The 70495-nt window shown below is 49.5% G+C and overlaps 1 protein-coding gene across 2 annotated transcripts, besides 5 other annotated features; it reads right to left on the bottom strand.

Moving 5' to 3' along the window:
• On the bottom strand, positions 15701–50768 carry SHOX (SHOX homeobox). Of its 2 annotated transcripts, NM_006883.2 has the most exons (6): positions 50510–50768; positions 43938–44646; positions 40286–40494; positions 34234–34291; positions 34025–34113; positions 15701–16327 (listed from the first exon to the last, which is right to left on the bottom strand). In NM_006883.2, exons 2-6 carry the CDS (start codon positions 44212–44214, stop codon positions 16283–16285), a joined length of 678 nt encoding a protein of 225 aa, NP_006874.1. In that variant the 5' UTR covers positions 44215–44646; positions 50510–50768; the 3' UTR covers positions 15701–16282. The 2 variants fall into 2 exon arrangements, with proteins under 2 accessions (NP_006874.1, NP_000442.1); NM_000451.4 differs by lacking the exons at positions 15701–16327; positions 50510–50768 and adding an exon at positions 23528–30721 and having other exon boundaries at positions 43938–44321.
• Positions 38837–41836: a meiotic recombination region, noted in NCBI's record as "crossovers mapped in sperm cells of males of northern European ancestry". NCBI's record gives the evidence for it as "EXISTENCE:DNA detection assay evidence [ECO:0005519][PMID:12089524]".
• Positions 38837–42059: a biological region, named in NCBI's record as "meiotic recombination hotspot SHOX".
• Positions 38978–42059: a meiotic recombination region, noted in NCBI's record as "meiotic double-strand break mapped by DNA meiotic recombinase 1 chromatin immunoprecipitation followed by single-stranded DNA enrichment and sequencing in the germ cells of some male individuals with the PRDM9 A/A, PRDM9 A/B and PRDM9 A/C genotypes". NCBI's record gives the evidence for it as "EXISTENCE:chromatin immunoprecipitation-seq evidence [ECO:0000229][PMID:25395542]".
• Positions 40742–40758: a nucleotide motif, noted in NCBI's record as "nucleotide motif; similarity to the predicted 16-mer PRDM9 C-type binding motif, CCNCNNTNNNCNTNNC".
• Positions 50933–51800: an enhancer, noted in NCBI's record as "OCT4-NANOG-H3K4me1 hESC enhancer chrY:534047-534914 (GRCh37/hg19 assembly coordinates)". NCBI's record gives its function as "activates a minimal SCP1, AML or CMV promoter by ChIP-STARR-seq in primed H9 embryonic stem cells {active_cell/tissue: H9 hESC(primed)}" and the evidence as "EXISTENCE:reporter gene assay evidence [ECO:0000049][PMID:30033119]".

Here is a 70495-nt window from a genome sequence, read left to right as displayed (position 1 = left end):
GCCCAGGCTGCTGTTTAAATTCTGGCCTCCAGTGATCCTCCTGCCTTGGCCTCCCAACGTGCTGGGATGACAGGCATGAGCCAGCATGCCTGGCCTTTACTTTCTTTTTGTTTCTACCTTTTAAACTTTCATTCCTTGATTCATTCATCATCATCTTTCCAAAATCCTGAGAAGGCTTACAACAAAACACATAAAATTGCAGGGCCCAGTGGCTCACGTCTGTCATCTCAGCACTTTGGGAGGCCGAGGCAAAAGGTGATCACCTGAGGTCAGGGGTTCAAGACAAGCCTGGCCAACATGGCAAAACCCCATCTATACTAAAAATAAAAAATTAAAAAATTAGCCAGCTGTGGTGACAGGTACCTGTAATCCCAGCTACTCGGGAGGCTGAGGCAGGAGAATCACTTCAACCTGGGAGGCGGAGGTTGTCGTGAGCCAAGATGGTGCCACTGCACTCCAGCCTGGGTAACAGAGGTGAGATCGCGTCATTGCACTCCAGCAGGGGGAACAGAGCTAAAGTCTATCTCAAAAAACAAAACAAGACAAAACAAAAAAAAAACACACAAAATGAAATCATTAACTACCATAGGAGCAGAGGTCAAGACTGAGGCAGGTCCATTCAGAGAATGACTTTCGTGGAGGGGTGACCTCAGCTCTGGGCTTCCCGGCAGCCATGGCAAAAAGGGAAAGACGTGCCACTTATGACCAGATCTGTCCTGTGATCTGTTCTTGGGAGAGGGATGGTCTCCTCTGTACTATAGTCTAAGAGCAGGTAGTGGGTTAATTTTTTATCCCCCCAAGAGATATGTCTGCGGACCCTTACTACCTGTGAATGGGGTGTTATTGAGAAATAGGGTGTTTGCAGATGTAATGAGGTTGAGATGAGGTTGTACTGGAGGAGGGTGGGCCCTAATTCAATGACGGTGACTTGCGATCCTTCCCCAGCTGGCTCCTTTATTCACTGGGATCTGATTTTTTACCCTTACTCCAACACTGCAACGAGGAGCCCTCTAGGTTCCAACCTTGGGGTCTCTGCCTCATCTGTGCCTCCCTGACCAGCAGTGGGGTCTCAGCAACACCTTTTTTTTTTTTTTTTTGAGACAGACTCTCGCTCTGTCACCCAGGCTGCAGTGCAGTGGTGTGATCTCGGCTCACTGCAACCTCCGCCTCCCAGGTTCAAGCCATTCTCCTGCCTCAGCCTCCTGAGGAGCTGGGATTACAGGTGCCCGCCACCATGCCCAGCTAATTTTTGTATTTTTTAGTAGAGACGGGGTTTCACCGTGTTAGCCAGGATGGTCTCAATCTCCTGACCTCGTGATCCGCCCGCCTCGGCCTCCCAAAGTGCTGGGATGACAGGGGTGAGCCGCCGCGCCTGGCCCTCTTCCCTCCTTTTGTCTCTGATATCCACGGCTCTCCCAACCTCCACATTCCTTGACTATCCCACGGGTCCATCCTGGGGTTCAGCGTATTGTCATATCACTGGCATTTTATTCTATTTTATTTTAAGATGGAGTCTCGCTCTGTCCCCCAGGCTGGAGTGCAGTGGTGTGATCTCGGCTCACTGCAATGTCCGCATCCGGGTTCAAGCGATTCTCCTGCCTCAGCCTCCCTAGTAGCTGGGACTACAGGTGCCCATCACCACGCCCGGCTACTTTTTTGTATTTTTAGTAGAGACGGGGTTTCGCCGCGTTGGCCAGACTGACCTCATGATCTGCGCACCTCGACCTCCCAAAGTGCAGGGATGACAGGCGTGAGACACCGTGCCCAGCTAATCTTGTATTTTTAGTAGAGATGGGGTTTCATTGTGTTGGCCAGGCTGTTCTGGAACTCCTGACCTCAGGTGATCCGCCTGCCTCAGCCTCCTAAAGTGCTGGGATGACAGGCGTGAGCCACCGCATCCGGCTGGTAGTGCTATTTATACAGCTCTCCTATCTCATCTCTCGTACTCTAGGGATATTGCACCTCCTCCAATCTCCTCCTTTGCAGACTCCTCACCATCCTGGAATGTCCGTGCCTCCAGGCTTGGTGTGGTGAAATCAAACAGCTTCACAAAGCGTCCATCCAAGGGCAGCCCTATAGTGGGTGTCACCTGCTCAGAGGACCCCACTGCAATGCCAACCCCCCACCCACCACATGCCTTTCACTGCTGGTTGCTCTTCCTTTCCCATCTCATAGTCCTAAATAATCAACTAGTGTCCACCACAAATGTCTTTTTAGCCTGTATCATACACAGGCAGACCATCTAGATATATCTACACACCTGCAGGGCGTCTACAGACATCTACACACATAGAAGGTGTCTACAGACATCTACACACCTTCTGGGTGTCTAAAGTCTACACACCTTCAGGGCATCTACAGACATCTACATATACAAGAATATCTTTCAGACTGTGTACTGCAAACTTGCGGTGTTGACAACATTTCTCATGAAAGTATCTGAAAAACGCCCAGTGCTTTGGAACGGTGGCTCAGGTATGGAAGGTCCAGATCTAGGCATTTCATAAAAGCTGTTCACGTCACTGTACCTTCCAGAGCAGCCGTCCGTTTGACTGTATGCACTTAACTGGGGGTAACCCTCATATTCTGTGTCCCTAGGTGAGTAATGATTCTATTAGCCACCCTGAACTCCGATCTCCGTTCCAGGCAAGACCCCAGAAGACAGATGGGTCCTCACGAGGCAACCGTATCAACACGACCTGTTCTTGCCACGAGTTGTCAGTGTTAGCAAATTGCTCATAATTGTGTATCAACGGGCAGAAGAGAAAGACGGTGCTGTGTGCTCTTATGATGGTATTGATTTTCAATGACACCCTCTCTCGGAGCTGTTTGTGTTGTGTCTTTGGCTTGAACGGCAGGGGAGTTTCTGGAGGGTATGCAATGGTGCCTCTGCGGGGGTAGCTGGAACTTCACACCCAGAATTTCCCATACATGGTCCCGGTATCATGTCAGACATGAGATTCCTATTTATGGCTGTGTTGCCTGGAAGCCACGGAGATGTTTAAAGGATCACAGATATCATACGTGTAGTGAGACCCTCTTTCTTTCAGCGTGGGTTTGGGATATGTCCAGGGCACACCTGCTGTGTGCAACGTGCAGGACAGGTCTTGGGGAGAGAGCGGGGAATGAGGTGGGATCCCTGCTGTTAACTTTTAAAAACACAATATATACATTTAGAAAGGGGAAGGAGACTTTATGTCTGGTAAAGAGTTAGAGGGCCGGGCACGGTGGCTCATGCCTGTCATCCCATCACTTTGGGAGGCGAGGCGGGCGGATCACCTGAGGTCAGGAGTTTGAGACCAGCCTGGCCAACATGGTGAAACCCCGTCTCTACTAAAAATAATAAAATTAGCCAGGCATAGTGGCAGGTGCCTGTAATCCCAGCTACTCCGGAGGCTGAGGCAGGAGAATCGCTTGAACCCGGGAGGCGGAGGTTGCAGTGAGCCGAGGTCGCGCCACTGCCCTCCAGCCTGGGTGAAAGAGCGAGACTCCATCTCAAAAAGAAAGAAAAGAGAAAAGAAAAACAGAAACAATTTTGCATCAACTTCAAGGAAAGCATTTTATTCTTCCCGACGGCCTCCTAAGAAAGGGGGGAAAGGAAAACAGAAACACAGCACTTTGGGAGGCCGAGGCAGGCAGATCACTTGAGGACAGGAGTTCAAGACCAGCCTGGCCAACATGGGGAAACCCTGTCTTTTCTAAAAATACAAACACTAGCCGGGCGTGGTGGCGGGCGCCTGTAGTCCCAGCTACTCAGGAGGCTGAGGCAGGAGAATGACTTGAAACAGGAACGTGGAGGTTGCAGTGAGCTGAGATCATACCATTGCACTCCAGCCTGGTGACAGAGCGAGACTCCGTCTCAAAAAAAAAAAAAAAAAAGAAAAAGAGAAGAAAAACAGAAACAATTTTGCAGCAACTTCAGGGAAGCATTTTCTTCCTCCCAATGGGCTGCAGAGAAAGGGGGAAACCCCCCAGGCCCAGGCCCACAGAAGATTGCTTTGTATTTGAAGCAGGGAGAAAAAGTTCAAAGAAAGTCTCTTGATTGTGTTCCTCTCCTCTCCCCTCCCGGCTTCATCCCTTATAACGATTATTTAATGAATTTTTATTAGAAAAGCATGGCCGTGCTTATGAATTTTTTTCTTCCCTCTGAAACCAGGAGCGGGGGGCGTGTTTTTGCTGGCATTAGCCTCTGTGTGTTTTAATAACAGGTTGCACCGAGGTTCACTCCGAAGCCGTAAGCTCACAAAGGGGAACTCTTCGGGAAAGGAAACCGTAGGCCTCATTCCAGAGCGAGGGGCCCCTCTTTGAAGTGAAGACAGGAAATGGGAACATGCCTGCCTGGGTCCCCACGGACCCCCCCCCCCCCAGCCCCGTCTTTCTTCCTCTGACTTTCCACCCTCTCCCTGGGCCTGAGGAGCACCAGAGGAAGGACGAGAAAGGGTGAAGGCAAACATCCACTTTCTTTTTCCCGGAATGAAATCACTACTATTTGCCTTGACATTTTATGTTTTGTTTTCCCTGCAGGACAGGTGAAAAGACAAACACGGACAGGGATTTGTTTCTAAAGTAAAGTTTATTTGTTTATTTATTTATCTATTTATTTATTGTAAGACGCAGTTTCGCTCTTGTTGCCCAGCCTGGAGTGCAGTGATGTGATCTCCGCTCACTGCAACCTCCGCATCCCGGGTTCAACCGATTCTCCTGCCTCAGCCTCCCGAGTAGCTGGGATTACAGGCACCCGCCACCACGCCCGCCTAATTTTTGTATTTTTTAGTAGAGACGGCATTTTGCCATGTTGGCCAGGATGGTCTCAATCTCTTGACCCTGTCATCCACCCACCTCGGCCTTCCAAAGTGCTGGGATTACAGACGTGAGCCACCGTGCCCGACCTATTTTTATTTTTTTACATTTATTTATTTATTTATTTTTTGAGACAGAGTCTCACTCTGTCGCCCAGCCTGGAGTGCAATGGCACGATCTCGGCTCACCGCAACCTCGGCCTCCCGGGTTCAAGTGATTCTCCTGCCTCAGCCTCCCAAGTAGCTGGGATTACAGGTGCCCACCACCACTCCCTGTTAATTTTTTTTTGTATTTTTAGTAGAGACAGGCTTTTGCTATGTTGTCCAGGCTGGTCTCAAACTCCTAACCTTGGCCTCCCAAAGTGCTGGGATTATAGGTGTAAGTCACCAGGCCTGGCCTTTGTTTTTTTGTTTGTTTGTTTGTTTTTAAATTTTACTTTAAGTTCTGGGGTACAAGTGCAGAACGTGCAGGTTTGTTACATAGGTATGCATGTGTCATGGTGGTTTGCTGCACCCATCAACCCATCATCTACATTAGGTATTTGTCCTAATGCCCTCCATCCCCTAGCCCCTCACCCCCCAACAGGCCCCCAGTGTGTGATGTTCCCCTCCCTGTGTCCATGTGTTGTCATTGTTTGACTCCCACTTATGAGTGAGAACACGTGGCGTTTGGTTTTCTGTTCCTGTGTGAGTTTGCTGAGAATGATGGTTTCCAGCTTCATCCATGTCCCTGCAAAGGACATGAACTCATCCTTTTTCATGGCTGCATAGTATTCCATGGTGTCTGTGTGCCACATTTTCTTTATCCAGTCTATTGTTGATGGACATTTGGGTTGGTTCCAAGTCTTTGCTATTGTGAATAGTGCCTCAATAAACATACGTGTGCATGTGTCTTTATAGCAGCATGATTTACAATCCTTTCGGTATATACCCAGTAATGGGATGGCTGGGTCCAATGTTACTTCTTGTTCTAGATCCTCAAGGAATCATCACACTGCCTTCCACAATGGTTGAACTTATTCACCTCCCACCATCGAGAGTAAAAGCTTTCCTATTTTTCCGCATCCTCAGAAAACCAAACACTGCATGTTCTCACTCGTAAGTGGGAGTTGAACAGTGAGAACACATGGACACAGGGAGGGGAACATCACACACCAGGGCCTGTGGGGGGATAGAAGGCAAGAGGATGGAGAGCATTAGGACAAATACCTAGTGCATGTGGGGCTTAAAACTTAGATAATGGGTTGATAGGAGCAGCAAACCACCATGGCACATGTATACATATGTAACTAACCTGCGCTTTGTGCACATGTACCCCAGAATGTGTTTAGTTAACACACATTTACTTACTTTTACTTAAGTAAAGTATGACTTTTTTAAAGTAAAATTTAAAAAATTAATTAATTAGCACATGTATCTCAGAAGTTAAAGTAAAATGTAAAAAATTAATTAGGCTGGGCGCGGTGGCTCATGCCTGTCATACCAGCATTTTGGGAGGCTGAGGAGGGCAGATCATGAGGTCAGGAGACCGAGATCATCCTGGCTAACACGGTGAAATCCCGTCTCTACTAAAAATACAAAAATTAGTCGGGTGTGGTGACGGGTGCCTGTAGTCCCAGTTACCCGGGAGGCTGAGGCAGGAGAATGGCGTGAACCCAGGAGGTGGAGCTTGCAGTGAGCCGAGGTAGCGCCACTGCACTCCAGACTGGGCAACAGAGCCAGACTCCATCTCAAAAAAAAGATTAATTAATTAATTAAAAAAATAAAAATAAGTAACAGAATCAGAAGGATGAGGTGGAAGGATCTCTTGAGCCAGAGAGGTGGAGGCTGCAGTGAGCCAAGATCGCACCACTGCACTCCAGCCTGGGTGACAGAGGAAGACCATTAGAAAAAAAAAAAAGAAGAAGAAAAAAAAGAAAAGAAGAGAAAAGAAGAGAAGAGAAGAGGAGGGGAGGGGATGGGAGGGGGGAGGAGAGTGAGAAGTGGGGGAGGGGAGGGGAGGGGAAGAGAGGAGGGGAGGGGAGGGGAAGATGGGAGGGAGGGGAGGATGGGAGGGGATGGGAAGGGGGAGGGGGAAAGGGGAGGAGAGGGAGGAGGGGAGGGGAGGGGAAGAGAAGAGGGGAGGGGAGGAGGGGACGGGAGGAGGGGAGGAGAGTAGGGGAGGAGGGGAGTGGAGGAGGGGATGGGAGGGGGGAGTGGGAAAGGAGAGGGGAGGGGAGGAGGGGAGGGGAGGAGGGGAGGGGAGGAGGGGAGGAACAGAGGGAAGGGGAGGAGGGGAGGGGGGAAGGGGAAGGAGAGGGGAGGAGGGGAGGGTAGGAGGGGAGGGGAGGGGATGTGAGGGGGTGAAGGAGAGGGGAGGGGAAGAGGGGAGGGGAGGGGAGGACGGGAGGGATGGGATGGGGGAGGGGGAAAGGAGATGGGATGGGAGGAGGGGGAGTAGAGGGGGAGGGGGAGGGGATGGGGAGGGCAGGGGAGGGGAGGGGGGAGGTCAGGGGAGGGGAGTGGGGAGGGCAGGGGAGGGGAGGAATTCAGCACTTGAACGGTAAATGTAGTAGCCGCAGGGAATAAAATCAATTTCGTGGCATCATTGTGAGGAAAGAGGAAATAGGGTGTGTAGCCCCACGTAAACTTTGCACACAAAAAAATCCTGCATTTTCCCTTGTGCATATCAAACGCTTTGGCTTCCCATTCCATTCATTCTTGGCAAAATAAAACTTCCTGTTTTTCAGGAAAACAAGCAAGCCGAAGACCTTCTTTTGCCAGGGTTACAAACTGACGGAGAAATGTGGGCTCTGACTTCGGATGTGAGAAGCACTGGAGACCTTCGAACTTCACTGCCAAGTTCACGACCCCCCCAAAGACGTCTACGGTTTTGTTTGCAGGATGACAGTGTCCACGTATCAAAAAGATAGACATTCAGCTTCCCTTGGAATTCATAGGATTGCAAGACTCAAGAACAAAAAGTACTTGGGAAAGAGGAAAAAAAAAATGGGCTTGGAATTCCATTCAAGCCAAAACCATTTGAAAACAGTAAGAAGCATGAGATGTATCCAAAATGTGGCCGGCCCATCATTCCGTGGGCTGCCGAAAGAGACTTTTCCATGGTTCTGCTCCCAAAGATGATCCTCTTTCGGAATAAAAATGCTTTCACAGCAGGACTCTTCCTCACAGAGAGCCACGATGCAAATGTTTTCGTTGGTCCTTGCGTCTTCCGGCTGCAGCTCTGGGAGGCAACCGAAATTCTCTGCACCATTACTCCCCGTAAGAGTGTCAGCCGCAGAGAAGATGGAAAAGCAACAAATCCACAGCCGGAGAAGCCACCATCCTGATGGGCAAAACCCCGCAGGTCAGTTTCTTAGATTCCTGAGTCAGCCGTAACAAAGGACCAGGAATGACGATGCATGCCGCAGGAATTCATCCCCGTCAAGTCCTGGAGACCAAGAGTCTGAGGTCAAGGAGTCTCAGGACCATGTTCCCTCCAGAGGCTCTAAGGGAGGGTCCTTCCTGCCTCTCCCAGGCCTGGAGACCAGGAGTCTGAGGTCAAGGAGTCTCAGGGCCATGCTCCCTCCAGAGGCTCTTGAGGAGGAGACTTCCTGCCTCTCCCAGCCATAGAGACCAGAAGTCTGAGGTCCAGGTGTCTCAGGGCCATGCTCCCTCCAGAGGCTCTAAGGGAGGGTCCTTCCTGCCTCTCCCAGTCCTGGAGACCAGGAGTCTGAGGTCAACGTGTCTCAGGGCCATGCTCCCTCCAGAGGCTCTAAGGGAGGGTCCTTCCTGCCTCTCCCAGTCCTGGAGACCAGGAGTCTGAGGTCAAGGAGTCTCAGGGCTGTGCTCCCTCTGGAGACTCTAAGGGAGGATCCTTCCTGCCTCTCCCAGCTCCTGGGGGCTCCAGGCATCCCTGGGCTTGTGGCTGCATCACTCCAGTCTCTGCCTCTGTCTCCACGTGGCCTCCTCCTCTGTGTCTGTGTCTCCTCTTCTGTCTCTTAGAAGGACACCTGTCATTAGATTTATGGTCCACCCTAATCTAGGATGATCTCATCTCCAGATCTTCCACTTAATCACATCTGCAGAGACCGTATTTCCAAATAATGTCCCATTCACAGATTCCAGATGATCAATACATGGACAGGTCTTTTGAGGGGCCACGGTTCACTTCACTTCAGTTGTATCCAGTTCCTTCTGGAGGCTCTAGGGGAGGATCCTTCCTGCCTCTCCCAGCTTCTGGGTGCTCCAGGTATCCCTGGGCTTGTGGCCCCATCACTCCAGTCTCTACCTCCTTTCACAGGTTCTTGGGTTAGAATATGAACATATTTTTGGGGGGTACCATAGTTCAATCCACTTCAACCATAAGAAGTTCCCTCTGGAGGCTCTAGGGGAGGATCCTTCCTGCCTCTCCCAGCTCCTGGGGGCTCCAGGCGTCCCTGGGCTTGTGGCCGGATCACTCCAGTCGCTGCCTCCGTCTCCACGTGGCCTTCTCCTCTGTGTCTGTGCCTGTGTCTATGTCTCCTCTTCCATCTCTTAGGAGGACCGTAGTCATTAGATTTATGGTCCTCTTCTGTCCCTTACAAGGACACCTGTTATTGGATTTAAGACCCACCCTAATCCAGGATGACCTCATTTCAGATCCTTCCCTTAAAGACATCTGCAAAGACCCGGTTTCTACATCAAGTCCAGAAGCTTAGAGTCCTCATCCCATTCCTCCTGTGGAATTTGGCTATAGATGTTTTGAACACACCTCAACAAACGGTTATGGTGATGAACTGACACACTCCGAGTGGAAGGACCCAAGGTCTTCCACTGGGGCTACGCTTTTTGAGAATGAATTTGTTGTCCATGAAACGGCACCACCCAGGATCTGGAGAAGGTCTCCCTTAAGACAGGCTGTGAGCATGAGCTCTTACTAAAAACTCCATGAGCCTGGGCTGGGTGCAGTGGCTCACATTTGTAATCCTAGCACTTTGGGAGGCTCAGGTGGGTGGATCACAAGGTCAGGAGTTCGAGACCAGCCTGGCCAACATGGTGAAACCCCATCTGTACTAAAGATACAAAAATTAGCCAGGTGTAGTGGTTCACGCCTGTAATCCCAGCACTTTGGGAGGCCGAGGCAGGCGGATCACAAGGTCAGGAGATCGAGACCATCCCGGCTAACATGGTGAAACCCCGTCTCTACTAAAAATACAAAAAATTAGCCGGGCGTGGTGGCGGGCGCCTGTAGTCCCAGCTACTCAGGAGGCTGAGGCAGAAGAATGGCGTGAACCCAGGAGGCACAGGTTGCAGTGAGCCAAGATGGATCCATTGCACTCCAGCCTGGGGGACAGAGCAAGACTTGGTCTCAAAAACAAAGGAAAAAATTAGGCAGGTGACGGGCGCCTGTAATCCCAGCTACTCGGGAGGCTGAGGCAGGAGAATCACTTGAGCCTGGGAGGCAGAGGTTGCAGTGAGCCAAGATCGTGCCATTGCACTCCAGCCTGGGCGACAGAGTGAGACGCCATCTCAAAAAAAAATAAAAAAAATAAAAATAAAAAACTCCGTGAGCCTGACCCAGGCGCAGTGGCTCACACTTGTAATCCCAGCACTTTGGGAGGCTGAGGCAAGATAATTGCTTGAGGCTGGGAGATCCAGATCAGCCTCAGCAATATAACAGGACCCCATCTCTATGAAAATTTAAAAATGACACACCTGTAATCCCAGCTCTTTGGGAGGATTATTTGAGGTCAGGAGTTCGAGACCAGCCTGACCAACATGGTGAAACCCCGTCTCTACTAAAAATACAAAAAAAAAAATTAGCCAGGTGCGGTGGCGGGTGCCTGTAATCCCAGCACTTTGGGAGGCCGAGGCAGGTGGATCACGAGGTCAAGAGATCGAGACCTTTCTGGCTAACATGGTGAAACCCCATCTCTACTAAAAATACAAAAATTAGCCGGGCGTGGTGGCGGATGCCTGTAGTACCAGCTACTCAGGAGGCTGAGGCAGGAGAATCGCTTGAACCCGGGAGGTGGAGGTTGCAGTGAGCTGAGATTGCACCACTGCACTCCAGCCTGGGTGACAGAGTGAGACACTGTCTCAAAAATAAATAAATGAATAATAATTAAAATAAGAGAAAATGACAGACCCCATGACCCGCCACAACATTCTAAGCTCCATGCCAGAGGAGAAGGTGCTTTTCAGAAACAGACCAAGTGGATGAAGTTAAGAGGCAAAAATGTGAAGCCGAACGCTGCTCCGTGCAGAGAAAACTGGCAAAGGCCATTCGAACCGGTGGCAACGCGGTCCAAGCTCATCATTAACTTGCCCTGGACCTAGAGGTGTCAATTAGAAGGAGCATCGTATCACCCATCTTCCCCGTGGTTCTCCCAGCGTCATCCACGCCACCCGTCACACCGCCATCGGGAGCCTGGCTGGCCGGCTCTCTTAACTGCATTTTCCGCTCACGGTAAGAGATCTTGCAAAGCTGACTTTTTTTTTTTTTTTCTTTTTGCCTGGGGAGACGTCCCTTCTGAAAGAAGGAGGGTTTGCATTGGCTGGCTTCAGAAATATGATTGCCTCATTTCGCAGTCTACATATTTCTTAATATAAATGAACATGGCCTGCCTCGTACTTATAGGCTGAATGGGAAAAAAAAGTGCATATATATACATATGTGCATATACATACATATGTACATATATATACACACATATATACACTATATATACATATATACACACATATATACACAGATATACATATATACACAGATATACATATATACACATATATACACTGATATATATACATATATACACATATATACATATATACACACATATATACACAGATATACATATATACACAGATATACACTGATATATAAACATATATACACATATATACATATATACACACATACATACACTGATATATATACATATATACACATATATACATATATACACACATACATACACTGATATATATACATATATACACATATATACATATATACACACATACATACACTGATATATATACATATATACACATATATACATATATACACATATATACACACTATATACACATACACACAAATATATACATATGTCCACACATATATACATATAAGCAGACATATATACACTATATATATGCATATATACATATATACACATATATTTACATGTACACACACATAGATGCACATATATACACACTATATATACACACATATACACATATATACATATACACATATATTTACACGTACACACACACATAGATGCACATATATACACTATATATACACACATATACACATATATACATATATACACATATATTTACATGTACACACACACATAGATGCACATATATACACACTATATATACACACATATACACATATATACATATACACATATATTTACATGTACACACACACATAGATTCACATATGTATACACACGTATATACAGATATATACACACTATATATACCCACATATATACACATATACACACATATATTTACATGTACACACACACATAGATGCACATATATATACACACGTATATATACATATTCAGAGTAGGAGAGGTGTAGAGAGATGGGAAGCAGGTTAATGGTTGCCCAGGCTAAATGGAGAAACCTGAGACTGATGGCGGAATGGGCTTGCGGTTTCTTTTCAGCGTGATAAAAACGCTCTGGAGTCTAACAGATGGTTACACCCTGTTGCAAATATCCTAAAAGCTACTGATCACGGTTTCCTACGTTATATGAATGATGCTGTAACAACAACAACAAAAAAAGAAATTTAAAAAATGTTGTTAAGATCAGGCAGGGCTGTCTGCCTCAGAGTATCATTAATGAGGTCATTAGCACACATGAGTCTGGGGTTCTCCGTGACGGCTAAAATAACCCAGAAAACGCGTCTCGTGTTTCTCCATCCGTATTGAGAAACAGGATATTCTGCAAAGCTGTGAAGGTTCGAGACAGATGCAGACGGCACGGCCACCCAAACAGATGGGACGCTTGCGTGAACAACAGAGTGCTGGGAAGATTTTAAAAGGCAGGACCCTAAACTCAGGGGGTCGGCGAAGGCGACCTTCAGCCTCACGTTCCTCAACGTCCAAACGCCTGACATTTAAAACAGACATCCACACCTGTGCCACGTCCCCGAGAGCCACACTTTCAGAACGGCAGCTTCTGGGAACCCCAGAAAATAGGCACGGGGTCCCAGACACTCAAAGTGTCATCAGATAGGCATGAGGGAGATCCAATATCCCGTGGGATTTCTGAGACAATTTTAAGTTTGCTCTTTGTTATTTATTTATTTATTTATTTGAGAAGGAGTCTCGCTCTGTCGCCCAGGCTGGAGTGCAGGGGCGCGATCTCGGCTCACTGCAACCTCCACCTCCCAGGTTCATGCCATTCTCCTGCCTCAGCCTCCTGAGTGGCTGGGACTACAGGCACCTGCCACAGCACCTGGCTGATTTTTTGTATTTTTAGTAGAGATGGGGTTTCACCATGTTGGCCAGGATGGTCTCGATCTCCCAACCTCGTGATCCACCCACCTCGGCCTCCCAAAGTGCCGGGATGACAGGCGTGAGCCACCGCGCCCGGCCTTAAGTGTGCTCTTTGCAAATGGTTCTCCAAGGAAATATATATTTGGGACCTGGCTCTCTTTTCTTTCCTTTTTGCTTTTTGTTTTGTTTTCCGGTGTGTGTGGGTTTTTTGTTTGTTTCTTTGTTTTGTTTTTTGTTTTTGTTTTTTGAGACAAGGTTTTGCTATGTCATCCAGGCTAGAGTACAGTGGCTGGATCACGGTTCACTGCAGCCTCTACCTCCCAGCCTCCAGCAATCCTCCCACCTCAGCCTCCTGAGTAGCTACAACTACAGACATGCGCCACCGCGTCCGGCTAATTTTTGTGTATTTATTTTAGAAATGGGGTCTTGCTGGCCGGGTACGGTGGCTCACGTACAGGTGAGCTACAGGTGAGCTGCTGCAGGTGAGGTACAGGTGAGGTACAGGTGAGCTGCTGCAGGTGAGCTACCAGTGAGCTGCTACAAGTGAGCTACACGTGAGCTACAGGTGAGCCGCTGCAGGTGAGCTATACCTGAGCTATGGGTGAGCTGCTTCAAGTGAGCTGCTGTAGGTGAGCTACAGGGTATCACTAGTAGTCAGATGGCCTCTTGCTGCAGCATGGTTTCCAAGGAATATCACTTGCATTTACGTCAGAAAAGAAGAAGAAATGTGGGGCACAAACACAAAAGTTAGGTGCCACCATTGGTGGTGTTGGGACAGGCGTGGCCAATGTACCATCTACACTTAGAGTAAAATACTCTGGCCCCTCATGGTTCCTTAAGATGTAACAAACATCTCCATGTCATTCTTTCTGTAACACTGAGTAACCCATGACCCTTGTCCGTAGCCTGGAGAAAGGCTTTGGAAATCTATAACTTCTCAGCATTAACAATTACTTAGATATTCTGTTTACAAGACAAGAAGTTACAGATTCCCAAAGCATCTTCCCCATGCTCCCTCCAGAGACTCTTGGCGAGAAGAGATGGGGAGGGAGACTGGAGCAAAGTCCACTGCACCGTATTTTATGTTCCCTTCCAACCCCAGCCCTGCCCACCCCAATGGTCTCCTGAGTTCAGTATGATTTCATTATATTAATTAATTGATTAATTAATTGTTTTCAGACAAGGTCGTGCTCTGTCACCCAGGCTGGAGTGCAGTAGCTTGGAGAGCTTCTCAGCATTAACAAGTACTTAGACATTCTGTTGAGAAGCTTGCCTGGCCAAATGAAGCACCCTCAGTTTCTGGCAATTGGCTCACTCACGATTGAGAACAGGCTACAGACAAGAGGAGACATCCTTTCACTCTCCTTTCTCTTCGCTGGACGTCTCTTTTTCTCCTCAGAGTGCGGAAACTACCCACTTTCTGATTTCCTAAGACATGACGTCTGGCCGGGCACCGTGGCTCACGCCTGTAATCCCAACACTCTGGGAGGCTGAGGCAGGAGGATCATCTGAAGTCAGGAGTTCAAGACCAGCCTGGCCAATGTGGTGAAGCCCCGTCTCTACCAAAAAAATACAAACATTAGGTGGGTGTGGTGGCGGGCACCTGTAGTCCCAGCTACTCGGGAGGCTGAGGCAAAAGAATTTCTTGAACCTGGGAGGTGGAGGTTGCAGGGAGCCGAGATTGCACCACTGCACTCCAGCCTGGGCAACAGAGTGAAACTCCATCTTAAAAAAAAAAAAAAGAAGAAGAAGAAGAAGGCTGGACGCGGTGGCCCTCGCCTGTCATCCCAGCACTTTGGGAGGCCCAGGTGGGTGGATCACCCGAGGTTGGGAGTTCAAGACCAGTCTGGTCAACATGGAGAAACCCCGTCTCTACTACCAATAAAAAATTAGCCAGGTGTGGCGGTGGGCGCCTGTAATCCCAGCTACTTGGGAGGCTGAGGCAGGAGAATCGCTTGAATCCAGGAGGCAGAGGTTGCAGTGAGCCAGGATCACGCCACTGCACTGCAGCCTGCAACAGAGCGAGACTCCGTCTCAAAACAAAACTAGCCGGGTGTGGTGGTGTGTGCCTGTAATCTCAGCTACTCGGGAGGCTGAGGCAGGAGAATCGCTTGAACCCAGGAGGCAAAGGTTGCTGTGAGCTGAGATCATGCCACTAGCCTGGGCAACAGAGTGAGACTCTGCCTCAAAAATACAAATAAATAAATATAAATAAATAAAATTTAAAAACAACATGTATCTTTACACAGTGAGGGTAAGAAGGAATGAGAGATGGAGGTGGTGGTAATAACAATTAAATACATGAAATCAGGAGACTGCACACACACACGCGCGCACACGCACACACACCCTCAAACTGTACAATTAACAAAGAAAAGACGAGAACAGGAAGCTAGAACATCCACGTAACAGTCCTTTTTTTGGAGACCACGGGCAGTGGTTCATGCTTGTAATTCTAACACTTTGGGAGGTGGAGGTGAGAGGATCTTTGGAGCTCAGGAGCTCAAGACCAGCCTCAGCAGCAAAGCAAGATCCCGTCTCTAGTAAAAATCAAAAAAATTAGCTGGGTGTGGTGGTGGGTGCCTGTAGTCCCAGCTACTCAGGAGGCTGAGGTGGGAGGATTGCTTGAGCCCAGGAGTTTGAGGCTGCAGTGAGCTATGATCGCACCAGTGTGCTCCAGCCTGGGTGACAGAGCAAGACTCTGTCTTTCTTAAAAAAAAAAAAAAAATTAAAAATAAAGTTACAAAGGCCGGGCGCAGGGGCTCACGCCTGTCATCCCAGCACTTTGGGAGGCTAAGGCGGGTGGATCACCTGAGGTCAGGAGTTCGAGACCAGCCTGGCCAACATGGTCAAACCCCATCTCTACTGAAAATACAAACATTATCTTGACATGGTGGTGGGCACCTGTAATCCCAGCTACTCGGGAGGCTGAGGCAGGAGAATCGCTTGAACTCGGGAGGCGGAGGTTGCAGTGAGTCGAGATCATGCCATTATACTCCAGCCCGGGCGACAAGAGCAAAACTCCATCTAAAAAAAAAAAAAGGCCAAGTGCAGTGGCTCACGCCTGTAGTCCCAGCACTTTGGGAGGCTGAGGCGGACGGATCATGAGGTCAGGAGATCGAGACCTTCCTGGCTAACACGGTGAAACCCCGTCTCTACTAAAAATACAAAAAATTAGCCGGGCGCGGTGGCGGGCGCCTGTAGTCCCAGCTACTGGGGAGGCTGAGGCAGGAGAATGGCGTGAACCCGGGAAGAGGAGCTTGCAGTGAGCGGAGATCGTGCCACTGCACTCCAGCCTGGGTGACAGAGCGAGACTCCGTCTCAAAAAAAAAAAAAAAAAGAGTTCTTTTTGAGAACATGCCTTATCCTAATATTGCATGCAACTGCTACAAAAAATACTAACCATCAATGATAGGTCGACTTTTTCTTATTTTTATAAAATTACAACTCTAAAACCCATACACTGAGTCTGTCTATCTTCATGGTTTAAGGCTCAGAGAGAAAGCTGCTTTAATACCCGCTAAAAAGACCACCTGGGGCCGGGCGTGCTGGCTCATGTCTGTCATCCCAGCACTTTGGGAGGCCGAGGCAGGCGGATCACCTGAGGTCAGGAGTTCAAGACCAGCCTGGCCAACATGGTAAAACCTCATCTCTACTGAAAATACAAACATTAGCCAGGCGTGGTGGTGCACACCTGTGATCCCAGCTACTCGGGAGGCTGAGGCAGGAGAATCGCTTGTACCTGGGAGGCTGAGGTTGCAGTGAGCCGAGATCACGCCATTGCACTGCAGCCTGGGTGACAGAGTGAGACTCTGTCTCAAAAAAAGAGAGAGAGAGAGAGACCACCTGGAGAAGCTAAACTTCCAAAGTAATCCTCTTGGTATTCCCATATATGGCCTTCCAAAGGAAAACAGCAGTATTCATTTCCATCTGCCCCTTCCACTCGTCAAATAAATCAACCCAAATGTGTGGTCATACCCCATTTAGCTTCCTGAATGTGTTCCATTCAAACACATAATTTGCATGGGTGACATTTCTCTACTCTGTGTGTGCACGTCGTATTTTATCTTTTCCAACAATCGTTCAACTCGCTTCTGAGAAGGGCATCTTTTCAGACGGGTTACGGTTCCCTGGGGAAAGAGAAGGTTTTTGTACATCTTTGCATATGGCCAAATCCTCAGAGAGTGCATAGGAAACAAACCTGTGCTTTTATGATAAAACATACATCCTGTTAATTCACCTGTGTGTGGGGGTGTGGGGGGAGCAGGTTCTTTGTGCAGGTTCTTCTCTGAAAAAAACTGGTTCTTGTGATGTATTTTGTGTGGCTTTTGTCTTCTAGAAGGATGGGCAGCATTTTCTCACCATAACATCCACTCCCTTTAAATACATATCTTCCTCCCAAGGGTGCATTGTGATTCCAAGAATGTGGGACAGATACAGGAGCTTCCAGACAGACCCCATGCAGAGGCTGGAAGCTTTATTTAAACAGGCATCAGTGAGTAAATCTGCCCTGCAGTTACAGGGATGTGTTCTTCTGAATGGGGCTCAGAAACAGTTCCTCAGGTGGAAAACTCATTGGTTTTCTGAAGAGGTCACTGCACGATGCACTGATTTCTGTGTGAATTGCTTTCTTGGTTGTGGAGATGGCAGAAAGCTGAGGCTTGCTCTGTTGCCCAGGCTGGAGGGCAGTGGTGCAAACACAGCTTGGGCAGCATTTTTTTTTTTTTTGAGACGGAGTCTTGCTCTGTTGCCCAGGCTGGAGGGCAGTGGTGCAAACACAGCTTGGGCAGCATTTTTTTTTTTTTTGAGACAGAGTCTTGCTCTGTTGCCCAGGCTGGAGGGCAGTGGTGCAAACACAGCTTGGGCAGCATTTTTTTTTTTTTTTTGAGACGGAGTCTTGCTCTGTTGCCCAGGCTGGAGGGCAGTGGTGCAAACACAGCTTGGGCAGCAGTTTTTTTTTTTTTTTTTTGAGACGGAGTCTTGCTCTGTGGCCCAGGCTGGAGGGCAGTGGCGCGATCTCGACTCACTGCATGGTCCGCCTCCCAGGCTCACGGCATTCTCCTGCCTCAGCCTCCTGAGTAGCTGGGACTACAGGCGCCCGCCACCACGCCCGGCTAATTTTCTTTGTATTTTTAGTAGAGACGGGGTTTCACCGTGTTAGCCAGGATGGTCTCGATCTCATGACCTCGTGATCCGCCCGCCTCGGCCTCCCAAAATGCTGGGATCACAGGCTTGAGCCACCACAGCTGACTAAATGTTTTATTTTTTGGAGAAACAAGATCTCACTTTGTTGCTGAGGCTGGTCTTGAACTCCTGGGCTCAAGCAATTCCGCCTCAGCCTCCCAGAGTACCGGGATTACAGGCATCAGCCAGCACAGCTGGCTAAATTTTTGATTTTTTTGGAGAAACAAGATCTCACTTTGTTGCTGAGGTTGGTCTCGAACTCCTGGGCTCAAACGATTCTGCCTCAGCCTCCCAGAGTACCGGGATTACAGGCATGAGCCAGCACAGCTGGCTAAATTTTTGATTTTTTGGAGAAACAAGATCTCACTTTGTTGCTGAGGTTGGTCTCGAACTCCTGGGCTCAAGCCATTCTGCCCCAGCCTCCCAGAGTACTGAGATTACAGGCATGAGTCACCACAGCTGGCTAAATGTTTTATTTTTTGGAGAGACAGGGTCTCACTTTGTTGCCGAGGCTGGTCTTGAACTCCTGGGCTCAAGCAACTCTGCCTCAGCCTCCCAGAATACCGGGATTACAGGCATGAGTCACCACATCTGGCTAAATGTTTTATTTTTTGGAGAGACAGGGTTTCACCATGTGGCACGGGCTGGTCTTGAACTCCTGGGCTCAAGTGATCCTCCTGCCTCAGCCTCCCAGAGTGCTGAGATTACAACAAGCGTGAGCTACCACGTCCAGCCTAACTTGCTTTCCAATTTCTGAATTACAAATCCTGGTCTCCTTTCTCAGCGTGTCTTTTGGAAGTGCAGTTTTATGGGAAACACGGCAAACGCACTGCAGCTCTTTAAACACGAACAGATTGAGTTTGTTTCTCATTCAATACAACTTCCTTGGAAATCTTCAATACATGACAATTTCACTTTCCCAAGGGGAAAACCAGTAGATGAGCTGGTCACCCAGCAATTTTTGAAACTCATATATATATATATATATATATATATATATATATATATATATAGAGAGAGAGAGAGAGAGAGAGAGAGAGAGAGAGAGAGAGAGAGAGACAGAGAGAGAGTCCTTTTTGCTGAGGTTGGTCTCGAACTCCTGGGCTCAAGCAATTCTGCCTCAGCCTCCCACAGTACTGGGATCACGGGCAGGAGCCACCACAGCTGGCTAAATTTTTGATTTTTTGGAGAGAAAAGGTCTCACTTTGTTGCTGAGGCTGGTCTTGAACTCCTGGGCTCATGCCTGTAATCCCAGCACTTTGGGAGGCTGAGGCAGGCAGATCACAAAGTCAAGAGATCAAGACCATCCTGGCTAACACGGTGAAATCCCGTCTCTACTAAACATACAAAAAATTAGCCGGGCGTGGTGGCGGGCACCTGTAATCCCAGCTACTCGGGAGGCTGAGGCAGGAGGATTGCTTGAACCCAGGAGGTGGAGGTTGCAGTGAGCTGAGATGGCACCACTGCACTCCTGCCTGGTGACAGAGCAAGACTCCATCAAAACAAAACAAAAAAAGTTTCTGCCTGTATTTATTCATTTATTTAGAGATGTGGTCTCACTCTGTCAGCCAGGCTGGAGTGCAGTGGTGCAATCATGGCTTCCTGCAGCCTCCACCTCCTGGGATCAAATAATCCTCCTGGGCCAGGCGCGGTGGCTCACGCCTGTCATCCCAGCACTTTGGGAGGCTGAGGCGGGTGGATCACCCGAGGTCGGGAGCTCAAAACCAGCCTGGCCAACATGGGGAAACCTCGTCTCTACTAAAAATACAAAAGAAATTAGCCAGGTGTGGTGGCGGGCACCTGTAATCCCAGCTACTCGGGAGGCTGGGGCAGGAAAATCGCTTGAACCCGGGAGGCAGAAATTACAGTGAGCTGAGATCACGCCACTGCACTCCAGCCTGGCAACAGAGCGAGACTCTGTCTCAAAAAAAATTAAAAAACAAAAACAAAGTATCCTCTTGCCTGCTGAATAGCTTCAACCGTAGGAGAGCACCACCATGCCTGCCTAATTATTTGACTTTTTTTAATTGTTATAAAATGTTTATTCATTTTGTAATTTTTATTGGCTGCATTATATTTCAGCACAGGATGCCCAACAATGATTTATTCAATTTTTTATAGCCTTTTTAGAAATCAGTTTATTATACTGTCTTCTCAGAATACTTTCAAGGATTCTTCCATTGAATTGTTTTATAAGTTTATGCAAGTCCTTATGTGTTAGGTGAGTCTCTTGAAGGCACCAGCAGGCAGTTGATTGGTGAATTTTTTTTTAATTTTTTTATTATTATACTTTAAGTTTTAGGGTACATGTGCACAATGTGCAGGTTTGTTACATATGTAACAAACCTTTTTTGTAGAGATGAGGGTCTCGCTATGTTGCCCAGGCTGGTCTCAATCTCCTGGGCTCAAGGGATCTGGCTGTTTCGCCTCCAAAAGTGCTTTGATTACAGGTGTGAGCCACCGAGCCCAGCCTGTATTTTTCTTATTATGCTATAGTGCAAAAGTAACTGTGGTTTTGGCCACTATTGTTCATGACAAAAATTTAACTTTTAACTCTCAGCATCTGTGAGTTCAAACAAAAGAAATTAAAATACGTCTGTTTTGGGAAAACGTGTAGAGTAGACGACCGACACTATTTTTCTTGGCTCTCTTGCTTATGAGTTCAATATAGGCATGCTTGCAAAGTTTAAAACAACTTTTTTTTTTTAACGACAACTCCAAGAACAAAGGCTTTAGAAAGCTTATCTCCGTGTGTTTGGTCAGTGTTTTTGCTTTCTCTGCATTTTTCTTTAAATCCCTACATTGTCTGCTATTAAACATGAAAGTCTAACACCAACAGAAGCCTCAGAAACAGAAGGACATGTTAGCAGGAGGCGAAGTCCGTGGCTTTTTGTGTGTAATTTGGGAATCTGAGAACTGATGGTAAGAATCTGTTACATAAAAACTCAAAGATCTCATTCCTATTGAAACCGTGTCCGTGTGAAAAAGTTAATTTTTTTTTTTTTAAATGTGGTCAAGTCCAGAGAAGTCTGCAAGACAACCCATGGAAAAATCAGAAAGAAATTCAGGGCTGAGACACTTACTTTTCAGGTTGAACTATGCAAAAAAAATGAAGATCTGGAAGCGATATCCAGGAAGATTCCATTCATTTTTGAAAAACATTCTTTGTGATTGGCAACAAGCTATTTCTAAGGGAAAAGATCTCTCAAACCATTTGAATATTCTGTTCATTTTTGAAACAGATTCATTACAATTGGCAACAAACATCTATTTCTAAGGGACAGAGTCTCTCAAACCACGTAAAACAATAGGAGTGGATTTGCAGAACAAAGCTGAACGTTTTATTTTATTTAGTTCCTGTTATTTTATTTTATTATTCATTTTTTTGAGACAGCGTCTGGCTCTGTCGCCCAGGCTGGAGTGCAATGGCGCGATCTCGGCTCAGTGCAACCTCCGCCTCCTGGGTCCAAGCGATTCTCCTGCCTCAGCTTCCTGAGTAGCTGGGATTACAGATACACACCACCACGCCCGGCTAATTTTTGTATTTTTAGTAGAGATAGAGTTTCACCGTGTTGGCCAGGCTGGTCTCGAACTCCTGACCTCAGGTGATCCACCCGCCTCGGCCTCCCAAAGTGCTGGGATGACAGGCGTGAGAGCCACACTGCGCCCGGCCAAAGCTGAATAGTTTAACCATGAAATAACTGTGTGCATTCAGAACTTGCCTGCGTTTGCCCCTAAAAAACAGGCTGGAGATGGACGCGTTGAGGTCAGCCATGAAAAGCACCTCTGCTAACACGCAAAAAGCACCATTTTTCTTCTGTCCGGCAAGACACACACAGGCTGGGTGAAGAGAGGGCTCTGAGCTTCAGACCACGCAGGCCAGAAAAGGAAAGGAACGGTCAAGTTGCACTTTGCAGAATGGCCTGGACACACGGCCTCTGAAACCCCTTCTCTGGCCAAGAGAAGCTTTCAGGAACTACCAGGAGTCAGCAGGAAGAACGGACGGTACAGACAACGGACGGTTTAGACTCCAGGCAACTGGGGAGGTGTCGGAGAGGCTCACCTGTCCTCAGGCTCTGAGCCCCCCACAGAGAAAGCTCCCCCAGCACTGCCCACCCTGTAACCGCGGTGGGAACCCTGTGTGGGCAGCTGTGTCCCTCCCCCACTTCCCTCCCAGCTCACATGTGTTTTTTATCACAGCCGGGAAGCAGTCAGGCCGGCCAAATCCAATCATGAACTTTCCTTTACATAAAGAGAGAAAAATCTATGCAAAAAAAAAAAAAAAAATTTGTCATTTTTAAAAGTCGATTTCTTTTTCCATTTATTATTATTATATTTTTTGTCTCAAAAATGACTCAATCATCCTTGCAAGACCGTGCTGGAAAATCCGTGCCACTGTCGAAAACTGGAACAAAATAAAAGTTAAAAGCACACACATCACCGGCCGGGCCCAGACGCGGGTGGATCACGAGGTCAGGAGTTCGAGACCAGCCTGACCAACACGGTGAAACCCCATTGCTACTAAAAATACAAAAATGAGCCGGGCGCGGTGGTGCAGGTGACTGTCATCCCAGCTACTCGGGAGGCTGAGGCAGGAGAGTCGCTTGAACCCGGGAGGCGGAGGTCGCGGTGAGCCGAGATCGCGCCCCTGCACTCCTCCGGCCTGGGCGACAGAGCGAGACTCAGTCTCAAAAAAAAAAATAAATTAATTAATTAAAGAAAGTGGAGAATTAGCAGCTCTGACTTGATTCAAATCAGGGCTTTTTCCTCTGTTTTTTTTGCCACCTTCTGGGGGGACGTTGGCTGAGAAGCGGGGAGGTAGGTTTCAGTAAAGGAAGGGGATGGGATACAAGCAAAAGTCAATGGTACCTCCCGATCTAAGGCTGGGGGGCAACACTGGGTACCCACCCTGGAAATGCACGGAGCAGAACAACACTCTGTGTTCAGCCACGGCCGACTCAGGATTTTTTTTTTTTTTTTTTTTTTCCAATAAGCCTGTCCTCAGGGGAGAGGTTGAGAATTTTTTTTTTTTTAACACTTGAATACAAATATTTATAAGTTTATTTATATCTCAGTTTTACAAGATGTACATTCATACTACGGGGCGTCACAAAAATACAGTCTGTTGCTGCAACTCAACATTGAGATTATTGAACGTTAGGAGAATGAGGGCGTCACCAGAGAAACTCAGGGTGGTTTTTTTTGGTTTTTTTTTCTGTTTGTTTGTTTGTTTTTTTTCTACCCCTCACCGCCTGCCGACAATAACAGAGGGATAGAAATGTGAAGACTGTTGGTTTGGGAAACGGTGTGTGATTTGTTTTCATCTGAAGCAATCCCTGAAAATATCTGTAGATGTATTTGTAACCCGGACGCGGGGGCCGCTATGTCGTCAATGGGGGAGGGAAAAAGAAAAAGCAACAGTTTTCAGAAATATAAAAATAAATGCAACGCGATGTCAAATTTACACTCGACATAATTAAAATAGTACATATTTATGAACGTCCGACCAAGGAAAAAAAAATAAATAACAAATGCACATACATCACAAAGTAAGAAGCAGGGGCTTTTGCCTCCTTCCCACGGGACCTGCACGTACAATGGGCTGAACTCGTGAAGCCACATCCCCTTTCAATAAATAGCACATTTCATAGCTTTGAAACGGGATATTGTCTACATTCCTTAACCGGCTTCTCATTAAATATCAAATTTCAATAAAACATTTATAAATGGCATCAACTTACCCACGTGTGTCGAAGAATATCAGCATATACTCGCTAAGCTAATTCTCTTTAATAAATTAGGCACCAGTTTTTTTTTTTTTTTTTTTTTTTTTTTAATGTCAAACGTGTCCACCGAAAGCCTCTCTCCTCCCCAGACCTCCCAAAGCTGGAGGAGACAAGCGGCTTCCAGCAAAGTGCCTCCGAAATGTGTGTCGTGGGAGTGGCTGCCGTGTGCCATCCTCGCTATGTCCCCGGGAAAACTGTGGAGCTAAAGGGAGCTGGAGGCTTCTGCTTGTTCTTAGGGGAAAACAAATGTTAGAAAGGTCAGCATGAAACCCAGAGGCGAGGACAGAGGACTCTGGTATTTCCCTTTCATCCTGACCAGAGCTTGGCACCAAAACCTGAAACCCGTCTCGGCTTCATTTCGGTTAAACGCCCAGCTGTCCCCAGACTCTGCGGTATCCACAGATGCTCCCACGTGCTGACGTGGCCAAGGACAGCAGCAAGACCAGAACAGAAACTCAGGCTTCCAAGGAAATGGGACCATTTCGGGGGCCTGGCTGGACTTTGGCGGGATGGAGAGGCCATTCCTACGACAGGGCGTCTTTGGAGCGGCCCAAAGGCCTCCTTCCCGTACGGGAGACACCAAGCCCGTCGCACCACCAGCTTTGTAAGTGGAAAAACGGGTGTTGGACGCGGTCAGTTACGCTCTAAATCGTACAGAGGCACAGAATCTGTCCCATCTCTTTATCCACGGCGCTGGAGAAGACAGCCACAGCCAAGGGGCCCTGTCACCACTGCCTGTGAAACAACACCCCAACGGCCACCAGAGAAGGTGCATTTTTCTAACTCTTGGCAATTGCCAGGAACACACCTTTGCAAAGTATGCACCAGTCAGAGACTCGAACGGAGAAAGAAAATCTAATAGCAACATCCGATACATCCAATTCCTTCTCCCTGTGGGTGCTTCGCAGTCAGAGAGAGAGAAAAGAGAGAGAAAAGTGGATATGTCAGAAACAGATTTCACCAGAACAGCCACTCAAAGGAAGAAGTGTTTTTTGCTCAACTGCGGCGACTGACAACCCTCCACGGACTATTTGGCCAAGTTTTGGGGAGAGGAGGGAAGAAAATACGTATCAATCAGGACCCAACCCAGCATCGTTCAGTTCGGCCAGCAACGTGTTCCTATCAGTGTGCTGGAGCTGGTACGGATCTCACACACCAAATCCTCTCTCTGCAACGGCGTTACATCGGAACACAGCCCACGTTGCTCTCTGGGTGGTATTCCTTGCTCTGCGAGCGAGCTCACCGGGAAGCCACAGGGAAAGCAGGAACGTGACTTTCAAAAGAACCTTGTTTTGAGCAAAAAGCACCAAGAATCGCCAGCGTACACCCACCCCATAAATTCAATTTCTCACCTCCTGTGGAGAGACGTATGTTGTTTCCATGCTGAATGTTCACGCAAACGTGTCTCTGGAGGGCCTTCCGGGAAACCAAACCCACGCACATCACATACAGAGGGTCCCCATCAGCCCAGTCCTTCCTAAACATCTCAGAAAAAGAGAGAGGAGGCCGGGCGCGGTGCCTCACCCCGTAATCCCAGCACTCTGGGAGGCTGAGGCGGGTGGATCATGTGAGGTCAGGAGTTCAAGACCAGCCTGGCCAACATGGCGAAACCCGGTCTCTACTAAAAAATACAAAAATTATCCGGGAATGGTGGTGGGTGCCTGTCATCCCAGCTACTTGGGAGGCTGAGGCAGGAGAATTTCTTGAAGCCAGGAGGTAGAGGATGCAGTGAGCTGGGATTGCACCACTGCACTCCAGCCTGGGTGACAGAGTGAGACTTCATCGAAGAAAGAAAGAAGAAAGAAAAAGAAAGAAAGAAAAAGAAAGAAAGAAACAAAAAAGGAAAAGAGAAAGAAAAAGAGAGAAAGATAAAAAGGAAAGAAACAGAAAGAAAGAAAAGAAAGAAAGAGAGAAAGAAAGAAAAAGAAAGAAAGGAAGGAAGGAAGGAAGGAGAAGGGAGAGAGAAGAGGGCGTTGGTGGTGAGAACTGGTCACAGCCCAAGCTGAATTTCTTACTTCCTTCCATCCGAGAGTTTCAGGGAGAAAGAAGCAGCTAGCATACACGTACCCCACACTCATTCAGGGATCACTCATCCACCTACAGAAAGTCACCCAACTTCTCTCGCAGGAGAAAAGCCAAAGGCAGCCAGTGTCCACAGACACTCGTGTCCCACCCTCACAGTTCTCTGCGTTTGATCTGCTTCGGGGACCCATTTGTGAGGATGACACTTGGCCCTCTTTCCATATTAAATCAAACTGAAACCGTCCCCGCACAGTTGAGAGTCAGTAACTCCCTTTTAAAAGTTCAGATTCAGGCCAGGTGCGGTGGCTCACGCCTGTAATCCCAGCACTTTGCGAGGGACAAAGCGGGCAGGTCAACCTGAGGTCAGGAGTTTGAGACCAGCCGGGCCAACACAGCAAAAACCTGTCTCTACCAAAAATGCAAAAAAATTACCCAGGCCTGGTGGCAGGTGCCTGTAATCCCAGCTACTCGGGAGGCTGAAACCCTGTCTCTACTAAAACTACCAGAAAGTTACCCAGGCCTGGTGGCAGGTGCCTGTAATCCCAGCTACTCAGGAGGCCGAAACCCTGTCTGTACTAAAAATACCAGAAAGTTACCCAGGCCTGGTGGCAGGTGCCTGTAATCCCAGCTACTCGGGAGGCTGAAACCCTGTCTCTACTAAAAATACCAGAAAGTTACCCAGGCCTGGTGGCAGGTGCCTGTAATCCCAGCTACTCAGGAGGCCGAAACCCTGTCTCTACTAAAAATACCAGAAAGTTACCCAGGCCTGGTGGCAGGTGCCTGTAATCCCAGCTACTCGGGAGGCCGAAACCCTGTCTCTACTAAAAATACCAGAAAGTTACCCAGGCCTGGTGGCAGGTGCCTGTAATCCCAGCTACTCGGGAGGCCGAAACCCTGTCTCTACTAAAAATACCAGAAAGTTACCCAGGCCTGGTGGCAGGTGCCTGTAATCCCAGCTACTCGGGAGGCTGAAACCCTGTCTGTACTAAAAATACCAGAAAGTTACCCAGGCCTGGTGGCAGGTGCCTGTAATCCCAGCTACTCGGGAGGCCGAAACCCTGTCTCTACTAAAAATACCAGAAAGTTACCCAGGCCTGGTGGCAGGTGCCTGTAATCCCAGCTACTCGGGAGGCTGAAACCCTGTCTCTACTAAAAATACCAGAAAGTTACCCAGGCCTGGTGGCAGGTGCCTGTAATCCCAGCTACTCGGGAGGCCGAAACCCTGTCTCTACTAAAAATACCAGAAAGTTACCCAGGCCTGGTGGCAGGTGCCTGTAATCCCAGCTACTCGGGAGGCCGAAACCCTGTCTCTACTAAAAATACCAGAAAGTTACCCAGGCCTGGTGGCAGGTGCCTGTAATCCCAGCTACTCGGGAGGCTGAAACCCTGTCTCTACTAAAAATACCAGAAAGTTACCCAGGCCTGGTGGCAGGTGCCTGTAATCCCAGCTACTCGGGAGGCTGAAACCCTGTCTCTACTAAAAATACCAGAAAGTTACCCAGGCCTGGTGGCAGGTGCCTGTAATCCCAGCTACTCGGGAGGCTGAAACCCTGTCTCTACTAAAAATACCAGAAAGTTACCCAGGCCTGGTGGCAGGTGCCTGTAATCCCAGCTACTCGGGAGGCTGAGGCAGGAGAATGGCTTGAACCCGGGAGGCGGAGGTTGCGGTGAGCCGAGATTGTGCCACTGCACTCCAGCCTGGGGGACAAGATTGAAATTCCGTCTCTAAAGAGAAACGTTCAGATTCTACAGGGACCAGGTAGATGTCTTTCTACTCACGTGGAGTGAGCTTTTTCTTGGGAGGAAATGATGACACACTGTTATGTTTCGATTTTTCAAAATTACTCAGCCTTTTTGGTTAAAAAAAAAAAATCTAGGGCTGTACATATCTTACCAACCACTTTTCCAAAGGGTTACATACTCTGATGAATGAACCTACTTCCCAAAGATTCAAAATGCAATTCTTCTTTTCGATAAAAATTTCAGCTTAACTATTAAAGCCTCTCTCTCTCTTTTTTTTTTTTAATTTCCAGCTTTTAAGAAAAATGGATGAATGAGGCAAACTCTCTAATACCGTTAATGTCTGGGATTCTTTCTCTCTCTCTCCGTCATTTTACAGCGGTTGTAACATTTTGACATAAAAAATGTTGAAGGGGACTTTTGGTTTGTATAAAGAATATCAGAAGATACAAATGAGACGGGTCCAAATGGATCTACAGTTCAGCTCAGTGACAAGATAGAAAGTGTTATGCGGAAGAAAAAAAGAAGTTGTTTTTTTTTTTCTTTTATCCCCACCTCAGGGAGAAGTATCTAAATCAGAAGTTAGGAAAGAAAACCACCAAGCTTGAATCCAGAAAGATGCAAATGTGTTATGGAAATAAGAGAGTTGACCAGTGGATGTTAGTAAATGTTGGGAGAAGATAGTTTCTCTCTGGGCAGGCTGTGGTAACTAATGCCAATCATGCAGATGGATCTTCTCGGAGGTCACCAAACCCCTTGCTGTGTTCCCAGAAAACCAATCAGAACATGGAACGTGGATCTCCCGAAATCTGGGGGCAGAACCCTTGAATGTTTTTGGTTAGGTCATTTCAAGCAACTGTCCAGCCCATGCCAGCTGTGACGACAAGTTGCTATCTGCTGTTTATAAAACTGGGGGCACGTTGGGAGGCCGAGGCGGGCAGATCACCTGAGGTCAGGAGTTCGAGACGAGCCTGGCCAACACGGTGAAACCCCGTCTCTACTATAAATACAAAAAATTAGCCGGGGGTGGTGGCAGGTGCCTGTAGTCCCAGCTACTCGGGAGGCTGAGGCAGGAGCATCGCTTGAACCCGGGAGGCGGAGGTGGCAGTGAGCTGACATTGCGCCACTGCACTCCAGCCTGGGCGACAAAGCAAGTCTCTGTCTCAAAAATAAAAAACAAAGAAATAAAAGAACTGGGGGAACGCAGAAGATGGAGTAGGGGAGAAAGAAAAGCTGGAACCACCTACATCTGCAAAAACTTGAAAACTCTCTGGATCTCTCCCTGGCTTTTACGCTTCCCAACCAGAAACAGCTCAGGTACCAAACTGATATCTTGGCACCACCGTGCCCTCTTTTATCCCCTTCAGAAACACAACCACACTCCCAGCGCGCCCAGGGCCATCTCTACACCCGTGATTTTTGCAAAGGGCCCTCAGTGGCCAGGCGGCCAGCGCTGGGAGAAGAGGTAACGCCTTTTCCACGTTGGACGCTGACGGGGTCAAGAGTGCACGGCTATTTTTTTTTTAATCTATAATATTTATAATATTGCACTTCACTCCATGTCAGTAAAGTTAATGCTGCATATCAGTATGACACCTTGCAACCACGCGTCCGTCTCTTATGCAAGTCTTTTGCGTCTGAATCCTGTAACACAGCAAAAAAAAAAAAAAAAAAAAAAAAAAAAAAAAATACCAATCCAAAACAAAACCAGACCCAATTTGGGAATCAAACACTGGAAAAGTTATAAAGTCGGTCCTCATTCAGGTCCCCGGAACGTGGGAGTCCCAACGTGGGAGGTTCGGGTCTCCCTCCCCTCCCTTTCCAAAGCCCGCGGTTCACGTCCTCAGCCTCAGCCAGAGAACTATTTCCTTATTGCTGCCTGGGAGGCTCCGGGGGAGCGGTGGAGGAGAGCCCGGCCCCTGCCTCCTGGGATTCCGAAGTCCACATTCAAATCCACACCCGTTCCGCAGCCTCTCGGGATGAAGGAAGGAGCATGGTAGTAAAGAAAATCGTTGGCAACGAAGAAATGGCATTTTCATCGGAGACCAGCTCCGGGATCTTTGCAGTTTCAATAGACTCTAAGGATCTTCCAAACGTGTGTAGTTAACCGCATGCATAGGGTATAGCAGAGGAAGACGCAGCCAGGCGGGGGTTTACCCTTCTCCAGGGTCCCAGGACGCACGGGCAGCCTTGGAGAGGCCCGGGCTGGACGCACGGCCGCTCACCCGCTCCGCCTTCTGCACCATCTCCGCGAGGGTCTGGCTGGGTCGTGCGTGGACGGTCCCGGGAGCCTCCCTCCTCAGGCCTCTTGCAGGAGCTCCCGGGGTGCCCGGAGCACGGTGGCCGCGGAAGGAGCTCCAGGCGGGGTTGAGTGCAGGACGCGCGGTGCAGGCGGGGTGCGCGGAGCCCGGGAGTCCGGGCGCGCGGGGGGCTGCGCGGCGGGTCAGAGCCCCAGGGCCTCCGCGTGCTTCCGCGCCTTGAGCCGCAGGTCGGCGATGCTGGAATTCTTGCTGTTGCTTTTGGCGGCGGCGGCGACCACGGCGGCGGCCGAGGCGGACTCGGCCAGCGACGCGATGGGCAGCCCGAAGGGCGGCGGGGGGAACATCAGGTAGGGCGCGTGCGCCGCCAGGTGCGGGTGCAGGTGCGGGTGCGCGTGGGCCACGCCTTCCAGCTGCAGCTGAGCCTGGACCTGCGGGAGCGGACCCGGCGGGGTGAGGGCGCAGGATGGGGACTGGGGGGCCTGCTCCGCCCCGCGCCCCCGGAAACCTCCAACGTGCCTCTTCTCCCCTAGGGAGCGTCGCCCCTTCTCCAGCCGTGGAGACCACCCCACACCCGCCTTTCCTCCTTCCCCCTGGCCCAGAATTGGCGCTGCCACTGGATGCATCCGCGGGAGCCGGGCCAGGGGAATCCGAACAGCTCCCTGCAAAGCGCATGGGAGGGGGGTCCACAAATGGAACGCCCTCAGGGGGAGCTCCCGATGCGCTCTCTTCGCAGGGATTCAGGGACTTTGGCTCACAACGTTCTCTCCCCCAACCAGCCCCCGTAACCTCTCCCGGGGACACCAGGTCCCCAAGCCTCTCCCGGGTCCCCAGGTCACCAAGGCTCTCCCGAGACACCAGGTCCCCAAGCCTCTCCAAGATCACCAGGTCCCCAAGCCTCTCCAAGGTCACCTGGTCCCCAAGGCTCTCCCGGGACACCAGGCTCCCAAGCCTCTCCCGGGACACCAGGTGTCCAAGCCTCTCCCGGGTCACCAGGTCCCCAAGGCTCTCTCCCGAGACACCAGGTCCCCCAGCCTCTCCCCAGGACACCAGGTCCCCAAGGCTCTCCCGGGTCACCAGGTCCCCAAGCCTCTCCCGGGACACCAGGTGTCCAAGCCTCTCCCGGGTCACCAGGTCCCCAAGGCTCTCTCCCGAGACACCAGGTCCCCCAGCCTCTCCCCAGGACACCAGATCCCCAAGGCTCTCCCAGGACACCAGGTCCCCAAGCCTCTCCCGGGACACCAGGTCCCCAAGCCTCTCCCGGGTCACTAGGTCCCCAAGGCACTCCCGAGACACCAGGTCCCCAAGCCTCTCCAAGGTCACCAGGTCCCCAAGGCTCTCCCCAGGACACCAGGTCCCCAAGGCTCTCCCGGGTCACCAGGTCCCCAGGCCTCTCCAAGGTCACCAGGTCCCCAAGCCTCTCCTGGGACACCAGGTGTCCAAGCCTCTCCCGGGACACCAAGTCCCCAAGCCTCTCCCGGGACACCAGGTCCCCAAGCCTCTCCCGGCTCACCAGATCTCCAAGCCTCTCCCAGGACACCAGGTCCCCAAGCCTCTCCCAGGACACCAGGTCCCCAAGCCTCTCCCCAGGACACCAGGTGTCCAAGCCTCTTCCAGAGACACCAGGTCCCCAAGCCTCTCCTGGGACACCAGATCCCCAAGGCTCTTTCAGGACACCAGGTCCCCAAGCCTCTCCAAGGTCACCAGGTCCCCAAGCCTCTCCCAGGACACCAGGTCCCCAAGGCTCTCCCGGGACACCAGATCCCCAAGGCCCTCCCGGGTCACCAGGTGTCCAAGCCTCTTCCAGAGACACCAGGTCCCCAAGCCTCTCCCAGAACACCAGGTCCCCAAGCCTCTCCCAGAACACCAGGTCTCCAAGCCTCTCCAAGGTCACCAGGTCCCCAAGCCTCTCCAGGGACACCAGGTCCCCAAGCCTCTCCCAGGACAACAGATCTCCAAGCCTCTCCCAGGACACCAGGTCCCAAAGGCCCTCCCAGGACACCAGGTGTCCAAGCCTCTTCCAGAGAAACCAGGTACCCAAGCCTCTCCCGGGACACCAGGTCCCCAAGCCTCTCCCGGGGATACCAGGTCCCCAAGTTTTTCCCGGGGACACCAGGTCCCCAAGACTCCGGTGCGCAAAGCCAGGCAGGCCTGCGGGCTCCAACGGCCTAATTTCACTGGGTCCCGCCGTCGGCAAAAGACGGTACAAGAAGTAGGCTCGTTCCCCCACCTCAAGGCCAGGTACCCAGGAGAGGAGAACCGCGGAGGGATGCGGACCCCTCTCCTTCGGGCCTGGGCCAGGGAGAGCTGGAGAGCTAGCGGCGACCAGCGCTCGGGGTCCATTTCTGAGTTGTTTACTTATGATTTATACGTTTATACCTTCCGCGCTCCCCACCGCCACCCCCCAAGTCCCTGCACCCTCAGCCAAACACGCGCCCAAATACAATCCCCAGCCTGTCCCCTTGGAATAAAACGGTGAAGAAGGGAGGCCACGCGTCCGCCCTGCCAGAGCCCCCCCCCCAAGCCCGTTCCGCCCGCGCATGCACTCCCGACCCCCAAATTAGGGACCGAAGGGGCAAGGGGCACCGCAGCCGGGCGCTGCGCTGCGCGTTCAGGCAGGGCGCACGTGGGCGCTGCGCTCTCTCCTCCTGTGACCCTTCACCTCCTTCCACGCAGCTCCCCGCTTCCCCCCATCCCATCCCCACCACTAAGCCAGGGCAGGGCGGGGGCGCCCTTGGGAAGCTTGGGCTCCGCGACCGAACCCCGACTCCCTGGAAGCCCCAAATCCACGCTGGGCACCCAAGCGCTGCTCACTCCAAAGTAAGTGGGGAGCTGAGTAGGGTGTCTCCAGCTCAGAGGTGCAGAGCCCAAGCCAGGGGCCAGGGGCCAGGCAGACGCCCCAGGCCCTCGGGCACTCGGGGGTGGTGATGAAAAGGGAATGGGTGTCTGTCCCATCTCTGGTATCCAGGCACAGGCATCTGCGCCCTTCTTAACCAGGCAGCAAGCCAGGTGGGGGTGCCTGACTGTGTGGACTTTTCACCCCTCTGGTTTTTGTCAGATTTCTGTTTGGGCTTGTGTGTGTTCACCTTCCCAAAAGTGGATTTTTACAGCCTGATTTTTTTTTTTTTTTTTTTGAGATGGAGTCTTGGAGTCTCACTCTGTCACCCAGAGTGGAGTGCAGTGGCGCGATATTGGCTCACGGCAACCTCCACCTCCCAGGTTCAAGTGATTCTCCCTCCCAAGTACCTGGGATCACAGGTGTGCACCACCACGCCCGGCTAAGCTTTGTGTTTTCAGTAGAGACGGGGTTTCAGCATGTTGGTCAGGCTGGTCTCGAATTCCTGACCTCAGGTGATCCACCTGCCTCGGCCTCCCAAAGTGCTGGGATGACAGGCGTGAGCCACCACACCCATTTTGTATTTTTAATAGACAGGGTTTCGTTAAGTTGGCCAGGCTGGTCTTGAACTCCTGATCTCAGGTGATGCACCCTCCTCAGCCTCCCAAAGTGCTGGGATGACAGGTGTGAGCCACCCCGCCTGGCCCAGCCTGATTTCATAGGTGCCAAGGTGCCTGTAAATGCCTCCTCGGAAAAGAGGCTTTTTTTCTAAGGGCCAGCTGAGAAGTCTGCAGGGGCAGGGAGGGACTAGGAGTGTCAGGATGCGGCAGCAAATAGGGGAAAGGGGAAGGGAGCAGCAGGTCCCTAGGGATCTTCAGAGGAAGAAAAAGTGAGCTACCTGTTGGAAAGGCATCCGTAAGGCTCCCATGTTGACGTAGGGTGCCACTCGGCAGGCGTCTAGGTGGTTGGCTGTGCCCAAGATGACGCCTGTGTCCAAAGGGAGCAGGTGTCAGTGTGGTGGTCCTGGGTGTAGCCAGCACCTCGTCGACCCCATCCCTCCTGGAGCAGGATCCCCCAGCTTCAGGTCCCCCCAGTCCCGACACCCACCTTTATGCATCTGATTCTCTTGTTTGCGGCACTTGGCTCTCCGGTTCTGGAACCAAACCTTGGGGAGAAGCAGAGAGAGATGTGAAGAGCCCTGTGAACCCAGCCCAGCCTCCCCAGGGAGCATCCTTCCCATGAGGCTGAACCAAGCACTTTGCACCTCTGGGAGCTGGGAGGTGACTGATGGTGGGCGCCCAGACACTTACCGCCCCTCTGTCTCCAGCCCTGCATCACTGACTACCTAGTACTGGAAATTGGGGTTTTTTTGGATTTTTTGTTTTGTTTTGTTGTGGTGGTGGTGGTTCTGAAATCAAGTCTCGCTCTGTCGCCCAGGCTGGAGTGCAGTGGCACTATCTCGGCTCACTGCAAGCTCCACCTCCCAGGTTCAAGCCATTCTCCTGCCTCAGCCTCCCGAGTAGCTGGGACTACAGGTGCCCACCACCATGCCCGGCTAATTTTGTATTTTAGTAGAGACGCGGTTTCACCATGTTGGCCAGGCTGGTCTCTTGTTTTTTGTTTTTGCTTTCTTTTGTTTTTGAGACGGAGTCTTGCTCTCTGGTCCAGGCTGGACTGCAGTGGCACTATCTCGCCTCCCTGCAACCTCCACCTCCCAGATTCAAGCAATTCTCCAGCCTCAGCTTCCCGAGTAGCTGGGATTACAGGCGCACACCACCACACCTAGCTAACGTTTGTATTTTTAGTAGAGATGGGGTTTCACCATGTTGGCCAGGCTGGTCTCGAACTCCTGACCTCAAGCGATCCACCCTCCTGGGCCTCCCAAAGTGCTGGGATGACAGGCGTGAGCCACTGCACCTGGCCTAGAACTGGAAATTGGGTTTTCTTTTTTGATTTTTGTTTTGTTTTTGTTTTATTTTGTTTTTGAGACAGAGTCTTGCTCTCTCATCCAGGCTGGAGTGCAGTGGTGTGATCTCACCTCACTGCAACGTCCACCTCCCAGGTTCAAGCGATTCTCCTGCCTCAGCCTCCCGAGTAGCTGGAATTACAGGTGCTCACCACCATGCCTGGCTAATTTTCGTATTTTAGTAGAGACGGGGTTTCACCATGTTGGCCAGGCTGGTCTCAAACTCCTGACCTCAAGCGATCCACCCTCCTGGGCCTCCCAAAGTGCTGGGATTAGAGGTGTGAGCCACCGCACCTGACCTAGAAGTAGAAATTGTTAAATCATCCGTGCCCTGCCTAAGTGAGACCTATGCGTTACCGCTGATGAACTTAAGGTGAAAAAGTGAGTTCCGAGCCAGTGGAAGTGGACTGTCGAACTTTCCAGCGTTCTGTGTGGGCGCCCCGCCCCCCAACTCCTGTAGACCCTGTAGGAGAACCGAAGTTTCCACCTTCAGACTTTAGCCACAAACGGAGAGGGTGAGCTGATGGCTAAAGAGTTCCAAATCCAGCCCCTTCTCCAATCTAGCTCTTGACACACCAAGCCCAGAAAATGTCTTTGCCCTTCTCGGCCTCCTCGGAAGTGTCTTTGCCCTTCTCGGCCTCCTCGGAAGCCCTGGGGAGCTGAAGGCGTCCCATTCATATTACCAAGGGTCCCCATACATGAAAGGGTCCCATTCATGACCAAGGGTCATGAGGACGCCCAAGGATAGCAGGCTTTGTGGTGGGGGCATTCTGCCCCTCTAAGGACTTCTGAGTCTTGGGGTAAACTATCAAGAAGTTGAGTGCAATAGCGCAGGGGACCCTCAGGAGGCTGGAGAAATTCACACAGGCCTCATGTGAAGATTTGCATGCAAATTCCACCCCCTCTCACCTCCTACGAGCCTCCTCTGCTCTCCCAGTATTGACAATCCCCTCCTCCACAGACAGACCAGCTGGAGAGTGCAGGCAGTTTAGCCTATGCCTGGTAATCTGGACACCACCCCCTCCTCTCCCCCACCACCACCTCCCTGACAGTCTTAGTCGCTTAATTCCTCCTAACAGGTTTTCTGTGGCAGAAAACCTGCACCTTGACCCACAAGGCAGTCACCACCCAAGAGAAATGATTCGTCCAGAGAACAGGCGTCCTCCGCCAAGGCGGTGAGTGAACCAGTCACTCCGGCTGTTGTGGGCAAAACACGTGCTGGGTCCCTCGGCCCACAGCCACCCTTACACACTGTGCATGGCCCAGGGCCGGTGCCCCTATGAAGGGAACCTCAGAAAACCCTCAGAGTTTGGGAGCAGCCAGGAGTCTACACAGCGCAACGTGAACTTGCTCTTGAACCCAACACGGAAGCTTCCAGCCCAGCTTTCGGAACTGGCTTTTCATTTCCAAAGTGGGTCCTACCGGGCTGCAGTGCGCCTGGAGAACCTGATCCTGTTTCCCAGCAAAGTCATCCTCCCTCACACCCCCGCCAAAAAGGCCCCTGCCTGGTGCTGACATCGAAATTCACCAATAATTTCCAAAGCTGGCGCCTTCAGACCTCCACCTCCACTGACCATCCAGGTGACCTGCCACTGTGCCTCTCCATGCCCACCTGGACTCTCCGCCTGTCTCCTCCAGGGCCCAGAAAGCAAGCCAGCCACCCAAAAGCCTCTGGAAGGGCATTTTTCAAAAAAGAAAATCCTCCTGAAACGTGGAAAGCCTCATTCACTCTCCCTTCAACACGGCGAGAGGAAAAAAAAAAATGATGAAGAATACAAGTGATGAATTAGCCGCTGCGTGAAGCGCTAATAAATCAGTCTTGGAGTGATTCACGATCCATTCCAATTAGGCCCGAATATGGTAAGTGAAGTGTGTGACACTGCTTAAGACAGTTATTTCTTCATTAAAGAGCACTCCCCGCTTTCTTTCCCAAATGCCGTAATGCGATTTCCTTTTGATTTCCATTACAGACAGTGAATAATGACATTTAATTTAGCTCTGCGCCATAAACCCAAAGATATTTGTTGTAATTAAATTACCGCCTGCCCCTCACCGTGGTCTCATAACTTTCGATTAGAAGCCTGACAGCTGGGTGATACGACTTTGCAGGGCCACGCTAAAAATAAAAGGTTAATCAGCAACAGCTTCTATCGGATGCTCAATTTATTTACAGCAAATTTCCACAGTAAATTGAAACTCTATCCGGTCACAGCACGGGACGGGCTGTACTGAGACGCATGTGACCCAAGAATTCACAGAGAGATGGGATTCAAATATGGTTTCTTTTTCTGTCCCTGCTCGTCCCCGTCCCCTCAACGCGGGACGTGGGTGTTGGAACTAATTGATTTTTATGACCCCTCAAAGCGCACTCGCCTTTACTATAGGATCCTTTCCCCCCGCGGCGATGGAGAATTATGTCTTTTATTGCATTCCCATGTTTGTTGTTATTATTATTTACCGTCGTTAAATTTTCATGCGACCCCTGCAATCGATAACCCCCAGCTTGTCCCCGATTTGTCTTTATTTTAGGGCGTTCTCGGGGTCCGCACACACCCCACAACCAATTTTCCGCAGCTGAACTAACGTGCTCTCGTCGGTAATAGACTACGGAAAGAAATAGTGTGGAATTAAATTACAAGTAATTTATTTTTATAGAAACAGTACATCAAGGGCTGGGATATATTGCAGATCCCAGGCACACAGACACCAGGAGATGACACATAAACTCGATGTCCCCTTTAGCGAAACTTTAATCTTTTCATTAATTTATACGGGGCAGCCCAATCCATCTTCTGCCAGAGGGGTGGACAGCGAGGAAACCCCTGTCTGATGCAGCTTCCTTCCCTCACTGAGGCCACAGACGCCCTAAGGAGGGACACAGTCCTTCCTCCAAGTCACCAAAGCCTCTCTCCCTCCTGGGCTGTATCGCTTTGGGGACCACAGCCCTCGGTAAAGATGCCTGGGGAGGGTTGATTTAATCCTAACGATCTTAGGGAAGCCTTTTAAAATGCAGCCACATGGGAAGACGGAAGAGAATCAGGAGCCAAAATATATATATATATATATATATATTTTTAAATGAAAGAGCTCGTAAAACCCTCTCCATCAAACGCATCTGTATCCTCATCTCCTAAGCAACATCGATGGAAAAGTTGTGTTTGAATGTGTTGACTCAATCACCCATCCCACAGGAACCGAAGGGAATCAGGGGCCAAAAATATATATATATTTTTATATGTATATATATGTTAATATATATATTTTTATATGTATATATATGTTTATATATATATTTTATGTATATATATGTTTATATATATATTTTATGTATATATATGTTTATATATGTATATTTTATATGTATATATGTTTATATATATTTCTTTATATGTATATATATGTTTATATATGTATATTTTATATGTATATATGTTTATATATATTTCTTTATATGTATATATGTTTATATATATTTTTATATGTATATATATGTTTATATATATATTTTATGTATATATATGTTTATATATGTATATTTTATATGTATATATGTTTATATATATTTCTTTATATGTATATATGTTTATATATATTTTTATATGTATATATATGTTTTTATATATATTTATATATATACAATATGTTTGTATATATTTATATATGTTTATATATTTATATATGTTTATATGTTTATATATATTTATACATATTTTATATATGTTAATATATTTATATATTATATATGTTTATATATTTATGTTTATATATTATATATGTTTATAGATTTATATATTATATATGTGTTTATATATTTATATATGTATATAGATTATATATATTTACATACATTTATGTATGTTTATATATTTATATATGTTTATATATAGAGACACACATATAATGAAAGATGTAACACACTTTGGATCAAATGCATCTGTATCTTCCTCTGCTCAGCAAAATCGAGAGCAAGCTGTGTTTGAATGTGTTGACCTCATAACCAGTCCTACGGGAACGGGCTTTCAGTTCGTCTCTTTGCTTTGAACGCCGTTTGCTTTGTCACGGTTCTCTCTCTGGTCGGCAATCTTAATTTCATTTATTTTTGACGGGGTCCCCAGGGTCCGGGGATCCTGACCGTCTCTCTCTCTCTCTCTCTCTCTCTCTCCCTCCCCCCACTTCTGTCCTGCCCAGAACCAGGAGAAAGGACTAGAGGAGTTGACCTTCCAGGGGAGCTGAACTGTCAGGCAGGGGCTGGAAGAAGCCATTTGGAGGCTCTCCCAGCAGCACCCCTGAAATAAACTCATACCTTTAAGTGAATGTTTAGAATGCGGAGGAAGGCTCTGCCCGCCCGTCCCTCTGCGCACACCCAAGGCCCCTCCGCCCCCCAGTGCCTGGTCTCATGGGGCAGCGTGAATTCGCGCGCTCCTCGGGGAGCCCCCGTGCCCCGCTAATAGTCTCCGCTCATCCAGATGCCCAACGTGCTCCTGCGCTCCCCACAGCCGGAGGGAGGAGGGGGTGGTTTGTAGCAGAGGACAGGGCTGGAGAGGGGAGGAGGGAGATAGAAACGGTAGGTGAAAAAACGGAGGAAAGAGAAGACCCTGTTTCTCTCCACCTAGGGACAGAGGACACCCCTCTCCTTTCATCCTAAGGAAACCTTTTCAATGCAGCCACACGGGAAGACGGAGGGGAATCAGGGGCCAAAAGACACATTTTTTTTTAAATGAAAAATCTTGTAAAACACTCTGGATCAAACGCATCTGTAGCTTCGTCTCCTAAGTATAATCCAGGGAAAGTTTTGTTTGCATGTGTTGCCCCTATAACCAATCCCAGGGGAACCGAAGGCAGTCAGGAGCCAATATATGGGTTCACCGGGTGTCTTTGCACCAAGGACGAACAAATATCTATAATATATACAATATACCCATCTGTATAACATATATATTTATTTGTTATTTGTATAATATATATGTATATATATTTGTTTGCTGTTGGTGAAAAACAAACGCAATGAACCCATCCTACAGGCCTCAGGCGTCTCCAAAAGTCCAGGAACCCCAGCCCGTCCCTCACCCAACCTCCCCGCGCTCCGGGAAGGGGACGGCGGCGGCCCGGGCGCAGGTGGCTGTACGCGTGCTGTGCGCTCCCGAGGACCAGGCGATGGCTCCGGGCCCCCCGCCCCCGCCCCCGGGTTCCTACCTGCACGCGCGCCTCGGAGAGCCCCAGGCGCTGGCTGAGCTCCTCGCGCATGAAGGCGTCGGGGTAATGGGTCTCGTCGAAGAGTCGCTCGAGCTCGTTCAGCTGCTCCAGCGTGAAGTTGGTGCGGCTGCGCCTCTGTTTCAGCTTGGTCTGCCCGTCCTCGTCCTCCGACTTCACGTCCTCGCGCTTCTCTTTGCATTCATAAATCCCTGCGTGGGGAGCGGAGGGCACAGGGCTGAGGCCGGGGAGGTTTTGCGCAACGTGGCGAACCCCTTCGTGCATCCCGCGGTGGAAAGGGGGCCCTCGAAAACCAATGCGCTTTGACGCAAAAACTGCGTGGGGTCCATAAGGCAAAAGCCGAGGAGGATACTCGCTGCTTTCCCAAAAACCTGGGCTTTGCACGAGCGTTGTTTTCTTGGCCTCATCTCAGAATCGTTTCCTCAATTATCCACTTCACCTCTGTTGACATAACCTAACCTTTTTTTCTTATTTTTTTTTTTAAGGAGAGTGGGGTGTCAAATCCTATTTTTAAGGGAAAGAATTTGAGGAAGAGCTGCCAACTGTGGGATCCCCGGCGGGACGCCCGGGAAGGACACGGGGAGGACCCGGGGCGGGTTGCAGATTCTAGGCCTACGGAGAGACGCTATCCCCACCGCTGCAGCGCAGGAGGGCTGGGGGTCCCTCCGCGATCTGGCGGAGCTAGGAGCCCCTACCCGAAGCCTGTTTCTCAGCAGAACAGCAGAACCGCGTCTGAGTACCTGAATGCGCCACCGCGCCTGGGGGCTGAACCGCGTGCGCAGAAATCTCTCCTTCCCACTTTTTCACACGCGGTCGGGCACCTACCCCACCAGAGTGTGCCAAAAATGGCACTTTCTCATCTCCAGTAGTTGGTGACCTGTCTGTATTTGCTGGGGGAGTCAGAAGGGCAGAAGACTCAGCCCTCAAGCGTTTCCAGGTGAAAAACCTTTTCTTCCTCATTTTAGACATTCAGCCTCTCTGACCAAGCTCAGGGGTTTAAGTAAAAGGTGTCTCCCTCGCTCCCCTTCAACCCAGGGCTGGTGGAAGTGGCATCTCCAACGCCCCTCTGTTCCTATCTCGGGCCTGCTGAGCACAGATGAGAAGCACGCGATGCCCTAATGAGATGTCCCTTGCTGTCAAGGGTAAGGGGCTGACATTTGGAAGTTTAGTCTGGAAACAGTCTCAAAGGGGCACAGGCAAGGCCGCTGCAACCAAGAAGCTTGCAAAGCTGACAAATCCAGGGTGTCTACAGGGAACGGGGTAAATACTAGCACCCTGTTCTGTCTTTCTTCCTTCCACGATCCACACCAGGGCCCTCCCACCCCACCCCGAGCTACATTCAGCGCTGGACGCTTACTCCAACGTGGATTTCACATTCTGTTTCACCTCCTATCAGACACGTGCCTGCAAGAACACTCCATTCCTTCCCCCCAAGTGAATCGTTTCCTGGAGACGACCCCAGCTCTCCCTCCTTCATTTCTCTAAGTCTGAACCCCAGGAATTGAGCCCAACTGACAAACTGGTCTTCAAAGTCCTCAAACACCCGCAGGCTTTGCAGAACCCACGGGCTCCCAGGCTCGGCGGGGACACGCTGTTCCCAAAAACTCCAGGCTTCCACGGTAACCTCAGACTCTCCCCTGCCCTCCAACCTCGATTTAACTTGGATCTGATGAATAAATAGTAGCCTGGGTGGCAGTCCTGGCCCGGGGGTCTTTCTGCACCCAGCCAAGGGGAAAATGTAACGGGGACTCTCTGTCTCCTCTCCTGTGGCCCTGGGTCTTTGGCCTGGTCTTTATTTTCCTCTCACTTTCGAAAGGTCTGGAGGACACTTTGCTCTCCCGGGTCCACGGCCAGGGGGAGAAGAGAGAGTTCAGAGGAGCAAAACGGTGTCTGCGAAGGACAACCAAAAAGCAACCCCACAGAAGCGGCCGCCGGGCGCTGCGAACCCTCTTAAATTACACGCAGGCCCTCAAGCGGCTCCCAGCCTTGCGTCCAGGAAGGCCAACTCTCTGTGTATGAATTACAGTGCCGGGTGCCCGCAGCAGTGTGTAGGGAGGAACTCCTCTCACTGTCAAAGGCAGGCTGGGCTCCTGCCTCTTAGACGGTCAGAAACCGGGGACTGCTTTGTAAACCGTAGCCACAGCTTTCTGCTTCGACAAAGTCAGGGCCTTGGGAAGCTGCCTGGTGCCTCCTACGAATACAAGGGCTATTTCCCGGGGCCACTCCACACCCCAAATGCAGGGCCCCGGAGAGCAGGTAGCCCCAGAGTCTTAGGAAGAATTACCTTTGGGGCATTCACCCTCGCACCTCAACTCTGCGAATCAGCAAAAGCCGAGGCTAGATTCTCTGCGTCTTTGTAATGAAAACATAACAGGCGTCCATAGCCGTCTCCAGCTGTGCCCCGACACAGCCAGCCCATTTTATTCTTAAGATGTATGCCGCCCAGTTGTCGTGTGTGCACAGAGATCCCCGGGGCCAGCCCCTCTCTCTGAGCCTCTTACTCCCCGATTTCCACCACGGGACGACCCACCACTGAGGTCTCAGGAGGAAGGGCCAGAGGGGAGCTCCCCCGGGCCGCGCACAACCGGCTGCGCTCTGACAACCTTGACTTAGGACGCGCCCGCGAAGCCGCCAGCTTCCCCGGGGCCCCTCGCGCCCCATCCAGATCCCGGCCACCTCCGCTCACGGGAGTGGTTTTTATGGACCCAACAGCTTTCGCCAAGATCAAGCCTCGACGTTCAAAGGAAAACAATGAAATAATAATGAAGGGTTCCTTAAAGGAAACAGAACCGAGCTGACCCGGGGCCTTCCCGTCTCCTACCACGCAGCCTCGAGTCTTCCCGTGATCTCCGGGGGCCCGGCAGGCGCTGAGCGCTGGGAAGGCGCGTGGAGACGGCTCCTCTGTGCGTCTGGGTGACCGTAAATACAAGGCAGACAGGCAGAGACAGAAACACACATCCTAAGCCGTCAGGACCCAGGCCGGGCGCGGTGCCTCACGCCTGTCATCCCAGCACTTTGGGAGGCCGAGGCGGGTGGATCACCTGAGGTCAGGAGTTCGAGACCAGCCTGGCCAACATGGTGAATCCCCGTCTTTACTAAAAGCACAAAAATTAGCCAGGCGTGGTGGTGCATGCCTGTAATCCCAGCTACTGGGGAGGCTGAGGCAGGAGAATCGCTTGAACCCAGGAGGCAGAGGTTGCAGTGAGCCGAGATCGCACCACTGCACTCCAGCCTGGGGGACAGAGCGAGACTCTGTCTCAAACAAACAAACAAACAAAAAAAGGAAAGGAAAGAAAAAGAAAATGAAAAAGACATCTCAGGCCCTACGGCTTCAGGCACAGCCACCCGGATCCACCCCAGCCCGGGACCTTCCCGTGTCGGTGCCCACGCGCGCGGCCCCCGCTGCGACCCTCCCTGGGTCCCCCCGCACCCCGCTACCCACCACCCGCGTCTCCGGTCGGGTCCACTCCTGCCTTCCTTCCTTTCTTAGGCAAAGCCTGACGGCCCGGGCCTTACCCTGGCGAGACGGGAGCTGCAAATGTGCACAGCGAGGGGCGCGCGGGGCCGACTCCGTGGCGAGGAGGCGCCGAACCCCAGGAGGGCCCCCCTGGAGCCGGAGCGCAAAGGAACTTACCTTCTGCCACTCTCGCGGTGCCGAATTCTTTCAGTTTCTCCTTGTCATTGTCTACGTGGTCCTTGAACAAATGCACCGGGCAGTGGCCGCCGCCCTCCGTGATGTCCTGGAGGCTGGAATCCGACGTCCCCAGCTCCCGGGAGCGCGCCAGTCCGCTCTCCAAAACTTCCCGGTACGTAATGGAATCCTTCTTACCTCCGCCGCCTCCGCCTCCGCCGTTACCGTCCTTGCTTTTCTGGTCAAAAGACTTGGATACAAAAGCCGTGAGCTCTTCCATGGCTGGGGCCGGGGCTGGCGAGCAGCCGGGGCTGGTGGATGCGCGCGTCTCCCCGCGCGGAGAGGACGGCCCGTGCGCGCGGGTGGATCACCAGCGCTGTTATTTACGCCTTTCCATTGGAAATCTCACTATTTATACGCGGCGACCTCGCCCAGCCCCCCATGCGCTGCCTGTCTGGTGCAATTACTGGTCTCCGGGCTCCGCGGCGGACGCACGCAGAGACGCTGTGTCTCCCCCACCCCCCAGGCCGGCAATTGGCTTTCTTCTCATTTCATCACTGTTTGGCGTCCGTACACCTTGGTGCGAAGGGGGAAAGATCCCATTTTTGGAAGGGAGAGCGCGCGCGCAGGAGGGGGGCGCAGGCGCCCGAGCCCCCCACACAGGTTACCCGCGTTCTCTCCGTGGCCGGAGGAAAAGCAAACTCCAGTTTTCCTGCAGAGAGAGACAGAGAGACAAGGAGTTCACGGCTGGAGAGAGGAGGGTCCCAGTCGTCCGGCCGCCCTCGCTCCCGGGAGGAGCGCAGAGCCCGGCGCCTGGATCTTTCCAGGAAGCGCCCGGGTCGCGCCGGGGTTGAGATGGCGAGGGGGGGATCCGGGCGCCCCGGGGACGCACGATCTTGGGAGAAGATGAGCTCCAAGTTGGTGGCGGCGCGCCCTTGGATGGAGAGTTGGTGAGATGGAACGCGGCTGGAGAATCCCCGAAAGTGAGAAGAAGGGGCCGGGTGTCCCCAAACCGGGACGCGGGCGCTTGGGAGGCGGCGGCGGCGGAGGCCGAGGATCCCCGGGGCCGCCTCCCGGGTCTCCAGCGCCCGCAGAAAGAAGCCCAGGTCCCCGGGAGATCCGGTTCGTAAAGATCTATATTCTTTCCGCCCGCGCCAGATCCCGGCGGACCCCGGCGCGAGGCCTCCTCCCTTAGCGCCGCGCTGTCACCCTGGCGTCTGGGGTATTTACCGGGTGAAAAAAATACTTGTGTTTTTGGTTTTCATGGTGGGATGCTCCTGCTCGCTCCCTCCCGCCTCTCGCTATTGAATGTGCTTCAGGGGAAGCCGGTGCTCGCCATCGCGACCTGAAATTCGTTTTCCAAGTCCTGGAAACCAAACGCGTCACGGTTCCTGCCAAGGACCTTCTGCAAATAAAGTGGGGCACCAGGAGGCCCGGAGTCCCCTTCCTCCCGTAACCCCACGGCGCATCTTCCTCCCCGGCGGGGCCTGGGGACCCAGGATGACAGCTGAGCTGTGAACTTGTGTGAGATGGCACAGCAGTGGGGGGACATGAGTGACGGTGGGTTGGGGTGTGTGTAAGACACAGAAAGAGAGAGACAGACAGGGAGAGGCAGAGAGAGAAACGGAGAGACGGGGAGATGGAGAGAGAGAGACAGGGAGAGAGAGAGATGGAGAGAGAGAGAGAAAGAGAGAGACAAGGAAAGACAGAGAGAAAGGGAGAGACAGAGGGATGGAGACAGAGAAAGAGACAGAGGGGGAAAGACGGAGAGAGATGGAGAGAGAGAAAGAGAGACACAGACAGGGAGAGACAGAGACATGGAGACAGAGAGAAAGAGAGTCAAGGAGAGACAGAGAGAGATGGAGACAGAGAAAGAGACAGACAGGGAGAGACGGAGAGAGATGGAGAGAGAGAAACACAGGGAGAGACAGAGAGAGATGGAGAGAGAGAAAGAGAGACACAGACAGGGAGAGAGAGGGAGAGATAGAGAGAGAGAAAGAGAGACACAGACAGATGGAGAGAGAGAAACAGACAGGGAGAGACAGAGAGAGATGGAGAGAGAGAAACACAGGGAGAGACAGAGAGAGATGGAGAGAGAGAAAGAGAGACACAGACAGGGAGAGAGAGGGAGAGACAGAGAGAGAGAAAGGGAGAGACAGAGAGATGGAGAGAGAGAAACACACAGGGAGAGACAGAGAGAGATGGAGAGAGAGAAAGAGAGACACAGACAGGGAGAGAGAGGGAGAGACAGAGAGAGAGAAAGGGAGAGACAGAGAGATGGAGATAGAGAAACACACAGGGAGAGACAGAGAGAGATGGAGAGAGAGAAACACAGGGAGAGACAGAGAGAGATGGAGAGAGAGAAAGAGAGACACAGACAGGGAGAGAGAGGGAGAGATAGAGAGAGAAAAAGAGAGAGACAGACAGATAGAGAGAGAGAAACAGACAGGGAGAGACAGAGAGAGATGGAGAGAGAGAAAGAGAGACACAGACAGATGGAGAGAGAGAAACAGACAGGGAGAGACAGAGAGAGATGGAGAGAGAGAAACACAGGGAGAGACAGAGAGAGATGGAGAGAGAGAAAGAGAGACACAGACAGGGAGAGAGAGGGAGAGATAGAGAGAGAAAGAGAGAGACAGACAGATGGAGAGAGAGAAACAGACAGGGAGAGACAGAGAGAGATGGAGAGAGAGAAACACAGGGAGAGACAGAGAGAGATGGAGAGAGAGAAAGAGAGACACAGACAGGGAGAGAGAGGGAGAGACAGAGAGAGAGAAAGGGAGAGACAGACAGATGGAGAGAGAGAAACAGACAGGGAGAGACAGAGAGAGATGGAGAGAGAGAAAGAGAGAGACAAGGAGAGACAGAGAAAGAGATGGAGACAGAGAAAGAGAGAGACAGGGAGAGATGGAGAGAGAGAAAGGGAGAGACTGGGAGATGGAGAGAGAGAAAGAGCGACACGGACAGGGAGAGAGAGGGAGAGAGAAAGAGAGAAACGGAGAGACAGAGAGATGGAGAGAGAAAAAGAGAGACACAGATAGAGATACAGAGAGAGACAAAGAGAGGCAGAGACACAGAGAGGGAGACAGGGAGGGGGAAGAGAAAGAGGGAGAGAGGCAGAGACAGACAGAGAGGGAGATTCGGAGAAGGGTCTCTGGCTTAGAGCAACTTTCTGGGTCCTCAGAGGCCGGGTAACTTTTCTGCTTCTAAAGGCCTCCCCATCTCTGCCTCTGCTGGGAAACTGGGTCCCCAGGGACTGCGCCGTAAACCTCTCACAGCTGCTCACTGTCTCCCTACCGAAAACCCTCCGTCCTCCCAGCTCAGCTGTCTTCTCCAACCCCAAGGACCAGGCTTTCCTGGGGGGTCCCGTGAGGCCCAGGCTTTCCCCGACCTGAGGTTCCTTCTTGGGCCGCAATCTGGACCCCTTTGTCTAGTAGGAAACTCCGCTCTACCAGGGTGTCCGAGCCTCCAGGAATGAGCATGGGGACACCAGTCAGGAGCTGTGTGGCTATTCAAGGCCCCTCGGCCTCGGAGAAAAAGCAAAGGCCCTTTTTCAACTGAAGCCCCAATTGTAATTCTCACTGCAGACAAGTGGCTTTGAAATCACGCACGTCCGATTCATGGCACACTTTCTGCCTTTCCAACACCCCGCTTTTCCTAAGAGTTTCTGGCTACGCGAAAGAGATCTCATCTTTCTGTAAAACTCCAACTCTTCCTGTGGGATGAGCACGGAGGCGGCCTCACCCCTCTCACCTAAAGACCTTTCCCTTCTCTGACCAGAGCTTTTACGTTCTCTCCCTGCCCTTCCCTTTAAAGACAGGCAGGAAACACCCAGCGTTTGAGTGCTTGATAACATGTTAGAAATCCAGACGAGAGCTTTTTCTACCCCACACGTTTTTCGTTGCCAATTCAAGACGCTGTCCGAGAGGCCGCAGCTCCAGTCTGCAGAGTGGGTGGACTGTATGAAATGTTTTGCATTGACATTTTACAGCAGGCGGCTGCAGGCAGAAAGCAGGGTCTGCACCTCTCTTGGCCTGGGCTGTGTACAAGGGGGTGCTTGTTGGAGGTTTTACTGATGCTTCCCTGAGACAGGGAGAGAGAGAAAAAGAGAGAGAGAGGAGAGAGGGAAAGAGTCACAGAGATAGAGAGACAGAAAGACAGAGAAAAAGAGACAGAGAGAGAGGAGAGAGAGAGAGACAGAGGTAGACAGAGATACAGACAGAGAGAGAAAAAGAGAGAGGAAAGAGAGACACAGGTAGAGACACAGAGAGAGACAGAGAAAAAGAGACAGAGAGGAGAGAGACAAAGAGAGACAGAGACAGACAGAGAGACAGAGACAGAAAAAGAGAGAGAGGAGAGAGAGAAAGAGAGACAGAGATAGAGATACAGAGACAGAGAAAAAGAGAGGAGAGAAAGAGAGACAGAGGTAGAGACACAGAGAGAGACAGAGAAAAAGAGACAGAGAGAGATGAGAGAGAGAAAGAGAGACAGAGATAGACAGAGATACAGAGACAGAGAAAAAGAGAGAGAGGAGAGAAAGAGAGACAGAGACAGAGATACAGAGAGAGGAGAGAAAGAGAGACAGAGACAGACAGAGATACAGACAGAGACAGAGAAAAAGAGGAGAGAGAGAGACAGAGGTAGAGACACAGAGAGAGACAGAGAAAAAGAGACAGAGAGAGAGGAGAGAGAGAAAGAGAGACAGAGATAGACAGAGATACAGAGAAAGAGAAAAAGAGAGAGAGGAACGAAGACAGAGAGAAAGAGAGACAGAGATAGAGATACAGACAGAGACAGAGAAAGAGAGAGAGGAGAGAGAGAGACAGAGATAGACAGAGATACAGACAGAGACAGAGAAAAAGAGAGGAGAGAGAGAGACAGAGGTAGAGACACAGAGAGAGACAGAGAAAAAGAGACAGAGAGAGAGGAGAGAGAGAAAGAGAGACAGAGATAGAGATACAGAGAAAGAGAAAAAGAGAGAGAGGAACGAAGACAGAGAGAAAGAGAGACAGAGATAGAGATACAGACAGAGACAGAGAAAGAGAGAGAGGAGAGAGAGAGACAGAGATAGACAGAGATACAGACAGAGACAGAGAAAAAGAGAGGAGAGAGAGAGACAGAGGTAGAGACACAGAGAGAGACAGAGAAAAAGAGACAGAGAGGAGAGAGAGAAAGAGAGACAGAGATAGACAGAGATACAGAGAAAGAGAAAAAGAGAGAGAGGAACGAAGACAGAGAGAAAGAGAGACAGAGATAGAGATACAGACAGAGACAGAGAAAGAGAGAGAGGAGAGAGAGAAAGAGAGACAGAGATAGACAGAGATACAGAGACAGAGAAAAAGAGAGGAGAGAAAGAGAGACAGAGACAGAGACACAGAGAGAGGAGAGAAAGAGAGACAGAGACAGACAGAGATACAGACAGAGACAGAGAAAAAGAGACAGAGAGAGAGGAGAGAGAGAGACAGAGATAGAAAGAGAGACAGAGGAAGAGAGAAAAAAAGAGAGAGAGGAACGAAGACAGAGAGAAAGAGAGACAGAGATAGAGATACAGACAGAGACAGAGAAAAAGAGAGAGAGGAGAGAGAGAAAGAGAGACAGAGATGGACAGAGATACAGAGAGACAGAGGAGAGAAAGAGAGAGACAGAGATACAGAGATAGACAGAGAAAAATAGCGACAGACAGGGGACAGAGAGACAGACAGAGAGAGACAGCGAGAGAGAGAAGAGAGCAGCACACCAAGCCGATGAGAAGAGACTTTTCACCGTGTCTTGTTAGCGTATGTGACCGCCTCCCTGTATGAAATGCCTTTTGCCAAGCGTCCCAAAAGAATCAGGTTTCAGAGAAGTTAGTGGATGGACAAAAACAACGACTGCGAATAAAAACGCAAAGGGGAAAGAGACAAATGGCAGAGGGAAGAGGAGGAAAAGGAGTAGAAGGAGGAGGAGGAGGGAGAAGGAGGAGGAGGAGGAGGAGAAGGAGGAGGAGGAGGGACGATGAAGGGGGAGGATGGGGGAAGGAAGAGGAAAGAAATGAAAGAGAAAGAAAAAAGAAAGAGAAAGAAAGAAAGAAGAAAGAAAGGGAAGGAGGGAGGGAGGGAGAGAAGGAGGGAGGGAGGGAGGAAGGAACAGAGGGAGGAAAGGAAAGGAGGGAGGGAGAGAAGGAAGGAAGGAGGGAAGGAAGGAAAAAGCTTTCTGGAAAAGAAAAGGAAAGCTCCAAAAGCAATCTTGCCAAGTGAAAGAAAGAAAAGAAAGAAAGAAAGAAAGAAAGGAAGAGAGAAAGAAAGAAAGAAAGAAAGAAAGAAAGAAAGAAAGAAAAGAAAGAAAGAGGAAGAGAGGAAGGAAGGAAGGAAAGAACGAAGGAAGGAAAGAAGGCAAAGCTTTCTGGAAAAGAAAAGGAAAGCTCCAAAACCAATCTTGCCAAGTGAAAGGAAGAAAGAAAAGAAAGAAAGAAAGAAAGAAAGAAAGAAAGAAAGAAAAGAAAGAGGAAGAGAGGAAGGAAGGAAGGAAGGAACGAAGAAAGGAAAGAAGGCAAAGCTTTCTGGAAAAGAAAAGGAAAGTTCCAAAACCGAGCTCACCAAGCTCTGAGCGCAGGCCCCGAGCGCGCCCCGGAGGTTCATTCGCGTCCTGGCGTCCCCAGCGCGGTCACCACCTCCCGCAAACCCTGTGCGGACTCGGGCTGCTGCGTCCTGGGCGTCTGATCCGCTCCTACCCGCCTGTCCACCCTCCCATTTCTGTTTGCAGTAGAAAGAGACGCGCGGAAACGAAATAAAACAAAACCAAAAAAAAAAAAAGTGTGGGGAGCCCCTGTTCTCAGGACCCGGGCAAAAGCAGGCGGCCGCAGGGTGACTCGAAGACCCCTATTGGCTCCTGGGGGCCCCCCAGGGACCTGCCCTGGTTGCATTGACCCCAATGCCCAGGGTGCTGACCCCTCGCGCGCGCGCGCCAGCCCCGCAGTCGCAAAGGAAAAGCGAATCTCCGGATCCGGGACAGCGCTCTCCGCGGTCCGCCCGCCGGGGCTGGGGGTCCCGCAGCAGACGAGCCAGGATCCCAGGGGCTTCTCCTCGCCTTTGCACCCCGTCATGCAGCCCACAGCAAGCCGGAGCCTCTTATCCCGGCCTGGTTCCCCCCTTCCCTGAATTCCTCCCCAACTCCCCGCAACAGGCCCGAAGCTGCGGGGAGCGCGGCAGGGCTGAGGCTGCAGAGGGTCCCGGAGTTCCTCGACCTGAACTCGGTCCCAGCAAGATTTGCTTCTTATTTCGCCCCTGGAGACGCAGGCGGGGCTGGGAAAAGCTCAGACACGCAGCTCAGGAGCTGCAGGACGCGGCCAGCCCCGGCCTCCCCGCCGTGCGTCTTGCTGGCTGGGAGCAGTTGCTGGTGGTGACGTTTCTCCCCTTCTCTTTTCTCTCCCCAGGGGCGGAAAAGAAACCAGAGAGGAGACTCAGTAGCTGCTGTATCTGTTGTAGGACCTTGGAGGCTGGAGGCTTGCGCTTGGGCGTCCAGGCGTCTCTCACTCCCGTCCCCAAGAAATCTATGGGGCAGCCATGCGTCCTGACCAGCGCTTTCTAGAACGCACCTGCTGGGGGGAAACTCGAGGAACGCGCTTAGGATGGCTGCGAAGAGGAAGGAACTCTGAGACTGGCCCACTTTATCAAATAATCTGGCTTTTTCTATGTGAATTAGGTACGTTTTAAGGAATAAGTCATTTGCTCTCTCTCTCTCTTCTCTCTGACTTTCTCTCTCTGTCTTTCTCTCGCTTTCTGTCTCTGTCTTCTCTCTCTCTTCTCTCTCTTTCTCTCTGTCTTCTCTCTGTCTTTTTCTCTCTCTCTGTCTTCTCTGTCTGTCTTTTTCTCTCTCTCTGTCTTCTCTGTCTGTCTTTTTCTCTCTCTCTGTCTTCTCTCTCTGACTTTTTCTCTCTCTCTGTCTTCTCTCTCTCTGTGTCTTTCTGTCTTCTCTCTCTCTTCTCTCTCTGTCTTCTCTCTCTTTCTCTCTCTCTCTGTCTTTCTCTCTCTCTTCTCGCTCTCTTTCTCTCTCTCTGTCTTCTCTCTCTCTGTCTTTCTCTCTCTCTTCTCGCTCTCTTTCTCTCTCTCTGTCTTCTCTCTCTCTGTCTTTCTCTCTCTCTTCTCTCTCTGTCTTTCTCTCGCTCTCTGTCTTTCTCTCTCTTCTCTCTCTGTCTTTCTCTCTCTCTCTTTCTCTCTCTTCTCTCTCTGTCTTTCTCTCTCTCTCTGTCTTCTCTGTCTCTCTTTCTATCTCTGTCCTCTCTCTCTCTGTCTTTCTCTTTCTCTCTCTCTTCTCTCTCTGTCTTCTCTCTCTCTCTTTCTCTCTCTCTCTGTCTTCTCTCTGTCTTTCTCTCTCTGTCTTCTCTCTGTCTTTCTCTCTCTTCTCTCTCTCTGTCTTTCTCTCTCTCTCTGTCTTCTCTGTCTTCTCTCTCTATCTTCTCTCTCTCTGTCTTTCTCTCTCTGTCTTCTCTCTGTCTTTCTCTCTCTCTCTGTCTTCTCTCTGTCTTTCTCTCTCTTCTCTCTCTCTGTCTTTCTCTCTCTCTCTCTGTCTTCTCTCTGTCTTCTCTCTCTCTATCTTCTCTTTCTCTGTCTTTCTCTCTCTCCTCTCTCTCTTTCTCTCTGTCTTCTCTCTTTCTCTCTCTTCTGTCTCTGTCTTTCTCTCTCTCCTCTCTCTCTTTCTCTCTGTCCTCTCTCTTCTCTCTCTTCTCTCTCTCTTTTCTCTCTCTTCTCTGTCTGTCTTCTCTCTCTCCTCTCTCTCTTCTCTCCTCTCTCTTTCTCTCTTCTCTCTCTCTGTCTTTCTGTCTTCTTTCTCTCTCTCTTCTCTTTTCTTTCTCTCTCTGTCTTCTCTCTCTCTCTCTGTCTTTCTCTCTCTCTCTTTCTCTCTGTCCTCTCTCTTCTCTCTGTCTTTTCTCTCTCTTCTCTGTCTCTGTCTTTCTGTCTTCTCTCTCTCTCTCTCTTCTCTTTTCTTTCTCTCTCTCCTTTCTCTCTCTCTGTCATTTGCAGCACCAAGGGGAATAGAAGCCGTGAACCTTCAAATACTGAACACTTGATTTCTTTAACTCCCGAAAAGTATGGCTTTGATTATATTTTTTCAGTTTTAGCTCCAACGAAGCTCCGCTCTCTGGAACCTGATGTATTTACTTTAAATCAAATTTCACGCCCAGAGCTCTTAATTGCAGAGAGGCATTTGTACGGGGCCCTCTGGGGCCTCCAGCCCTCCTGATGCAGAACCTAAGGCCCTCATCCCTTCCCCGCCCCCTACTCCACGCCCATCCCCACCGGAAAACTGGGACCTCCTCCTGGGTCCTCCAGCCAGGGAGGAAACACTTTTCTTTTTATTTTATTTATTTTATTTTATTTTATTTTATTTTATTTTATTTTATTTTATTTTATTTTATTTTATTAGACTTTAAGTTTTAGGGTACATGTGCACAACGTGCAGGTTAGTTACATACGTATACATGTGCCATGCTGGTCTGCTGCACCCAAGAACTCGTCATTGACGTTAGGTATATCTCCTACAGCTATTTCAAGAAATACCCCTTCCATGTGGCCCACTTTTTTTTTAAGCACATAATTCGAAAGGCCATTTCTATTCATGATAAGCACGGAAGGGTGGGTATTCATGGTCTCGGACCAAGGTTCGGCCCCTATAACAACCACCAACCCCTCCCCGCACATTAAATATGTATAAGGATGTATTTAGGGTTTCAGAATTTTACAGACGTCTCAACACGTTTCCTAGACGAACTCTTGTTGTTTTTTTTTTCCTTCCCCCTCCCCTTTTAAAGTCAGAAACCTGGATTTGTACTCCCTCCGACGCTGTTTATTGATTGACGCAAACATCCACGTTGCCCGCGTGAAGCTAATAGATTTTCATTAAAGTGAGGTTTGTCAGTCTGGCTCGTGAATGGCTGAGACTGATCCAGTGGACAAGGGCAACCTCTATAATATTTAAAAAGGGCACGTAGGCCCTGGTTGGTTTTTTCTTCTCTCTAGAGGCCTGGCTGACCATATGTGTCTAAGGACCTGCCTTGGGAATGTAGCTTTGTTTTTCTGTGGGGTTTTTTTTTTTCTATTTGTTTCATTTTATCTCGCTTTTTCTACAAGTCCTAGTACCTACGTGTGTGTGTGTGCAGGAGAGGGTGTCTCTAAAATACCCCACCATGCAAACTTGCAATTTTTAAAGTAAAACTTCCTAGGAGAAAACGTTGTTTGCTTTTTCTCAGGGACCTTCTGTGGAATTTGCTTCTCTCTCTCTCTCTCTCTCTCTCTCTCTCTCTCTCTCTTTTAAACCTTAGCATGTACTTTGCAACATATGGTGGGCATTAGACCTCTTTCCTTTCGGATTTAATCACAGGGCCTCTATGTTTTATTTAAGAAAACTCTTATTTGTTTAAGAAAAACGTTATGTTTTTCAGGGAGCAAAGGCCTTTGTCACGAAGAAGAAACCCAGCAAGGCCGTTTGCTGGAGGCCACCGCTGCACAAAGAAGGGGCGGCCCTCCCTCGCCAGGAATAAATTCAGCCCCCTTTCTGCGGTCATTCATGTTCTGAGGAACACATCTTGGAGGTGTATTTCGACTGTCATTTCCACTTCTGGCACGGGCCTCCGCAAGGGGACAGAAAAAGAACTGGTCCTTCCTTCCTCCTGCCCGTGCCCCAGACGCGGGATTCGCGTCCCCAGGACGCACCGGCTTAAGAAATTGGCAGGACTCCCAAACAGGCTCCCAGTCTTTGGCCACGTCTCTCCAACGTCAAAACGCAGATGAAAGGAACGAAGACCTCCACCGCGCAGAGCCAGGAAGAGGCACACTTTGCTTCCCAAGACTAGAAGCTTCGGCAGAACGCGAATGGCACCCAGGGGCGCGGCGGGGACACGGGGCCCCGAGCCTCCGGAGAGCGAGGAGCGCGCACAGGGCACCGTGCCTGGTTCACCGCCTTCCTCCCCGGCTGAGGCCTGAGGTGAGGACCTGACCCTTGGGTAGGGCCAGCCCTGGGGCGACCAGGCCTTGGACAGCCCAGAGCGCGCCTATCCACCTGCCCCAAGCCCCCAGAGGTTTCCCATCGCTCCCATCCCCCCAACTCCAAGGAACGGGAGGATTCCCTGAGGTGGGGACCTGACTCTTGGGTAGGGTCATCGCCGGGGAGACCAGGCCTTGGACAGCTCCGAGCGCGCGTGTCCACCTGCCCCGATCCCCCAGAGGTTTCTCATCGCCCCGACCCCTCCCACTCCAAGGAACGCGAGCATTGCCTGTCGGGTGGAATCAGCACCGCGCAGCCTCTCCATCCTTTCCCTTCCCCTTCCAGAAGCTGTGTCTTTGGAAACGTATTCCAGGACAGAAACTTTGCCTTCTCTAGGAGCAGGCAGGAATTAATGGCCTAATTTGTGCCGCAGACCTGGCCGCCTCCTCCCCATCCTCCTGCCTCCGGGGGCTGGCCTGGAACAGAACTTCCGCGGGGACAAGGCCCAAGTCCTGACCAAGCGCAGCTTCTGGAGAGACAGCTCGACCCCGCGGGTGAGCGCAGGGGTTCTGGGGCCCCCACGTGCCGGTCCTGGAACCCCCACCCCCACCCCTGCCCCAGGCTCCTGGGCGCTCCTGGACCAGCCCGCGAGGCCACGACCCTAGGGGTCCCCCACGGTGCCCGGACTGGGGGCGCTTATCCATGCTCAGGGCCTCGGTGGGTGGGTGGGTGGGGGCTCGCCTTGCGTCTCTCCGGGGAACCCTTCATCCCACCCTACTAATGAGGCGCCCGCGCTGACCGCCCAAGGCTGCCTGTTGGGGGGCCGGGGATGCGCCCCGGTCATGCCCTGCGCTCACTGGGGAACTTGACCCGCGGTGGCTGGGAAGGCGGGGAGCGCAGAGCGCGCGGGGTCTCCAGGCAGGAGCGTGCGGGGCAGGGATCTGGGGGAGGGATTTGGGGGAGGTCCGAGTGCAGCCGGGCTAATTGGGGAGCTCAGGCGCCGGCCCGGGCCGGAGTGCGGGGGAGGGGGCCCCGGGGCGAGGCAGGGGAGGGCGGTTTCCACCCGCAGCTCAGCCTCCTGGCCCGAGGCGAAGCTTGGGGCGAGAGACCTGAGCTCGACCGGGCTGGACTCTCGCCCGGAGCCCAGCTCTGCGCTCTGCGCACCGCCCCGCTCTTCTCCCCCGCAGCGCACGGGGCAGGGGGCGCACCCGGGGTAGGGGTGGGAGCAAGCGACAGCCCAGCCACCCCCACGCCCCCAGCCACGCAGGATAAACCACCCGGGCATGTCTGCTTCTGCAGGCGTGGGCAGGAGAGCTACTCTGTGCCACTGGCTGAGGGTCCCGGGGGATCTGAGCGGACAGCTGTCTGCACTGGTCACTCAGGGAGTCTAGCTCAGGGCACTTGTCCGCTCGCCGCAGCTAAGAAAGCCCTGAGGTGTGTGGGGAGATACTGCAGGCAGGGGACTGCCCTGGGTTCACTTCATTCCTTCATCCATTCATTCCTTCATCCATTCATCCATTCATCCATTCATCCATTCATCCATTCATCCATCCATTCATCCATTCATCCATTCATCCATCCATTCATCCATCCATTCATCCATTCATCCATCCATTCATCCATCCATCCATCCATTCATCCATCCATTCATCCATCCATCCATCCATTCATCCATCCATTCATCCATTCAGCCATCCATTCATCCATTCATCCATTCATTCATCCATTCATCCATCCATCCATCCATTCATCCATCCATTCATCCATTCATCCATCCATTCATCCATCCATTCATCCATTCAGCCATCCATTCATCCATTCATCCATTCATTCATTCATCCTTTCATCCATCCATTCATTCATTCATCCTTTCATCCATCCATTCATTCACCCATCCATTCATTCATTCATTATGCTGTGTGCCTGCTGGCCTCAGCTGTCATCCTACCACACCTGTTGAGGCTGCCTCCGTGACCCTGTAGCCCTGGGTCTGGCAGCGGGGAGGTGGGAGTGACTCCCACCCCTGTTTTCAGAGGAGTCACAGTTCCTGGGGTTTCAGGAGCTTGGCCAGGGGAGTTCTGAAACGCCCAGGGCCTTCCCAGCGGGTCTGGGGTCTGTGTGGGAGTCAGGAAGGCAGCTTTCCAGGTTGGGAGTGGGGCCCCTTGCACCAGGGCGCAGTAAGGTGTCTTTGGGGGACATGTTTTGGGGTCTCTAGGTCTCCGTGACTTCAGGGTGCAGCCAGGTTGGACCAGAAAGACTGGGGTCCCCCGTGTGGCCAGGTGATTTGGGGACTCTGGGTCTCCAAGGACGAGAGGTTCTTCTGCACACAGGCCACGATGCCCAGGGCTATGACAGCGTGGGTGTGTGGAGGGGACATGAGACATGAGAACGTAGGGGTCTGGAGGGGAGGTGACAACCTGGGGGTCCAGAGGGTACCTGACACCATTGCGGTCTGGAGGGAGACACCATCATTTTCACCCTCTGCAGCTTTTATTCTGCTCATTTGCTTTCCCAAAATCCTTTCTGCTGCAAAACGGGCTGCGGTGCTTTAGGAGGATCTGATCTCCCAGAGTGCTGGAGACATTCCTGTGTTCCCCGGAGGAAAAAGACTCACAGAGCTCTGAAGGCATCACTGCCCGCAGGCAGGCATCAGGATCAAGCCAGCTGTGAAAGGGTCCTGTTTGCAGATTCTGTGAGTGATTAAATAGTACCTGAGCCCTGTGGGGGATGGAATGACGCCAGCCCCCATCTCCCCACCCCCCTCAAAAAAAGAGATATCCAGACCCTCATCCCCGGAAGCTGTGACTGTCTTACTGTGGGGGCCAAGGGAGCTTTGCCCTTTGAAAGTTTGCTGAAAAATTAATTTGCAAAAGGCAGAAGAATAGGAGAGGTCAGGCGCGGTGGTTCACGCCTGCAATCCCAGCACTTTGGGAGGCCGAGGCGGGCGGATCACCTGAGGTCAGGAGTTCGAGACCAGCCTGGCCAACATGGTGAAACCCTGTCTCTACTAAAAATACAAAAATTAGCCAGGCGTGGTGGTGCGTGCCTGTAATCCCAGCTACTCGGAGGCTGAGGCAGTAGAATCACTTGAACCCGGGAGACAGACGTTGCAGTGAGCCAAGATCTCACCACTGCACTCCAGCCTGGGCGACAGAGCAAGACTCCGATTCAAAAAAAAAAAAAAAAAATAGAATAGGAGAAAACACATACACATTTATGTCACGTGTGTACACAGGAGGCTTCAAAAGGAAGACCCAAAGATAAAAGGGAAATTATCCATTTTTGTGCTTTGGTTTAACAAAGCCCTGTAGAAACAGGATTGCACAAAAAGGGCTTTGACCTAAGGCTAATGGACTAAGTGGGGAAACAGAGCCAGGCCTGTCTGTCTAGAATCTTCTCGGCCTCTCTGAGCGGCGTTCCTTTCTTTTAGGTGTGGGGCAGGGTCTTCTCTGAAATGGGGGTCGTAGGACCTTCAGTCAAACAATGTATGTCAGCGAATTTCCTTATGACCGGTTTTTATACAGATACGGTAGAGGGAAAGTTAGAGTCTTATTTTTGGGTTTTATGGCTGGTTTTGGGGAAAAGGGGCTCCTGTATCTAGGATCCATATGGGGGAAGAGGAATTCTTGTTTCTCTGGTGTCTTTGGGGGAAAACAGCTCCTGTTTCTTTCTTTTTTTTGAGACTGACTCTTGCTCAGTCGCCCAGGCTGGAGTGCAGTGGTGTGATCCTGGCTCACTGCAACCTCCGCCTCCCGGGTTCAAGCGATCCTCCTGCCTCAGCCTCCCGAGTAGCTGGGATTACAGGTGCTCACCAACACGCCTGGCTATTTTTTCTATTTTTGGTAGAGACGGGGTTTCACCATGTTGGCCAGTCTGGTCTCGACCTCGTGACCTCAGGTGATCTGCCCGCCTCAGCCTCCCAAAGTGCTGGGATTACAGGTGTGAGCCACCGCGCCCGGCTTGGGGGCTCCTGTTTCTAGGACCCATGTTGAGGAAGATGGATTCTAGTTTTTCTGATGTCTTTGGGGGAAAAGGGCTCCTGTTTCTTTTTCTTTCTTTCTTTCTCTTTTTTTTTTTTTTTTTTTTTTTTTTTTTTTTTTTGAGACTGAGTCTTGCTCTGTCACCCAGGCTGGAGTGCAGTGGCATGATCTTGGCTCACTGCAAACTCCGCCTCCCGAGTTCAAGCGATTCTCCTGCCTCAGCCTCCCCGGTAGCTGGGATGACAGGTGTCCGCCATCACGCCCGGGAGTTTTTGTATTTTTACTAGAGACAGGGTTTCAGCATGTTGGCCAGGCTGGTCTCGAACTCCTGACCTCAGGTGATCTGCCCTCCTTGGTCTGCCAAAGTGCTGGGATGACAGGTGTGAGCCACCGTGCCCGGCTTGGGGGCTCCTCTTTCTAGGACCCATGTTGGGGAAGAGGGATTCTAGTTTCTATGGTGTCTTTGGGGAAAAAGAGCTCCCGTTTCTTTTTTTTTTTGAGACTGAATCTTGCTGCATCACCCAGGCTGGAGAGCAGTGGCACAATCTCGGCTCACTGCAACCTCTGCCTTCCAAGTTCAAGCGATTCTCCTGCCTCAGCCTCCCCAGTAGCTGGGATGACAGGTGCCTGCCACCACGCCTGGGAGTTTTTGTATTTTTACTACAGACAGGGTTTCACAATGTTGACCAGGCTGGTCTTGAACTCCTGACCTCAGGTGATCCACCTGCCTTGGTCTGCCAAAGTGCTGGGATTACAGGTGTGAGCCACGGCGCCTGGCTTGGGGGCTCCTGTTTCTAGAACCCCTGTTGGGGAAGATGGATTCTAGTTTTTCTGGTGTCTTTGGGGAAAAAGGGCTCCTGTTTCTTTTTTTTCTTTCTTTCTTTCTCTTTTTTTTTTTTTTTTTTTTGAGACTGAGTCTTGCTCTGTCACCCAGGCTGGAGTGCAGTGGCACGATCTTGGCTCACTGCAAACTCTGCCTCCCGAGTTCAAGTGATTCTCCTGCCTCAGCCTCCCGAGTAGCTGGGATTACAGGCATGAGCCACCGTGCCCGGCTTGGGGGCTCCTGTTTCTAGGACCCATGTTGGGGAAGAGGGATTCTAGTTTCTATGATGTCTTTGGGGGAAAAGAGTTCCTGTTTCTTTTTTTTTTTTTTTTTTTTGGAGACTGAGTCTTGCTGCATCACCCAGGCTGGAGAGCAGTGGCACAATCTCGGCTCACTGCAACCTCCGCCTTCCAAGTTCAAGCGATTCTCCTGCCTCAGCCTCCCCGGTAGCTGGGATGACAGGTGCCTGCCACCACGCCTGGTAGTTTTTGTATTTTTACTAGAGACAGGGTTTCACCATGTTGACCAGGCTGGTCTCGAACTCCTGACCTCAGGTGATCCACCTGCCTTGGCCTCCCAAAGTGCTGGAATTACAGGTGTGAGCCACAGTGCCTGGCTTGGGGGGGTCCTGTTTCTAGGACCCGTGCTGGGGAAGAGGGATTCTAGTTTCTATGATGTCTTTGAGGAAAAGAAGTTCTGAATTCCAAGACCCATGTGGGGGGAAGAAAAATTCTAGTTTCTCTGGTGGTGTCTCAGAGGAGAATGGGACTGAGAGGCAGGAGGATAAGAGAAGGTCAAAGAGAGAAACATTTGCCTCTCAGGCTGCTGATAAAGCCTTCATTTAGGGTATCATTTTCTAAGCTTCAATATGACCTTGGATGGCAAAGGGGACTTTAAAGATGGGATTCAGTTTGCCAAACTTATCCAAGTGGGTCCAATCTAATCAGATGCGCTCTCCATAGCAAAGAACTTTCTGTGCCTGGAGTCAGAGAGACAAGGAGAAGACGGCATCAGGAGGGTTCCAAGCACAGAGAAACTCAGCCTGCCCTTGCTACAGGGGTCCCAGGTGGGGGCAGGAGAAGGACCATGAGCACCTCCAAGAGCAAAGCCAGGTCCTGCATTGGGAACCTCATTCCTGCAACCCCAAGGAACTGAGCTTGGGCAAATGACCTGCCTGAATGCGGACATGGACCATCTCTTAGGACCCTCAGTCAGAGCCTACTGCGTGGATCTCATAATTGTGGCCATAGAAGGCTCTGAGGAGGGGATGCAGCTGGCGACGCTGTGCCTGATGTCTGACTCACAGTGACCGTAGGATGATGAAGAGGTGCCGTTTGGAACCATTGCATTTAGGATCACTTTTTACAGCAGCAAGAAGAAACAGATCCACCCACTTAGACGAGCACCTGCTTGTCTTCCAGGCACACGAGAGGGAAATACAGAAGTACATTCTCTGTTCTCACCGAGTTCCCATCTTACTGGAGGACACAGCCAATCAGGAAATACATCAGTCGAAAATCAGATACAATCTCACAAGACGGTAAGTAGACTGAAAGGCTGGGAGTCTGACAGTGATTGGGGCTGGGTGAAGTGGCTCACGCCTGTAATCCCAGCACTTTGGGAGGCTGAGGTGGGAGGATCACTTGAGCCCAAGAGTTTAAGACCAGCCTATGCAATATAGTGGGACCCTCCTTCTCTACTAGAAATTAGCCAGGCATGGTGGTGTGCACCTGTGGCCCCAGATACTTGGAAGGCTGAGGTGGGAGGATTGCTTGAGCCCAGGAGTTTAAGACCAGCCTGGGCAACATAGGGAGACCCCCCCTTCTCTATTAAAAATTAACCAGGCTTGGTGGCATGCACCTGTGGTCCCAGCTACTCGGGAGGCTGAGGTGGGAGGATCACTTGAGCCCAAGAGTTTAAGACCAGCCTGTGCAATATAGTGAGACCCTCCCTCTCTACTAGAAATTAGCCAGGCATGGTGGTGTGCACCTGTGGTCCCAGCTACTTGGGAGGCTGAGGTGGGAAGATTGCTTGAGGCCAAGAGGTTGAGGCTTCAGTAAGCTGTGATTTCACCACTGCACACCAGCCTCGTTGACAGAGTGAGAGCCTGTCTCTAAATACAGAGAGAGAAAAAGTGAGAGAGAGAAAGAGAGATGGAGGGAGAGAGAAGGAGATGGGGTGCAGGAGCTGTTTAGAAGGAGCTGGGAGTCAAGGATATGATGGAATACTGCTCAGCCATAAAAAGGAACCAATTAATGGCATTTTTAGCAATCTGGATGGAACTGGAGACAATTATTCTAAGTAAAGTAACTCAGGAATGGAAAACCAAACATTGTACGTTTTCACTCATAAGTGGGCAAAGCATAAGAATGATACAATGGACTGGGCCGGGTGCAGTGGCTCATGCCTGTCATCTCAGTGCTTTGGGAGGCCAAGGTGGATGGATTATGGGGTCAGGAGATGGAGACCATCCTGGCTAACATGGTGAAACCCTGTCTCTACTAAAAATACAAAAAATTAGCCAGGCATGGTGGTGGGCACCTGTAATCCCAGCTACTCGGGAGGCTGAGGCAGGAGAATCACTTGAACCTGGCAGGTGGAGGTTGCAATGAGCCAAGATTGCACCACTGCACTCCAGCCTGGGCGACAGAGCGAGACTCTGTCTCAACAACAAAAGAATGATGCAATGGACTTTGGGGACTTGCAGTGAGCCAAGATCGCACCATTGCATTCCAGCCTGGGCAACAGATTGAGTGTCCATCTCAAAACAAAACAAAACAAAACAAGGATGCAATGGACTTTGGGGTCTTGGGGAAAAGAGTGGGAAGGGGGTGAGGGATAAAAGACTACAAATTGGGTTTGGTGTATACTGCTCAGGTGATGGGTGCCACAAAATCTCACCAGTCGCCACTAAAGAAATTACTCATGTCGGTATAAAATGAACAATCACTGCAACAGATTAATGAAAATGTGTTGAGAGGGTCATTTATTAAAAGATTCAAATATTCTACTAAAATATTACAAATGTGTTCATCTCACTAATAACCAAAGAAACAAATTCAAATGGAAAATCGTTTTACTTACTAAATTGATTATAGCTAAGTCATTAATGGTCCAGGCTCTCAAATTATACTGACTCACTTTTTGCTATGACTCAATGTCTTTATAGAGATGTACTGGGGAAATAATGCCAATAACATATAGTGTTTATGGAAGGACTTCATTAATATTTATGATGCCATTGTTGACTTGCCTTGGATATTATCTGGGTCAATAAATGCCAACTATTGTTAAAAAAAAAAAAAGACAACCACCACCACCAACAAAAAAAACACACACACACACAAACAAAAGAAAAAAAAAAGACCTTACTCATGTAACCAAACACCACCTGTTCACAACAACCTATGGAAATAATTTTTTTTATATAAAAAGAAAGAGTTGGAAGTTAAAGTGACATTTAGTGCAGAATCTTGGGGAAGTGAGGGAAGGGGTTATGAGACCCTGGAGGGAAGTGCATGATAAGCAGATAAAACAAGGACAGGAGAAATTCCAAACAAATCCGTAATGAGATACCATCGCACACCAGCAGAATAGCCATTATTAAAAAGTCAAACAACAACAGATGTTGGTGATGATATGGTGAGAGGGCAACGCTGTACACTGCCAGTGGGAATGTAAAGTATTACAACCTCTATGGAAAATAGTATGGAGATTTTTCAAACAACTAAGAGTAGAACTAGTGTTCCATCCAGCCATCCTCAGAAAGGGTTTCTACCCAAAGGAAAAGAAGTCATTATATGTACTTGGATGTTGACCACAGCACCGTTCACAACAGCAAGGGCATGGAATCAACCTCAGTGTACATCAATAATGTACAGGATTAAAAAAAAGTGGGCCAGGCATAGTGGCTCAAGCCTGTAATCCCAGCACTTTCAGAAGCCGAGGCGGGTGGATCACCTGAGGTCAGGAGTTTGAGACCAGCCTGGCCAACATGGTGAAACTCCATCTGTGTTAAAAATACAAAAATTAACTGGGCGTGGTGGCATGCACCTGTAATCCCAGCTACTCGGGAGGCTGAGGCAGGAGAATTGCTTGAAACTGGGAGACAGAAGTTGCAGTGGGCCAAGATGGCACTACTGCACTCCAGCCTGGGCAACAGGGTAACACTCTGTCTCAAGAAAAAAAGAAAAATGTGGTATCTATACACCATGGAATACTATGCAGGCATGAAAAAGGAATGGTATCAAGTCATTTGCAGAAACACAGATGCAGCTGGAGGCCCTCATCCATGCACCTGGAGATTTGTCTGGGAGCAGGCTCTTCATCACAGCCCCTAAGTACATTAGTGCAGAATCAGAAAACCAAAAACTGCATGTTTTCATGTGGAAGTGGGAGTTCAACCATGTGTGGATATGATCACAGAGAGTAGAATACTAGACATTAGAGACTTGGAAGGTCAAGAGGGCCTGAGGGTAGGAGAGGGGTTGAGGGTTGAAAAATTATCTGTTGGGTACAATGTTCACTATTGGGTGACAGTTACACTAAAAGCCCACACCTCACCGCTACACAACACGCCCATGTAACATAGTCACTTGTACCACCTAAATCTATGAAAATATATTTTTTTAATTTAAAAAAAAAAAAACAAGGAGAGACAGGAGGCTGGAATAAACGTTTCACATTCAGAAGTAACCAAAGGGCTTCAGTGACCTACGTGCATGACCACATACAAAGTGGCACATTCACCAAAATGGCAGAGGATGTGAAGGGGAGTTTTAGGGGGATGAAAGGTGGCCTGTTTTGGGCTTGTTTTATTTGTGATGGTTACTGGACCTCTGAGATGTGGAGTCATTGGTTGGATTGCTGAGTGGGAGCTCCATGAGGAGACTGGGATGAGATAGACATGGATATATTTGGGAATTATTACATTGGATTGAATGAGATCCCCCAAGGCTTAAACATGCATAGGGAAGAGGAGAGGTCTGTCCACTGAGCCCTGGGCAGTGCAATGTTTATAGGGCGAGACAAAGGTTGGGATGCAGCAGGCTCAGAGGGGGTGGCCACGGATGTAGGAGAAAAACCAAGAGGGAAGTTATAAATGCCAACACTATTCAAAACATGACAAGAGAATTTCATCCACAACCTTATGGCGATGAATTTAACTGACGTGAAGCAGACAAATTCCTTGAATGACACAGGTCACCAAAGCTGACATCAGAAGAAGTAGAAAATGTGGATAGTCCTGTTTAGCATTTAAAAATCGGGGCTGTGATGAAGAGTCTGCTCCCAAAGAAATCTCCAGGCCCAGGTTGTCTAGTGAATTCTGTCTAAGGAAATACAGCAAACTTTCACAAACTTTTTCAGCAGTGGAGGGGTGGAGGCACTCCCTAAACCATTCTGGGAGGCCCGTAGGACCTCAACACTAAAACCACAAAAAAGCAAAGACACTGTGAAAAGAGATGGAGACCAGCATCAGCCACAAACACGGACACAGAAATCCTTCATAAAATGTTAACAAATTGGGTCACGTGTGCGTGTGTGTATGTGTGTGTGTGTGTGTGTGTGTGTGTGTGTGTGTGTGTGTCTTATCTATAAAGATACATCTAAAATGTTAGCAAATTGGATCACATATATATATGACATGATATATATAGGTATCTACATATATGACATATATACGATGATATATATATACACACACACACATATATATATTATATATATATATTTTTTTTTGAGAGATGGAGTCTCCCTCTGTCACCCAGGCTGGAGTGTAATGGCTCAATCTTGGCTCGCTGCAACCTCTGCCTCCCAGGTTCAAGCGATTCTCCTGCCTCAGCCTTCTGAGTAGCTGGGATTACAGGTGCATGCCACCACACCTGGATAATTTTTTGTATTTTTAGTAGAGACGGGGTTTCACTGTGTTAGCCAGGCTGGTCTCGAGCTCCTGACCTCGTGATCCACCCGCCTCAGCTTCCCAAAGTGCCAGCATTACAGACGTGAGCCACCGTGTCCCGCCTACATGATATATTAAGATATATCTAGATAGATGATAGATAAGATAGATAAAACAGATAGATAATATAGGTAGATAGATAGATGATATAGATAGATGGTAGATACATAGATAATATAGGTAGATAGATAAATAATATAGATAGATCTATAAAGCATATATAAATAATATAAGTAATATAGATACAGATAATATAGATATAGATAATATAATAGATATTATAGATAATAGATTATAATAACAGACAGATAATATAGATATAATATAATGTAAATATATCTATAATAGTTATAGATATAACATAATAATAGATCATAATATAGACAGTATAATATAGATAATATAGATAGATCCATAAAGGATAGATATCCTTTATATGTATTTTATATAATAATATAAAATAAATATATCTATGTCCTTTAGATATTTATCTCTTATATTTATATATTTTTATATATCTCCATTTTATATATATATATAGAGAGAGAGAGAGAGAGAGGGAGGGAGAGAGAGAGAGAGAGAGGGGAAATACATAAAGGACAGAGATATACATTTATTTTATTTTATTATTATTATTTTTTTAGACAGGGTCTTGCTCTGTCACCCAGGCTGGAGTGCCGTGGCATGATCATAGCTCACTGCAGGCTTGACCTCCCAGGCTCAAGTGATCCTCCCACCTCAGCCTCCCAAGTAGCTGGGACTACAGGTGTGGGCCACCATGCCCAGGTAATTTTTTGTATTTTTTTGTAGAGATAGACTCTTGCTATGTTGCCCAGGCTGTGAGCCGAGTTTGCACCACTGCACTCCAGCCTGGGCGACAAGAGCGAAACTCCATTGAAAAGAAAAGAAAAGAGAAGAGAAGAGAAAGAAGAGAAGAGAAGAGAAGAGAAGAGAAGAGAAGAAAAAGGAGAGAGGGAGGGGAGGGGGAGGGGAGGGGGAGGGGAGGGGGGGGAGGGGGAGGGGAGGGGAACGGGAGGGGAGGGGAGGGGGATGGGAGGGGAGGGGAGAGAAGGGAAGGGAAGGGAAGGGAAGGGAAGGGAAGGGAAGGGAAGGGAAGGGAAGGGAAGGGAAGGGGCTCTATTTGCCTTCAGTGCTCTCTGAGCTCAGGAAGATGTTGGTGCTATATGGACTTGGATGACCAAGATGACGTGGAGCAGCTCCAAGCCATTGCATGGCAGCTAGAGAGACAGAGCAAGACCCCATCTCTATAAAAGTTTCAAGCAGCCGGGTGCAGTGGCTAACACTTGTAATCCCAGCACTTTGGGAGGCTGAGGTGGGTGGATCACCTGAGGTCAGGAGTTTGAGACCAGCCTGGCCAACACAGTGAAACCCTGTCTCTACTAAAAATACAAAAATTAGCCGGGCGTGGTGGCAGGCACCTGTAATCCCAGCTACTCGGGAGACTGAGGCAAGAGAATCGCTTGAACCCAGGAGGTGGAGGCTGCAGTGAGCTGAGATTGCATCACTGCACTCCAGCCTCAGTAACAGAGTGAGACTCCGTGTCAAAATAACCCCAAAAAGCTACAAGCCAGGTATCTGCAAAATGCATACCTTTCCATTGATAAACAAAGATGATAACCAGGCCAGAGATAGTAATCCCAGCATCTTGGGAGGCTGAGGTAAGAGGATCGTTTAAGACCAGGAGTTTAAGACCACCCTGGGCAACATAGAGAGTCCCCATCTCTACAAAAAAAAACAAAACATTAGCTGGGTGTGGTGGTGGGCACCTGTGCTCCCAGCTACTCGGGAGGCTGAGGCAGGAGGATCGCATGAACCCAGAAAGTCGAGGCTGCAGTGAGCTATGATTGCACCACTGCACTGCAGCCTGGGCAACAGAGCCAGACCCTGTCTCTAAAACCATAAAAATTGAAAAGTAGTAATAAAACAAGAGTCTATTCACGAGACGCAGAAACAAGGTCTCCAAAGTGAGCCTTCTCTCCTTATTGAAAATCTCTCTTCCCCTCCCACCTGCCTGTACTGAAAACCTCCAAAACACTCATTTTTAGAGCAATCTATTTTTGTTTGCATGTGAAATTCTGTTTAAAAAAAAATGCCAGGGGCAGAAAATTTGGGCTCCTCTCGTTGTAGCTGGTGAATGACAACAGAAGGAACGCGACCTCGTTAAACTAGAAAATTACTGTAATTTCTTCATTTCGTTTCTGCCGACCGTGTGGCCCTGGGTTCTGGCGCTCCCAAGAGATTTTCACACACCGTCGTGGCATCCGAGGTGACAGCTTTGGATTAAGAAAGATGCTGCCTCCACAGCGTAAATCCCCCCACTTCGAGCCATGATCAAGTTTGGAAACACTGGGCATTAAATGGCTGTTTAATGAGCTGCTGCTGAGGGCTGTCCTCAGCTGCAAATGAGACTTCTCTTGGTCCCTTTCGTGCACTTCTGAAAGTGCATAAAAGTGCATGAAATCAGGCCTGAGATTGGGGACAGCAGCTGAAAAAGAAGATTCCAGAAAAAAAAAAAAACAGACAAACATTTCTGCAGAGGTTTGACCCAAGTCTTGGGAATCCGGAGAGATGCTCGCTGGCCTGTGGCTTCTGAGCTGGGCCGTCTTCCTGATCCTCTGGCAGAACTGCAGAGACCCTATAATATAGTTCAGCCCAGGCCAGGAGAGGCGGCTCACGCCTGTCATCCCAGCACTTTGGGAGGCCGAGGCGGGCGGATCACCTGAGGTCAGGAGTTCGAGACCAGCCTAGGCAACATGGTGAAACCCTGTCTCTACTAAAAATACAAAAATTAGCCAGGTGTGGTGGCGGGTGCCTGTAATCCCAGCTACTCGGAGGTGCTGAGGCAGGAGGATCACCTGAGCTTTGGGAGGTCGAGGCTGCAGAGAGCTGTGATTGTGGTATTGCACTCCAGCCTGGGGGACAGTGAGACCCTGTCTCAAATCACAGATAAATCTATATATATATGAAACATCTTCAGAGACTTGTCAGTAACCTGGGCGTCCTCAGATAATTGTCCTCTAGGCTGAAATATATACATATAAATACATATATAATAAATATATTTAATATGTAAATATATAAGATATGTTAGAAATTAAATATACTATATATTGTAAATTAAATATATTATATTACAAATTAAATAAATTATATGTTATAAATATATAATATGTAAATAAATTATATACTATAAATATATAATATATACATATATAAAATATTATATATCACAAATATATATTTCAGCCTAGAATATATATTATATATAGAAAAAACAGAACAAACATTTGTATATATTATACAAACATATATTAGTCTAGAATTATATATAATATATATAACATATATATTATGTATTAGCCTGGAATTACATATATAATATATGCTATATATTATATATAGTATATACTATATTATATATTATAATATATAGTATATACTACATTATATATTATAATATATATTATGTATAATATACTATATTATATAATTACTATACTATATATAATATACTATACTATATATTATATATTACATGTAGTATATATAGTATATATAGTATATATAATTATTCTATATAATATATACATAATGTAAGATAATATATAACATAACTATTATATCGTTTATATAATATATAGTATATATACTACATATAACATATTATATAGTGTAATATACTATACATAACATATAGTATATATACCGTATATTATGTGTGCATAATTGTGTGCATAATTATATATAATATATGCTATACGTATGCATATATTATGTGCATAATATATAAAATATATATTATGTGCATAATTATATATAATATATGCTATATATACTATATGTTATATATTACACTATATATAATTTATATATAAATTATATTATTATATATAATATATGCTATATATTACTATATATTATTTATAATTATATATATACACATATATACATTATGTATGTATGTGTATATACACACAATTATCTTAGGACACCCAGGCTACTGACAAGCTTCTAAGAATATTTCATTAAGAGCTTCCCTCCAAGCCCTAAGCCATTTCACTCCAGCCTGGGCAACAAGAGCAAAACTCTGTCTCAAAACAAACAAACAAAAAAAAAATGGTGAGGGTTTTATGTAGAATTCAGTCAGACCAGTAAGCATGTTGGAAAAAGGAAGGCTTCTGTCAGAAAAAGAAATCTAGGCTGCTCAAAGGAAACCAGATTTTCACTGAAGTGATTGTGGAATATCATCAGCTGGGTACATTTTATCTTTATTTTTATTATTTTTTTTTATAGAGACAGAGTCTTGCTCTGTTGCCCAGGATGGAGTGCAGTGGCCTGATCATCGTTCATAGCAGCCTCCAGCTCCTGGGCTCAAGTCATCCTCCTGCCTCAGCCTCCCAAGTAGCTGGGAATACAGGCATGCACCACCATACCTGTTTTTTTTTTATTTTTGTAGAGATGGGGTCTTGCTCTGTTGCCCAGGCTGGAGTGCAGTGACCTGATCATGGCTCACAGCAGCCTCCAACTCCTGGGCTCAAGAGATCCTCTTGCCTCAGCCTCCCAAGTAGCTGGGACTACAGGCATGCAGCACCATGCCTGGTTATTTATTTATTTATTTATTTATTTATTTATTTATTTATTTATTTTGTAGAGATGGAGTCTGTCTCTGTTGCCCAGGCTGGAGTGCAGTGGCCTGATCATGGCTCACTTGCAGCCTCCAACTCCTGGGCTCAAGTCATCTTCCTGCCTCAGCCTCCCAAGTAGCTGAAACTACAAGCATGCACCACCATGCCTTGATAACTTTTTTATTTTTGTGGAG

Source organism: Homo sapiens, chromosome X (genome assembly GCF_000001405.40).
Source record: "Homo sapiens chromosome X, GRCh38.p14 Primary Assembly".
NCBI lineage: Eukaryota > Metazoa > Chordata > Mammalia > Primates > Hominidae > Homo > Homo sapiens.
Note: the sequence above shows the minus strand (reverse complement) of the source record. Positions and strands in the feature narration are given on the sequence as shown.

Coding starts and splice junctions, on each gene's coding strand:
- SHOX (NM_000451.4), bottom strand. CDS start 44,214: ATGGAAGAGCTCACGGCTTTTGTATCCAAGTCTTTTGACCAGAAAAGC. Junction 34,292..40,285: donor TCTCCGAGGCGCGCGTGCAG/GTAGGAACCCGG, acceptor CTTCTCCCCAAG/GTTTGGTTCCAGAACCGGAG. Junction 34,114..34,233: donor AGAGAATCAGATGCATAAAG/GTGGGTGTCGGG, acceptor CTTTGGACACAG/GCGTCATCTTGGGCACAGCC.